Source organism: Salmo salar, chromosome 05 (assembly GCF_965601325.2).
Source record: "Salmo salar chromosome 05, fSalSal1, whole genome shotgun sequence".
In the NCBI taxonomy this organism is placed as follows: domain Eukaryota; kingdom Metazoa; phylum Chordata; class Actinopteri; order Salmoniformes; family Salmonidae; genus Salmo; species Salmo salar.
The window spans coordinates 20,652,708-20,719,772 of NC_138295.1; the positions used below are offsets into that span (position 1 = coordinate 20,652,708).

The 67,065-nt window shown below is 40.1% G+C and overlaps 2 protein-coding genes and 3 pseudogenes across 2 annotated transcripts; 1 reads left to right on the forward strand and 4 right to left on the reverse strand.

The window, feature by feature from the left end:
• Positions 1-12,061: 12,061 nt before the first annotated feature.
• LOC106604504 (signal-regulatory protein beta-2) lies at positions 12,062-21,470 on the reverse strand. Its single transcript, XM_014199171.3, has 6 exons — positions 21,385-21,470; positions 20,777-21,121; positions 19,913-20,254; positions 13,754-13,870; positions 13,554-13,606; positions 12,062-13,419 (listed from the first exon to the last, which is right to left on the reverse strand). Exons 1-6 carry the CDS (start codon positions 21,425-21,427, stop codon positions 13,288-13,290), a joined length of 1,032 nt encoding a protein of 343 aa, XP_014054646.1. The 5' UTR covers positions 21,428-21,470; the 3' UTR covers positions 12,062-13,287.
• A 15,490-nt stretch (positions 21,471-36,960) lies between these two features.
• Positions 36,961-40,956, forward strand: LOC106604498 (uncharacterized). Its single transcript, XM_014199163.3, has 6 exons — positions 36,961-37,124; positions 37,506-37,856; positions 38,093-38,452; positions 38,691-38,801; positions 40,105-40,163; positions 40,414-40,956. Exons 1-6 carry the CDS (start codon positions 37,082-37,084, stop codon positions 40,489-40,491), a joined length of 1,002 nt encoding a protein of 333 aa, XP_014054638.3. The 5' UTR covers positions 36,961-37,081; the 3' UTR covers positions 40,492-40,956.
• LOC106604426 (uncharacterized) lies at positions 40,955-44,269 on the reverse strand (annotated as a pseudogene).
• A 7,709-nt stretch (positions 44,270-51,978) lies between these two features.
• LOC145879487 (uncharacterized) lies at positions 51,979-55,457 on the reverse strand (annotated as a pseudogene).
• Positions 55,458-63,166: 7,709 nt separating this feature from the next.
• Positions 63,167-66,645, reverse strand: LOC145879488 (uncharacterized; annotated as a pseudogene).
• Between the last annotated feature and the right edge of the window lie 420 nt (positions 66,646-67,065).

Genomic DNA, 67,065 nt, shown 5'->3' on the forward strand with positions numbered 1-67,065 from the left:
AACACACACACACGTACCATTTTCTATGTATGTAAATTGTAAAGTCTTTTGTCTGTAATGTATTTTTCATTATGTGTCGAACCCCAGTTAGACTAGCTGTTGCCATTAAAGTCGGGCAAATGGGGATCCTAATAAAATAAAAAATCCTCCTGGTCCACACCCACCTCCCACTTGTCTGTCCGTTCCAGCAGCGGCGCCATGTTCTCGTCGGTGCAGATGGTGTGTGGGAGGTACACCAAGAAGCCCAGCATAGGCCGCGGTCGCTCCTTCTGCTCTGACACCTAGAGGCTGGGCGAAAGGAAACTGGTTGATGCAGGCTGTAAAGTAAACCCTTATAAAGCTGTTGAACATATGGTGGTGGGAAGCTCATTTTAGCCACCTCCTCGTGAACACATGGACAGAGAGCGGTAACATGGGCATAAACTAAAAAAATTATTGGCTTGAATATAAGTTGCAGGTAAGAACTCATCTTTGCCTTTCCCTGTCCTCTTCCCCCTCTCCCGTCCCACTCCCCCTCCTCTCTATCAACATGGGGAAATAATGTCTAGACACTTTTTTTACAGGGTAGATGATGTTTATGAATTGCATGGCTGGGCTGTGGGATATTGAATGCACACTGATAATTCAAATAGAACTGTTAACCAGTACTACCAGGAGATTGTGGTGAATAACTCCCTGAGGGAGTTGAAATTTGATTTAGAAGTCTTAAATCAGGTGGTGTGTTGGCCATCACAGTTGAATGGGTCATACGTCACACCACAGAACTGTCACTTTATAAATGAACAGTCAACTCTCTCCCTCCAACACAGCGCTGTCTGGAATGCCAAATGTGGTATTTATTGAATACTGATCTTAAAGGCCCAGTTCAATCAAAATTGTACAACAGCTGATGAAATTAAGACTGTACAAGTGTGAGCTATTTTTGCCAATTTTAATAAAATCTATTACAGTATGGTACTTCATTGTTAACCAGAAATGATTTGATATTGATATAAAATGGCTGCTTTTAGCCTTCAAATTCCACTGAAATCAATGTTGTATTCAGATTCATTTTATGTTTATACCGTGCCTTCAGAAAGTATTCAGACCCCTTGACTTTTTCCACATTTTGAAAAATTACAGCATTATTCTAAAATGGATTATCATTTAAAAAAATCCCTCAGCAATCTACACACAATACCCCATAATGACAAAGCAAAAATAGGTTTTTAGAAATTTTTGCAAATGTATTAAAAATAAAAAACAGAAATACCTTATTTACATAAGTATTCAGACCCTTTGCAATGAGACTCGAAATTGAGCTCAGGTGCATCCTGTTCCCACTGATCATCCTTGAGACGTTTCTACAACTTGATTGGAGTCCAGCTGTGGTCAATTCAATTGATCAAGCCATGGGGTTGAAGGAATTGTCCGTTGAGCTCAGAGACAGGATTGTGTCGAGGCACAGATCTGGGGAAGGGTACCAACACATTTCTGCAGCATTGAAGGTCCCCAAGGACACAGCATTCTTAAATGGAAGAAGTTTGGAACCACCAAGACTCTTCCTAGAACTGGCCACTCGGCCAAACTGAGCAATCGGGGGGGATGGGCCTTGGTCAGGGAGGTGACTAAGAATCGAATGGTCATCTGATGGTGACAGAGCACTAGAGTTCCTCTGTGGAGATGGGAGAACCTACTAGAAGGATAACTATCTCTGCAGCACTCCACCAATCAGGCCTTTATGATAAAGTGGCCAGACGGAAGCCACTACTCAGTAAAAGGAACATGACAGCCTGCTTATAGTTTGCCTAAAGGCACCTAAAGACTCTTAAACCATGAACAACAAGATTCTCTGGTCTGGTGAAACCAAGATTGAATTCTTTGCCCTGAACGCCAAGCATTACGTCTGGAGGAAACCTGGCACCATACCTACGGGGAAGCATGGTGGTGGCAGCATACTATGAGGAAGTGTTTTTGCGGCAAGGATGGAAGACTACTCAGGATCGAGGGAAAGATGAACGGAGCAAAGTACAGAGAGACACTTGATGAAAACCTGCTCCAGATCGTTCAGGACCTCAGACTGGGGCGAAGGTTCACCTTCTAACAGGACAATGACCCGAAGCACACAGCCAATAATGTCCTTGAGTGGCCCAGCAAGAGCCCGGACTTGAACCCGATCAAACATCTCTGGAGTGACCTGAAAATAGCTTTGCAGCGATGCTCCCCATCCAATCTCACAAAGCTTGAGAGGAGCTACAGAGAAGAATGGGATAAACTCCCCAAATACAGATATGCCAACCTTGTGGGGAGATTCTGTTTGGCAACGTGACACACCTAGAAGGTACTTTTACTTTACTGTCAATGTAATCTATCAGAAGGTAAAGGTAAGAATTCTTGGAACCTCAGAATTTATATTGCAGCTAAATCAAACATTCACCTAGGTGTGACTTTACTTTCATTAAACTGATGACTGTTATTTATCTAATCAACTATGTTTAATTGTTAGCCGATTAAATTAAGCATGTTACCATCTCCCAAATTAAACTCTAAATGTCTTTACCTATCTGTAACGGGTGTGGTAATGATTTGACCAAGGTGCAGCGGGAAAATGTATACTCATCTTCTTTAATTGCGAAAAGGAAAAACAAACAAAACACAATGAACGACACTAACAGTCCTATCAGGTGCATAGACACTAAACAGGAGACAACTACCCACAATTCCCATTACCAAAACACCTCTATACATAGGACCTTCAATCAGAGGCAACGAGGAACAGCTGCCTCCAATTGAAGGCCAAATCAATAAACTAAACATAGAACTAGAAAGACTAGACTAGAACATAGAAATATACTAACATAGAACATTAACCAAAACCCCGGAACACTCTAAACAAATACCCCTCTACAAAACACATAGCCCAACGAACCCCGAAACACTCTAAACAAATACCCCCTGCCACGTCCTGACCAAACTAATATAACAAATAACCCCTTTACTGGTCAGGACGTGACACTATCACATCCATAAATCCACATCCGTATTAATCATAACCTCGTATCATATCATCATTCTGAACAGTCGTAACCTCCTGCATCTGCAGAAAAATCAAGCTTTACTTATGACTCAGTACTAAACATATTGGTTACATTTTTTATTTACTAGCTAACTAAATGGTAACACAGGATAAACTTACACACTTAATACATTAGAATAAGGGTCCCTAGCAGACTGACACAACATATGGTGGCTTGTTACCAAGGAGATGGAGAGGGAGGGAAAGAGAGAAAAAGAGACACTTATTGTTGATACATTTTAGAAACTATTCTCCCGGTAATCATATACTTTGCAAGCGAACTGCACCCCGTTTTGAGTAAGAAATCATGAATGTATTTATCTTTAAATGCCTTTGTTCACCTTGGATCTCTGTTGGAACCAGCCCTCCTTCGGAAGGGTGTTCGTCCTTTCCGCGGCGCGCTTGTAAGGCTCCAAAAGGGGTACCCCCCATCTTCCACTGTTGTTCATTCTAGAAGATGCTCCTTGGAAGATAGGCTAGCCAGCCGTGTCGACGATTCCCATTGGTGATCAGAGTAGTAGAATACAGTGATTTAAGAAGAGTAGTAGAATATGATGGTTTGAAGAGTAGTAGAATGGTCCCACTTAAATGGACTTTTCTAGATACTTTACTTAGGACAGCTAATCAGCCGTACCAGTGATTGTCTGGGAGGTGAGCTTCTCGCCCCAACCTCGTTGAGATTTCACAGTTCAAACCACTTTGGACGTGAGCTGCAGCTACACGCCTCTCTGGTCTAAATGTAAAAAAAATACCAATCCATTTATGCACTCTGGTCGAAAGGCACAGCTCCATCAGCCTGACACGCTCTCTGACCTCACTCGGGGCGTGGCTACTTACTGTGCAAAGTTTATAGGAGACAAATGATCTCTTATGGTTCCTAAAATCACATACCGATCTTTAAAAAAAATACTGTCATCATATTTCATGTACAACGTAGAGGATGACAGCTTCGTACATGTAGTGTATATGCTTTTCAAGTTACAGGATTTCCTTTATAACCTTTTTAATGACATCACAAAATAACAACCCATATGGCATGATTATTCTTTAGATCATCTCTGACCATTCCCCACATTCTATGTTAGAAATATTGTTCCAGTATTCGCTTTAGAACGTGTTAGAATTTCGGCGGGAAAACTGTCTGTGTAGACAAAGGAACAAATTCCTGTGTGGATTTGGAGAGGGATGTTCTCTGGATCTCCTCTCCTTTAATTTACAACAGGGTGTGAGGTGTCAAACCCCCACCAGTTACTGTCATCCATTGCCATGCTGATCTGACCCATTCGGATGCTCACAGGACAGCCATGACAACCTCAACAAATTAATCATAATGTCTAGGCATCATCTAATTTAGCAATAAAGTATTTTACTATTGCAATGCAAGTTTCAGACTATATAATTGTTTTAATACTAAACATTTTAACAGGGAAAGATAAATGAGAGTAGTCTGTTGTTCTTCAGTAAATATACACTGCTCAAAAAAATAAAGGGAACACTTAAACAACACAATGTAACTCCCAAGTCAATCACACTTCTGTGAAATCAAACTCTCCACTTAGGAAGCAACACTGATTGACAATAAATTTCACATGCTGTTATGCAAATGGAATAGACAACAGGTGGAAATTATAGGCAATAAGCAAGACACCCCCAATAAAGGAGTGGTTCTGCAGGTGGAGACCACAGACCACTTCTCAGTTCCTATGCTTCCTGGCTGATGTTTTGGTCACTTTTGAATGCTGGCGGTGGTTTCACTCTAGTGTTAGCATGAGACGGAGTCTACAACCCACACAAGTGGCTCAGGTAGTGCAGCTCATCCAGGATGGCACATCAATGCGAGCTGTGGCAAGAAGGTTTGCTGTGTCTGTCAGCGTAGTGTCCACAGCATGGAGGCCCTACCAAGAGACAGGCCAGTACATCAGGAGACGTGGATGAGGCCGTAGGAGGGCAACAACCCAGCAGCAGGACCGCTACCTCCGCCTTTGTCCAAGGAGGAGCAGGAGGAGCACTGCCAGAGCCCTGCAAAATGACCTCCAGCAGGCCACAAATGTGCACGTGTCTGCTCAAACGGTCAGAAACAGACTCCATGAGGGTGGTATGAGGGCCCGACGTCCACAGGTGGGGGGTGTGCTGACAGCCCAACACTGTGCAGGACGTTTGGCATTTGCCAGAGAACACCAAGATTGGCAAATTCGCCACTGGCGCCCTGTGCTCTTCACAGATGAAGCAGGTTCACACTGAGCACATGTGACAGACGTGACAGAGTCTGGAGACGCCGTGGAGAACGTTCTGCTGCCTGCAACATCCTCCAGCATGACCGGTTTGGCGGTGGGTCAGTCATGGTGTGGGGTGGTATTTCTTTGGGGGGCCGCACAGCCCTCCATGTGCTCGCCAGAGGTAGCCTGACTGCCATTAGGTACCGAGATGAGATCCTCAGATCCCTTGTGAGACCATATGCTGGTGCGGTTGGCCCTGGGTTCCTCCTAATGCAAGACAATGCTAGACCTCATGTGGCTGGAGTGTGTCAGCAGTTCCTGCAAGAGGAAGGCATTGATGCTATGGACTGGCCCGCCCGTTCCCCAGACCTGAATCCAATTGAGCAGATCTGGGACATCATGTCTCGTTCCATCCACCAACGCCACGTTGCACCACAGACTGTCCAGCAGTTGGCGGATGCTTTAGTCCAGGTCTGGGAGGAGATCCCTCAGGAGACCATCCACCACCTCATCAGGACCATGCCCAGGCGTTATAGGGAGGTCATACAGGCACGTGGAGGCCACACACACTACTGAGCCTCGTTATGACTTGTTTTAAGGACATTACATCAAAGTTGGATCAGCCTGTAGTGTGGTTTTCCACTTTAATTTTGAGTGTGACTCCAAATCCAGACCTCCATGGGTTGATAAATTGGATTTCCATTGATTATTTTTATGTGATTTTGTTGTCAGCACATTCAACTATGTAAAGAAAAAAGTATTTAATAAGATTATTTCATTCATTCAGATCTAGGATGTGTTATTTTAGTGTTCCCTTAATTTTTTGGAGCAGTATATTATCCCACAATCATACAAAGCTGTTTTTATTATGTTCCCCCATGTGTTGTACTGTAATTGGGATGGACTGTAATGCCCTGGTTCCACTTGGTATTGGTCTGTGTGGGACACTGATGATGAATGCTGTTTTACTGATCCTTATCCGCTGAAGTCCAAGTGAAACAAACAGTGAGAATTGCAGTGGTGCTGTAATTTAACAGCTGGTTCTATACTTACTGGGCATTATTTGAAAGTGTTCACTACATGAAACAATCCATTTGAAACAATTCATTCGTTTTTTTTCTATTTTACCCAAACATCACGTGGAGAGGTTATTGATTTTAAATAAATAATAATATAATAAATAATATACTTACAAGTGTAAGAATATATTTAAAAAAAATGTAATTGGTATTCATTCTGTTGTTGAAACAGGTCCCATCTTTCTGCAAATCTGTGATGGCTCTCTCATTGCTCACCAGCTGAGTCAACAGGTACATATACTAGGCTACACAAGCATATACATTAAGTGATTACTGTCTTACTGACCCCTTCGTGCTCTAATCTCGTTAACTGGATTGATTTTGACAACAGCCAGTGGAAAATCACAGTGCCAAATTCAAAACAGCTAAAATCTCATAATTCCATTTTCTCAAACAATCAAATATTTTACACCATTTTAAAGATAAGACTCTCGTTAATCCAACCACATTGTCCGATTTCAAAAAGGCTTTACGGCGAAAGTATACAATTAGATTATGTTAGGACATAAACTTCACAAGAAAAATCATACAGCCATTTCCAAGCAACTAGATGCATCACAAAAACCAAAAGTACAGCTAAAATATTCACTAACCTTTGATGATCTTCATCAGATGGAACTCATAGGACTTCATGTTACACAATACATGTATGTTTTGCTCGATAAAGTTCATATTTATATCCAAAAACCCCATTTTACATTGGCGCGTAATGTTCAGAAATGTTTTCCCTCCGAACCTTCCGGTGAATGAGCACAATGAGCACACATATTACAGAAATACTCATCATAAACTTTGATCAATATACAAGTGTTATGCACAGAATTATAGATACACTTCTCCTAAATGCTACCACTTTGTCAGATTTCAAAAAAGGTTCACGGCGAAAGCACAATTTGCAATAATCTGAGTACAGCCCAGAAGACACCAACAACTAGCAAACAGAAACCCGCCATCTTGGAGTCAATAAAACTAAGAAATTACATTAGAAATATTCACTTTCTTTTGACTATCTTCATCAGAAGGCACTCCCAGGAACCCCAGCTCCACAATAAATGTCCAAATACATCCATTTTGTTCTCGCTTTAGGTTCACTATCCAAATCCACAACGCGAGTGCTTACTTAGTCCAGACGAAAAGTCAAAAAAGTTATACTACAGTTTGTAGAAACATGTCAAACGATGTATAGAATCAATCTTTAGGTTGTTTTTAACATATATCTTCAATAAAATTCCAACCGGACCTATCCGTTCTCTTTAGGAGTGAATATGAACTCAGCTCGCTCCCAAGTCCTTGCGCGTGACTGAGCCCATGCCTTATAATGGGACACCTACTTCCTTGGGCTGTTATTCCCATCAAATTCACCATAGAATCCTCAAACAAGGTTCTAAAGACTGTTGACATCTAGTGGAAGTATACTGTATACTGTAAAGGCAATCACTTGAAAAAACTACAACTCAGATTTCCCACTTCCTGGTTGGATTTTTCTCAGGTTTTGCCTGCCATATGAGTTTTGTTATACTCACAGACATAATTCAAACAGTTTTAGAAACTTCAGAGTGTGTTCTATCCAAATCTACTAATAATATGCATATCCTACATTCTGGGCCCGAGAAGCCGGCAGCTTAATTTGGGTACATTTTTCATCCGGCCGTGAAAATACTGACCCCCATCCCGAAGAGGTTTTAACATTAATTAATTAATTTCACTTTATACTGAGACCAGACATTTGAGTTTCCTGCTATGCCACTGTACTGTTCTAAACAAATCCCTGAAGAAATAATTCACATTTATTAGGAATATTAGGTCTTGTTTCCTTGTTTCTTCTCAGGGATTCAGTGGTGATTGGGTACAATACCTTGCAGTGACCTTTACCAGCATCCAGTCGATCAACCATTGGAAGTTGCAACCTGACTGAAACTAAATCATTTATTACAGAAATCTAAATTCCCAGAGTTATTAACCAATCCTACATATACAGTACAGTACAGTACAGTTTCTGGCTTGTGTTTTTTTGTTTCATTTATTATTTCAGAAATCAAGTGTGAATACATGTGCAGTATGTTTAATTAGTAGTCCATTTCAAAGAGTTGAACTTTGATGACAGTTGTGTAAATCACCCTTTGTACCATTATTAAAAGCTCCATTTTCAATAATGTGATGAATCAGAAAACGTTTATTGATAAAGTGGTTTGATGATTCGACATAGCCCTACAGGTAAATGCTGGTATATTATAGTTATAATGTCACGGTTATCGTCGGTGAAGGAGGACCAAAATGCAGCAGGACTGTGTTTGTTCATTTTGAACATTTATTAAATCAAAGTGAACACAAAAACAACAAAACGAACGATCCACAGACAGTCTGGCAAGGCACAAGGCTAAACACAGAACAATCTCCCACAAACACACAGACAAACACACCCAACTAATATAGGACTTCCAATCAAAGGCAACACCACACAGCTGCCTTCAATTGGAAGTCCACCCCAATAAACTCTACATAGAAACACACTTACTAGACTACACATAGAAATACATAAACATAGACCATAAACCAAAAACCCGGAAATACTAAATCAAACACCCTTTTACCAAAACACCACCCCGGACCACATAAAACAAATACCCTCTGCCACGTCCTGACCAAACTACAATAACAATTAACCCTTATACTGGCCAGGACGTGACATATAAATACAGTATGCTGTTGGACACCAGGAATACTGTATAACGTAATTAACCTACATTATATACAATGTTTAAGAAGTTATTCTATCTTATTGTTTGTTTCATGGGTTACAGTAAATACCACAACAATAATACATTTAGCAAAAATTATTAAAACAATAAAAATAGAACCATAATACAATTATACATTATTGCAAACAGAGAAAAATGACTTCAAATGAGGGCTGATCAAGTCAAATGTTCTTTGAAGTATATTATTGCAAAACACTTTACAGTAGAACAATAGGTAAGTAAGTAATCCTTGTCTGAGCCAGAACGGCTCATAGGGGCAGGAGACTATGTCCTGACTGTCACGTCCTGACCAGTGAAAGAGGTCATTTGCCATAGTAGAGTGGTCAGGGCGTGACAGGGGGTTGTTTTGTGTGTTTTGGGGTTTTCTGTTTCTGGGTGGGATTGTTCTCGTTTTCTATTTCTATGTGTTGGTTTTCATGTTTTGGTCGGGTATGGTTTCCAATCAGAGGCAGGTGTCTTTCGTTGTCTCTGATTGGAAGCCATATTTAGGCAGCCTGTTTTCCTTTGGGGTTTGTGGGTAGTTGTTTTCGTTTAGTCTAGTGGACCTGACGGGACTGTTGTTGGTCGTTTTGTTATTTTGTTGTTTAAGTGTATTCCTAAAAGAAACAGAATGAGCACTATACACGCTGCGTCTTGGTCTCCATTCAACGACCCCTGTGACAGAACTACCCACCGTAAAAGGACCAAGCAGCATGAGAGGAGGTACCTGGAGTCGTGGACGTGGGAAGAAACCCTGGATGGGAAGGGACCCTGGAGCCAGGCTGGGGAGTATCGTCGCCCGAAGGAGGAATTGGAAGAAGCCAAGAGGGAGCGACGGTACTATGAGGCGCTGTATCCTCCAATAGGGGAGGCGAAGAGGCATACGGGGAGTTTGGCGAGGTCAGGGGGGAGCCCTGATATAACTTCCCGGGCATTTCGGAGAGAGCCATGGAGTAAACCAGAGCCAGTCGGGGAGTCAAGCGCGGAGCACGACGCTAGATTCCGGAGAGAGGTACAGGCGGAAAGGGCACGGCGGAGCAGGCGCGCAGAGGGGCGAGCAATGCAGTATGGAGTGATGCTCACTATGTCGCCCATACGCACTCACAGTCCAGTGCGGTCGATACAAGCTCCTCAACGTTGCCGTGCGAGAGTTGGCCGGCAGCCAGGGAAAAGTGCGCCAGCTCAACGTATCTGGCCTCCAGTGCGGCTCTTCGGCCCAGGATATCCTGCGCCTGCTCCACACATGGTACCCCGCACTCCCCAGCACAGCCCAGTTCGTCCTGTGCCAGCGCTCTGCCCTTGCCGGGCTAGAGTCAGCATCGAGCCAGGATGGGTTGTGCTGGCCGCAAGCACCAGACATCCAGTAAACCTCCATGGCCCAGTACGTCCGGTGCCTGCTCCGCTCACTCTTCCTCCAGTGCACCCCCCTATCCCAGGCAGCCTGGAGCCGCCAGCGACGCTTCTCAGCCCGGAGCCTCCGGCGACGCTCCTCAGCCCGGAGCCTCCGGCGACGCTCCTCAGCCCGGAGCCTCCGGCGACGCTCCTCAGCCCGGAGCCTCCGGCGACGCCTCCCAGTCCGGAGCCTCCGGCGACGCCTCCCAGTCCGGAACCTCCGGCGACGACTCCCAGTCCGGAGCCTCCGGCGACGCCTCCCAATCCGGAGCCTTCGGCGACGCTCCCTAGTCCGGGGCCTTCTGCGGCGGTCTGCAGCCCAGGGCCTTCAGCGGCGGTCTGCAGCCCAGATCCTCCAGCGGTGGTCGGCAGCGCAGAACCTCCGGTAATGATCCACAGGTCAGGGTTCCAGAAGCGGAGGGATCTGCAGGCACAACGGGGCTACGCCCGGAGCCGGAGCCACCTCCGTCGCTGGAGGATTGTCGGAAGGTCCTGGGTGTAGCACATGAGCCGCCATAGACGGTGGCCACCCTCTCTTCCCTCCCTTTGTGTTTGGGGTTGTTTTTGTTGGTTTTGGTTTGGGGTGCAGTCGGGGTCTGCACCTTTGGGGGGGTACAGTCACGTCCTGACCAGTGAAAGAGGTCATTTGCCATAGTAGAGTGGTCAGGGCGTGACAGGGGGTTGTTTTGTGTGTTTTGGGGTTTTCTGTTTCTAGATGGGATTGTTCTAGTTTTCTATTTCTATGTGTTGGTTTTCATGTTTTGGCCGGGTATGGTTTCCAATCAGAGGCAGGTGCCTTTTGTTGTCTCTGATTGGAAGCCATACTTAGGCAGCCTGTTTTCCTTTGGGGTTTGTGGGTAGTTGTTTTCGTTTAGTCTAGTGGACCTGACGGGACTGTTGTTGGTCGTTTTATTATTTTGTTGTTTAAGTGTATTCATTAAAGAAACAGAATGAGCACTATACATGCTGCGTCTTGGTCTCCATTTAACGACCCCTGTGACACTGACTCTATAGCGGAAGGCAGCTTGATGTACAAGTACACCTCCTGGATAGGACACTTATCTCAATCCATCTCCTTTATGCTGAGTGCCAAGCAGAGAGGCATCCGGTCCCGGGGATCAAACCCTCAACCTTCTTATCTCACAGTGGACACTAAGCACAAGGCCACTGAGTTGGCTCACAGTTAAACAGTATGTCTAAACAATGTGCTGAGATACAAGAGATACAATAGAAGAGGAAAACATAGAATCACTAAGGAAGTCTAAAATAACAGTACAATCGCAGATTAAAGGCCAGGAGTGATTTAAAGACCTCAATGGTTTCTGGCCCTCTACCTGGAAAGACAAGCCATTCCATAACTGTGCCGCTTTGACAGAGAACGCTCCTAGAAGAATGAGCTTCTTACATCAGTGGAGTCTTCTCAGAGGAGGAAGGGGAGGACCATCCTCCTTAGTGAATTTCATAAAAATAAAAATAGTGAAACATTTAAAAAGTTATCCTTTTTAGATAAAACTATACAAAATATATTCAAGTCACCAAATAATTGATTAAAACGCACTATTTTGCAATGAAGGTCTACAGTAGCCTCATCGGTACTCTCTAGGGTAGGCACCATGGTGTAGCTGGAGGACAGCTAGTTTCCATTCTCCTCATGTTTCTCACTGCCTTCATAGACGTACACAGTAATTATTACAACTTCTGGAGGACATCCTGAAACTCATCAGAGCACTTATAGCATTAACTGAAATGTTGTCCACCCAATCAACGGATCAGAGAATTAATCTAGTACTGAAAGCATAAGCTACATCTAGCTACCACTGCAGTGCATAAAATGTGTTGAGTAGTTGACTCAAAGAGAAAGACAATAGTTGAACAGTTTTGAACAAACGAATTCCTTTAAAAAAAATACTTAGCTAGCATATGCAGTTAGCTAGTTTAGCCAACACCCGGCTCAAACAAAGGGATGCTATGTTAGCTAGCTGGCAATAACTACCCAAAACTGTAACTCTTTCAAGTCAAGGTGGGCTTTTGGTTTTACTAATTTATTGCCAACAGGGCCCGCTGGTGTAGGTACTAAACTGCTTACTGACTTGTACTGCATGATTGTAAGCGGGTTAACTAACACGTTAATTCTATTAGCTATGTTGACTATGACGTTACTTTGGCTAATATGGTGACAACGATGTAGGCTGTGTGTAGCGGTTATGATATGAATGTTTGGCTTGGAAAGGTTTTTTCCCCTGGTCACAGACAGCTGATGTGTTGTGCTATGAAGTTCATAAGCGAAGGGAAAAGGTGAGAGGAGGAGAGCGCATAGATGCGAAAAGGAATACAACGAGCTGTTTGTATGTGGCTATGAAAGTGAGCTCTTTGCGTGTGATCAGGGGTGTATTCATTCCGCCGATTCGGTAAAACACTTTTCTTAAACGGAAGCAAACGTAATGAAATGGGGATATACATACCTGTATTCGTCCAATAGTAACTCTTGTTTGCAACTGTTGGACTAATGATTACACCCTAGATCAGCTAGATGCATGTAAAAGTGTACAAGGCGTTATTTCATGTGTCACTGTCTGTCACCTCAAATCTTTCTCTCGACCTGTGTGCACCTACGTTGTAAACTTTCATTCATAGGCTAGGTTGTGGCAACCTCATGATGGGTATAGGGAACATTTTGCCACTGTCTGACTTGATAGAAAATGTCACTGTATCAGTAAGGCTAAAATGTCATGACTGTTTAAACACATTATATATTAAGAAAAGTTTATTTACCAAACTACATCCATTCCTCTGCACACAAACAATGTTCAGTCCCAATCTGAGTACCTGACATCAGAGTACACACTCTCCTGTGGTGTCTCTCTCTTCTTTCTTCCTCTTTTAGTTTTCCTCTCAGAGAAATGCAATGCAGCATACTTCAGGGTATCTGGGTCTTGTTCCTGTGAATCATCATCATGTTGTTGGTTTTTGATACAAATGTAGTCATAATAATAGTCAGATAATTAGAGTATCTAGTATCATATTGGAAATCACCTACCAACAGGCCAATATTATAACAACTGTATTTATTTACCTGATCACATTCGATGGTTGAGTTGTCATGTCCAATATGCTGAGCAACACTCACTGTTAACATTAATAAAAACAAGCATGAACATGACAAAAGTCAAGATAGGTAATAGACAGAGATATTTTACTTGATAACAAGTATTGTGTATTAATCGTAAAATGTATTAGGTGTTCATCTACAGTTTGTAATACCAGAGAGCTCACCTTTATAATGTTCACAAATTGGCTTTGTATTTCTGCTGAAGACCAGTATAATGATCACAATCACACAGAAAACTGATGTCACTCCCAGTCCAATGACTACATGTTCCAGCGATCTTTCTGAAAGGAAGAAAAAATGTAATAATGAGAGTCGACATATTCCATCCTTATATTAAAATAAAATAGTAAGAGAGATATATACCACCCTTATATTAAAGTAAAAAAATTCAAAAGATACATACCACCTTTATATTAAAATAAAATAATAAGAGAGATATATACCAGCATTGTATTAAAATCAAATAGTAAAAGAGATAAATACCACCCTTATATTAAAATAAAATATGAAGAAATATGTACTATCCTTATATTAAAATAAAATATTAAGAGAGATATATATACCTCCCTTATATTAAAATAAAATAGTAAGAGAGCTATATACCACCATGTATATTACAATAAAATAGTAAGAAATATATACATATATATATATATATTCGTTTCTGGCTGCTGGAGAGCGAGGTCATGAGCACGTTCCCTATTTTTCAGCATGTTTTTACAAAAAATATACATTTAGAGTTAGATAAACGTTGATTTTTTTGGCAGGGACATATACAGGATGATACCCTCCACAACATAACCTTCACTGCAGATCAAAACTCCAAACCTGCAACCTAATTTTGGACAAAATTACCTGGAAGGATTGATACACCATCCAACCAGGAACTGAGACAGACAAGACAGACCAGATACAACTTAACTTAGCACTGAGATGTGAAGTGTCGAAGCCTTTGAGCCCAACAAATGGCAGGCTACCCCACCCAAATCCATAGGCCTTGAAGCCCCCTCCTGCTGTTCAGAGACCATCCACTGGCATTTTCTACAATAAATCTGCCTCCAGAAGTAAAAGCTTCTCCCAAGTGGGTGAGACACCTATTCCCATTGCCTGCTGCACTGCTGCTTGGAGTCCACCTGGCGATCTGCCCTGGTTGTCTCCCACTGTCTGGTACAGTTAACCCCCCCCCCCCCGAGATTTTGCTTGCACTGCTGGGGCGAGTTACTCTGAAATTACAATGGCTAGCCCCAAGTCATTATATATTTGCTGTACAATATGATCTTGTTGTCATCTGATGCACATTCAGATCTCATAAATCAGAGCTCTCCCTTTCCTATGCCGTGCCTTGATTGTATTAATGTTGATTATATCTGGAAATGTGCATGTACACCCTGGCCCATCTACTGTTGCTACCCCCAATTCTGACTTGTGCTCTGATATCTGCTTCACTGATTTCTGCTCTCGTTAACACTAGAAGCTTATTACCTAAAAAGCTTATTACCTAAAATGGATCAATTGAAAGTGTGGGTTCACAGCTCCAATTCAGAGGAGTTGGTCATTACTGAGACGTGGTTAAGGAAGAGTGTTTTTGAATACTGATGCTAACCTTAATGGTTATAACCTTTTTCGGCAAGACAGATCTTCCAAAGGTGGAGTGGCAATCTTTACCAAGGATCACCTTCTGTGCTCAGTTGTCTTCACCAAGTCTGTCCCCAAACAATTTGATTTGCTGGTTTTAAGCATTTAACTTTCAAATAGCTCTTTGTTGACTATTGCTGGGTGCTATCGTCCTCCATCAGTGCCGGCCTGTATCCTACCTGCCCTAAGCGCTCTCCTGGCCCCTTAAACTAAGTCTGAATTTGTCCTGCTAGGTGACCTAAACTGGGACATGCTTATACCACCTGACCAAGTCCTAAAGATGTGGGGCTCCCTAAATCTGTCTCAGATTATCAACAATCCCACAAGGTATGACACTAAACACCCAGAAAAGGGTTCTCTTATTGATGTTATCCTCACAAATAATCCTGATAGGTGTCAGTCTGGTGTTTTCTGTAATGACCTTAGTGATCACTGTTTTACAGCCTGTGTTCGTAATGGCTGCTCAGTAAAACGACCTGTCCTGATTTGTCATAGACGCTTGCTAAAAACATTTAATGAGCAAGCCTTCCTTCATAAACTGGCCTCTGTAAAATGGTTTAGAATCAACTTGATCCCCTCTGTCAAAGATGCTTGGACCTTCTTTTTTGATACTTTCAGTGGTATTGTTAACCTATTAGGGCTAGGGGGCAGTATTTGCACGGCTGGATATTTTTTTTTTACCCGATTTAATCTGGTTACTAATCCTACCCAGTAACTAGAATATGCATATACTTATTATATATGGATAGAAAACACTCAGTTGAATCCCGTGGCGCGTTATTCAAATACCTTAGAAATGCTATTACTTCAATTTCTCAAACATATGACTATTTTACACAATTTTAAAGACAAGACTCTCGTTAATCTAACCACACTGTCCGATTTCAAAAAGGCTTTACAACGAAAGCAAAACATTAGATTATGTCAGCAGAGTACCCAGCCAGAAATAATCAGACACCCATTTTTCAAGCTAGCATATAATGTCACATAAACCCAAACCACAGCTAAATGCAGCACTAACCTTTGATGATCTTCATCAGATGACAACCCTAGGACATTATGTTATACAATACATGCATGTTTTGTTCAATCAAGTTCATATTTATATCAAAAACCAGCTTTTTACATTAGCATGTGACGTTCAGAACTAGCATTCCCACCGAACACTTCCGGTGAATTTACTAAATTACTCACGATAAACGTTCACAAAAAACATAACAATTATTTTAAGAATTATAGATACAGAACTCCTTTATGCAATCGTGGTTTCCGATTTTAAAATAGCTTTTCGGTGAAAGCACATTTTGCAATATTCTGAGTAGATAGCTTGCCATCACTAATTGCTTGCCATCACTAAGTACCAAACTTTGACACCCACCAAGTTTGGGACTCACCAAACTCAGATTTACTATAAGAAAAATTGGATTACCTTCGCTGTTCTTCGTCAGAATGCACTCCCAGGACTTCTACTTCAACAACAAATGTTGGTTTGGTTCCAAATAATCCATAGTTATATCCAAATAGCAGCGTTTTGTTTGTGCGTTCAAGACACTATCCGAAGGGTAACGAAGGGTGACGCGCAGACGCATATCGTGACAAAAAATGTCAAAATATTCCATTACCGTACTTCGAAGCATGTCAAACGCTGTTTAAAATCCATTTTTATGCGATTTTTCTCGTAAAATAGCGATAATATTCCGACCGGGAGTCGTTGTTTTCGTTCAAAGACTGAAAAAGTAAAATGGACTCTTCACGTGCATGCGTGCGCCCGTCTCATTGTTCTCAGATCGACCACTTTCCAAATGCGCTACTGTTTCTCAGCCAGTAAGTGCAGAGTCATCATTCAACGTTCTGGCGCCTTCTGAGAGCCTATGGGAGCCTTAGAAAGTGTCACGTTACAGCAGAGATCCTCTGTTTTGGATAGAGATGACAAAGAAGGCCAAGAAATGGTCAGACAGGGTACTTCTTGTACAGAATCTTCTCAGGTTTTGGCCTGCCATTTGAGTTCTGTTATACTCACAGACACCATTCAAACAGTTTTAGAAACTTTGGAGTGTTTTCTATCCAAAGCTACTAATTATATGCATATTCTAGTTTCTGGGCAGGAGTAATAACCAGATTAAATCGGGTACGTTTTTTATCTGGCCGTGAAAATACTGCCCCCTATCCATAACAAGTTAAAGTAACTAACTTTGGCCTTCCGGATAGCCTGACTGCACTTATTTCTCATTTGCCTGAATGAGAGCCAGTCAGCCTGAGTATGCGTGTGTCGAGCCTTTCGCCAAATGCAATTCTTGAGGTGGAGTAACTCGGCAAGATCACGGTCGAACCAGGGGCTGAAACGGTTTTTAATTCTCATTTATTTTCTTTATGGGGTTGTGTTTGTTAAATGCTCTACAAAAAAGCTTTCTTAGTGTCCAACAAGCTTTCTCTACCCTTAACCTTGTTCTGAACGCCTCCAAAACAAAGGTAATGTGGTTAGGTAAGAAGAATGCCCCTCTCCCCACAGGTGTGATTACTACCTCTGAGGGTTTAGAGCTTGAGATAGTCACCTCATACAAGTACTTGAGAGTATGGCTAGACGGTACACTGTCCTTCTCCCAGCACATATCAAAGCTGCAGGCTAAAGTTAGAGGAATCCAATTCTAGATTTATTGTAATCGCTCCTCTTTCACCCCAGCTGCCAAACTAAGACTGATTCAGATGACCATCCTACCCATGCTAGATTACAGATGCTAGATCCTACCCATGCTAGATTAGATCGGCAGGTAAGGGTGCTCTCGAGCAGCTAGGGCAATCAGATTTGCCACTATTGCTCCTAATAGGACACATCACTGCACTTTATACTCCTCTGTAAACTGGTCACTCACATCCCTGGGTTGCTCGTCTTTTCAGTTCGCTGCAGCTAGCAACTGGAATGAGCTGCAACAATCACTCAAACTGGACAGTTTAATCTCAATCTCTTCTCTTCATTCAAAGACTCAATCATGGACACTCTTACTGACAGTTGTGGCTGCTTTGCGTGATGTATTGTTGTCTCTGCCTTCTTGGCCTTTGTGCTGTTGTCTGTGCCCAATAATGTTTTGTGCTGCTACCGTGTTGTGCTGCTACCATGTTGTTGTCATGTTATGTTGCTACCATGCTGTGCTGTCATGTGTTGCTGCCTAGCTATGTTTTTGTCTTAGGTCTTTCTTTATGTAGTGTTGTGTTGTCTCTCTAAATCCTAATGTGTGTTTTGTCCTATATTTAGATATATATACATTATATATATATTTTTTTTATCCCAGCCCCCATCCCCGCAGGAGGCCTTTTGCCTTTTGGTAGGCCGTCATTGTAAGTAATTTGTTCTTAACTGACTTGCCTAGTTAAATAAAGGTTAAACAAAAAATATTAAAATAAAAAGAGCGTCTGGAAATGGCAGAGGAGGATCAGGGACTGTTCCTAGCAACTGTTAATTTCTGGTGACTTTTCCTGCACTTTCAGCAACAGTGGCATCACCCAGGTGGTTGCTACATTTTTGTTAATGTACGACCAGTAGCTACAGAAAGGAGCGGCTTCTATGAAGGAATTGAATGCAGGAAAAGCAGGTGTAGTGCTATGATGAGTGGCTCTCTGTTTTGTCTCTATCCTGCCTTTTCAACCCAAACTTCCTCAACTCCCTTTCCCTAGTATGACTAAGGACATTCAATCTCCAACTCCATCATCCTAATCTGTTTGAGGACATTCAATCTCCATATCCATCATTCTGATTTGACGAGGGACATTCAATCTCCATCTCCATCATCTCAATTTATATTTATTGTGTTTGTCATTTTGTTTTGCTTTTTAAAGCGTTGAGATAATTTTTGTAATGAAAAGCAATATACACATTAAATAAATTGTTATCATTATCATATAAAAGTCATGGATTGATTAAAGCCACATTTTGAAGGAGAGATTTAATAAAAAAACTACGTTTGTGTTTCTTTAAATAAGTTATTCATAACTATCAGCAGGTTGTATTTTGTTTACAACATCTAAGAATTTACAGCTGAACATTCATTTCTGGTCAATGATGTGAATATTGTTATAGCAAAAGGCACATAGATCTCAACCAACGTGCTGTACACTGACTGTACAAACCATTGTCCATGACAGACTGACCAGGTGAATCCAGGTGAACGCTATGATCCCGTTGATGTCACTTGTTCAATCCAAGTGAAGGGGAGGAGACAGGTTATAGAAGGATTTTAAAGCCTTGAGACAATTGAGACATGGATTGTGTAAGTGTGACATTCAGAGGGTGAATGAACAAGACAAAATATTTAATTGCCTTTGAACGGGTTATGGTAGTAGGTGCCAGGCACACTGGTTCTGTGTGTCAATAACTGCAAGGCTTCTGGGTTTTTCATGCTCAACAGTTTCACATGTGTATCAAGAATGGTCCACCACCCAAAGTACATCCAGACAACTCAACACAACTGTAGGAAGCATTGGAGTCAACATGGGCCAGCATCCCTGTGGAACACTTTCAACACCTTGTATAGTTCATGCCCCAATGAATTGAGGCTGTTCTGAGGGCAAAAGGGGATGCAACTCAATATTAGGAAGATGTTCTTAATGTTTTGTACACTCTGTATATGCACCACTTAAATATTACTAAACCTTCTACAATTTCTACACTACAACACATAATATTCATTACCTACCAATATTTAGGTTTGTTCCGTTGCCAAACAGGATCTTCCCACAGGTGGCCACAGCACAGTAGTAAGTCCCAGCATCAGAGAGACTGAGGTTGTTCTTGGAGAGGCGGTAGACACAGCTCTGTGTAGGAGATGGAGTCTCAGGGTTCTTCTTACACTCATCACTCCTGTTCCCAGGGGTGTAAATGACTCCTGGATGGGATTCTCCTGATCCAGCTCTGAACCAGTACACACTGTGTTCTCCTGTACAGGTCTCAAAGAGTACTGTACACTGTAGAATCACAGAGTCTCCTGGATGGACTGGATCAGAAACTGGTTGCTGCACCAATGTAGGGTGATTGTGTCCTATATTGTGTAATTGTATTAAGAAAATAATTATTCATAAGCTTGTAAAGTGGAGACGTCATAGAATTTTAAATAGTAAACATTCTTTTAGGCACATGGCAGTTTTGGAAACAATGCTTTGCTTGCTAGAAAAGAGTGGTGCAGTTGCTAATTAACTGTAAACCTTTTATTTAGTTGTCAGTAATTATTCAAATGTATTCACCCCACAGTCAGCCAAGATGCTTAGCTAGCCAGCTTGAGAGTTGTTTACAGTAAAAGTTAGTTAGCTACCGTTTCTACACTCTTTTGCTAGCTATACCGTAACGTTGTCATTTCAACGCTGTCTCCAAAAATGACAAGTGTCTTTACATTTTACCATAATGACACGCATCCATGTATATCCACTTTCTAAGCATACTGCAGCAAGATTGTCTATAATTTCTCTGAACATCTACAGTATATAGCACTGTACATCTACTGTATGTATAACAATACACAAAAACACTTGGTGAATATTGAAATATGTAATTTAAATCAAATTACCCTTCACAGCCAAAAATGTTGCATTTCCATAGTTCATCCCATACATTGTCCCAATTCCACAAAAGTATGTTGCCTCATCTAATGTGCTGATATTTCTGATAATGAGATTATACACATATTGAGATTCCTCCACATGGAAACATGGGTTCTTAAACTCTCCTTTAAGTACAGGTTCTGATGCATAGGATACAGATGCAACAATATGGGGCAGTTGGCCAACAGTTTGTCTGTACCAGTACAGGAATTGTTCAGATTCCGCTTTAGGACATGGCAAAGATACATTGTCTCCAAATAGACGAGTAGTCACTGGTATTGGTTGAGGAGCATCTTCAGTCTGAATCAGGCCTGCCAAAATGTGAACGTAATCAGATGTCAATTTCAAATGGAAATGGACATGTTAAACCTTTGAATAACAGTGTATATTCTAGATTAAGTCATCAAACTACTGCAATTCAAATTGCCTGAAGATATATCGGTCACATTGCTGTCCAAACTGAATATATTTCATTACCTTTAGATATGACTTTCCAATAAGATAGTGCTATTCTTTTCGATTTTCAATTTTACTGTTCATTTAAATATTATGTGAGATTAGGACATGCACTTACACACTTGAGAGAGAAGTCCCCAAAGAAGGCAGATTCTGATCATCTTGATATGGACTGACTGTAGCTTTAACAACTGTTTTTCTTTGTTACTATGAATGACTGACTGACAAAATGAAAAGAATTGTGGGCTGTTTAAAATCTCAGAAACACTTGATTGGTTAGGGGAAAGACATGCATCACTTCCTGTGCAACATTTTCACCCGTTTTCAGCCATGTACTGTATGCAATGTAAAGATTTATGTTGTACACACATTTTTTGGCCTACTTTACTGCAAAATATTGCTTAGTGGTGCCATATATCCCAGACACAGATTAAGTCTAGACCACAAATAAAGAGCTATATAGCCCAGGACTAGGCTTATTCTGTGTCTGGAAAACAGCCACGACAAATTCACGCTAAATTTAGTCACCGATAGCTAACTATCAATGGGAGTGATAAGCTGTGGCTAAAGTTAGCTGAAGTCTGTAGTTCCTGTTTAGAGAAAACCGACCATTGGATTACATTTTGTCTTGACTAATTTCACGGTGAGGACTACTTTCACGGTGAGGAACCATCTTACATGAAGTTGTAAAATGCTGAGCTTCCCCTTTAATGGTGAGTGTGAAGCATACTGTGTAAGGTTGACCCAAAAAAGAAAAGGTTTTAATATGCATTTTAATATTTTGCAACATTATAGGGTCAAATAAAAATGCTGATTTTTTACAGTTTACTGACAAATGTGTGAGACACCATATGCAAGAACAAAAAATAAATTATAATAATACATTGATGATACATTGAAAATTACCAAATATTTGACCAAATATACATATTCACAGTGGTGGAAAAAGTATTCAATTGTTATACTTGCCTCAAAAGGCACCTAATGGAGTCTCAGACCATGAGAAACCAGATTCTCTGGTCTGATGAATCCAAGATTGAACTATTTGGCCTGAAAGTCAAACGTCACATCTGGAGGAAACCTGGCACCATCCCTACGGTGAAGCATGGTGGTGGGAGAATCATGCTGTGGGAATGTTTTTCAGTGACAGGGACTGGGAAACTAGTCAGGATCGAGGGAAAGATGAACGGAGCAAAGTACTGTGAGATCCTTGATGAAAACCTGCTCCAGATCGCTCAGGACCTCAGACTGGGACGAAGGTTCACATTCCAACCGGACAACGACCATATGCACACAGCCAAGACAATGCAGGAGTGGCTTCAGGACAAGCCTCTGAGTCTCCTTGCCAAAGCCTGGACATGAACATCTCTGGAGAGACCTGAAAATATCTGTGCAGTGACGATCCCCATTCTACCTGACAGAGCTTGCCGAGAAGAATGGGAGAAAGTCGCCAAATACAGGTGTCATACCCAAGAAGACTCGAGGCTGTAATCACTGCCAAAGGTCCTTCAACAAATTACTGAGCAGAAACATGGATGTCATTCCATTGTCTATGGTATTGTCTATGGTATTGCATTAGGATTTGTATTGTAATATTGTACAAATTAATCCGAAAGCAATGTCCTGAGATTATTTAACCAAAACGCTTACATTTTGTCTAACTAGAGATGCTTGACTGAGATAATTTTGTCCATACTGTATCTGAAACAAAGTTCACTACCAGTCTGAGTACCTGATATCAGAGTACACACTCTCCTGTGGTGTCTCTCTCTTATTTCTTCCTCTTTTAGTTTTCTTCTCAGAGAAATGCAATGCAGCGAAATTTAACAGATCTGTGTTTGGCACCTAATTAAGAGAGTACAGTAAATAAAAACTCCATTGTGCACAATAACAGAAAAGTCTAAATAATAACATGAAAAGTATGTTCAAAGGAAATGTGCATTCTGAGTCTAGGATTCAATTACCTACATAGGGAGCTGGACTACCAACAATGAAGCTTTTAGAGTTATTTTCCCCGACATTTTAGGATATCGCTTTCACGGTGAACACTGCAGATGTCAGCTCAGAAATGACCTTTGAAATTTCAAGCGTGCTATAACACAGATCTAACGTGTATCAGATTGAACCCCGGTCAAGCGTGCTATAACACAGATCTAACGTGTATCAGATTGAACCCCGGTCAAGCGTGCTATAACACAGATCTAACGTGGATCAGATTGAACCCCAGTCTTAGTGTTATATTTTATCTTACTAGTTAATGACAGGCTATGGCTATGCAAAACCAATGTTTTAATAAAGCAAAAATATTTCTAAAGCATTTACTTTTTAATGACCAATACCTAAACTGATGTTTTGAGCATGTTGACATTGTTCAATATAATATTTTAAGTTACACTACAGGTTTCTGGACAATAAATAAGCTAGTGAATATGAGGGTAATTTGACATCTTAAAGCACCACATCTAAAATGTGGGGCTTTAAGAGTACATACATTGAAATAAAACTATCAACCACTTTTTTGATCAACTGAGAGCTGGCCAAATTAAAGCTGCAGGTTATAATTAAGAATATTCAGGTTTTCTTTATGATACACAACACTGCCGCAACATCTCATGGGTTACTGCTGTACTTAGTGATTTATTAACAAATATACACATATACACTAATATATACACTCCTGTATAACAGGCAATGTACCTCTTGTTTTCACACATTGGATAATATAGATGTTACATAACTGACCACTTGACTGCTCTGATGAGAGGTTATCATCATGGTGAATATGCTGAGAGACACTTGCTGTATCAACAGATAGAAACCCAAGCATGAAAATGGAGACGGAATATACAGTATAACATTCAGAGGTGTCAGCCCATGACATTATATTTTACTTACAAATGATCATAGCTAACACATTTGACACAAAACAATATATGTGTACTGTATGTCTAAAATGTCTTATCTTTACAACGATCACGTTTGCCTCTTGTTTTTGGTACAAACAAGAATAAAAATGACACTCACACACACAGCCACTGCTGCCCCCATGCTGAGGACAATGGGATCCACTGTGCTTCCTGGTACAAAAATACATTCATCATGTTTTATGTTAAGCATGCAAATTTAATAAAACAATTTATTTGGCTTCGACTCATTTAAACTAAATAATGGTATCTGTAAAATATGCTTGAATGTTTACATAAAGATTTTCAAGTGTAAGGTAATTTATCAATTTAACAATAAGTTGTGCCTTTAATGGTGTTAAGTTTGGTTCCATTGCCAAACAGGATCTCCCCACAAGTGGCCACAGCACAGTAGTAAGTCACAGCATCAGAGGCTGAGGTTCTTCTTGGAGAGGCTGTAGACACGGCTCTGTGTAGGAGAGAGAGTCTCAGGGCTCTTCTCACACTCATCACTCCTGTTCCCAGGGATGTAAATGACTCCATGGTTGAGATTCTCCTTTGACGGCTTGGAACCAGTACACACTGTGTTCTCCTGTACAGGTCTCAGAGAGTACTGTACACTGCAGAGTCACAGAGTCTCCTGGATGGACTGGGTCAGACTCTGGCTGTTGCTCCACTGTCTTGTAGTCAGACCTCTGACCGTTTCCTAAATTAATCAGAACATATTGAGTAATTATTAGACTCTCAAATAATATAAGACAAACATATTTTACTGCAAACTTTCTGATATCTGATAAATTACTAATGAACGAGGGGGAAAAAAATATTTACGTTCGTTCAAACATGTCAAACGTTGTATAGCATAAATCATTAGTGCCTTTTTTAACCAGAACATGAATAATATTCAAGGCGGACGTTTGCATTCTCTTTTAAAACGTTTTGGAACGAGAGTACCCAAACATGAACTCGTGCGCCAGAGTCTAATTGGCCACCACCGTTCCAAGGCTCTTGTTCGTTCAGTTCTCACAGTATAAGACTCAAAACACTTTCTAAAGACTGGTGACATCTAGTGGAAGCCATAGGAAGTGCTCAACAATTAATAAGCCCCTGTGTGTTTCAATGGCATAGGCTTAAAGGTAATTCAACACATCAGGTATCCACTTCCTGTCAGAATTTGTCTCAGGGTTTTGACTGCCATATGAGTTATGTTATACTTACAGACACCATTCAAACAGTTTTAGAAAATTCAGAGTGTTTTCTATCCAAACCTGAACAATAATATGCATATTCTAGCTTCTGAGTTGGTGTAGGAGGCAGTTAAAAATGGGCACATATTTTTTTCAAAATTCTCAATACTGCCCCCTAGCCCCAACAGGTTAAATTCATTGTCAGTTACGCACCGTGTCAAGCGCATATCACCCAGAGTCTCAGGGTGCGCTTGAACGATGGCATCAGACACTGAAGTCTATGCTACGTAAATATTGTTTGGAATCTGAGAAAGATTGGGATGAGGGAGTTCCTCTAGTTTTGTTTGCTGCTCGTGAAACTGTACAGGACTCCCTAGGGTTCAGCCCGGCTGAACTAGTGTTTGGTCACACAGTGAGAGGACCAATGAAAGTCCTTAAAGAACAGTTTTTGTCCCAAGAGTTGTGTACGGGAGAAGAGAATGTGTTGGACTACGTTAGTCGCTTTCGTGAGCGCCTATACCAAGCCTTTGCTCTCGCTAAGGAAGCTCTGTCTTCCTCACAGACAAGTATGAAAAGACGCTATGATAAACAGGCTGTTTCTCGTCCACTACAGCCAGGTGACCAAGTACTGGTGTTATTGCCTGTTCCAGGATCTTCACTATCAGCTCGTTTCTCTGGTCCTTATTTGATTGAAAAGAAGTTAAGTGAAACTGATTATGTGCTTCAAACTCCTGATAGGAAACGCCAATCTCGTGTGTGCCACATTAACATGTTGAAAGCATACCACACCCGACCCCTCACCCAGGTAGATAGTTCAACAACAACGGAAGGTACTGCTGTCTCTTCTGCTTCTACTGCGATGGTAGTGGACTGTCATATTTATGATGTTGATGGAGATGGATTAGAGTTGCGCAATACTCAGCAGCAGTGTTAGATTGCCCAACTCAGAAATGCTGATGTCTCTCCAGTCAGGTCTGGTTCATTTAACGGAAGGACAGGCCGACGATATTGTGAGGCTACTCCACAGTTTTCCATGTCTCTTTAATGACGTTCCTACACGCACAAATGTGTTGGAACATGACATTAATGTTGGAAATACTGCCCCTATCAAGCAACACCCATATCGTGTCAATGCTTCTAAGAGGAAGATAATGAGGGATGAAGTGAGATATTTGTTGGAAAATGACCTGGCTACGCCAAGTTCAAGCCCTTGGAGTTCTCCTTGCATTCTGGTTCCTAAACCTGATGGTACGTCCAGGTTATGTACGGATTATCGAAAGGTAAATTCTGTCACATTGCCAGATTCTTTCCCGTTGCCCAGACTGGACGACTGTATCGACACTGTTGTTGGTGCTGCTACTTATGTAACTAAGTTGGACCTCTTAAAAGGTTACTGGCAGGTTCCGTTAACCTCACGTGCTTCTGAGATTTCTGCCTTTGTTACCCCAGACAGCTTCCTACAATACTCTGTCATGGCTTTTGGGATGCGAAATGCACCAGCCACTTTTCAACGACTGGTTAACACCGTATTAGCTGGCGTTCCTAATTGTAGTGCATATCTTGATGATCTAGTGATTTATTCATCTGAGTGGTCAGATCATGTTAACTCTCTAAGTGTAGTATGTGAGTGTTTGGCAGCTGCTTCTTTAACCCTGAACTTGGCCAAGTGTGAGTTTAGGAAGGCAACGGTTACCTATCTCGGCAAAGAGGTCGGCCATGGACAGGTGCGCCCTGTTGATGCCAAGGTCTTGGCTATCACTGCATTCCCTGCACCTACCACCAGACGAGAGCTACGCCGGTTTTTGGGGATGGTTGGCTACTACCGTAGCTTCTGTAAAAACTTCTCTGCGGTAGTTGCTCCATTGACCGATTTGCTCAGTCCGGCTAGATCGTTTGTGTGGTCCCCTGATTGTAAGGTAGCTTTTGAAACTGCTAAAGCACTCTTATGTAATACCCCTGTACTTGCTGCTCCGAATTCTGAACAACCGTTTAAACTTGAGGTAGATGCTAGTGCCAGAGATGCTGGTGCTGTTCTACTGCAGCAGGATAAGAATGGAGTGGATCATCCGGTGTGTTATTTTTCACGTAAATTTAACAAATGTCAGACAAACTATGCCACTATCGAGCAAGAAGCTCTAGCTTTGTTATTAGCTCTGCAATACTTTGAAGTGTATATAGGTTCTAGTGCCCTACCTGTGATTGTATATACTGACCATAACCCCTTAGTGTTTCTCCACCGTATGTACAACCAGCGCCTAATGCGTTGGGCGCTTATTGTACAAAATTATAATTTGGAGATTTGCCACAAAAAGGGTTCAGATAATGTATTCGCAGATGCTTTGTCTCGTGTGTAAAAAATAATGATTTTTGCATGTTTTGAAAGATTGATATTGTGGGGATTTATAGTAAATACTTTGTTCGCAATCCCCCCTTAGGGTTGCTCTTTTAAGGGTGGGAGTGTTACGGATACAGGTAGTGTGTATCCTGTATTTGTATTTCTTTTCTCTCCTTCTCCTCCTCACAGGTGACAATCATCACTCCCCAATCAGTCATCAATCAGTCCCCAATCAGAAGACACCTGTTCCTTTTCCCTCAACCTATCACAGCCCCTTTCCCTTGGTTTAAAAACCCAGTCAGTTGTTTTCTCCCCAGATCAATCTTTGTGTTCATTCCCTCAATCGCTCTTGTGTCCAATCTCTATCGCCCTGTGTCTCTCTGTATTGATCTCTTTTGTTTTTGCAACTGCATGTCACATTTGTCCGGTAATCCTGTGAGTATTGTTTTGTTGTTTGTTTGGTGGGAAAAGGGGGTACCAAGACAAGTCGCCCATGGGCATACATTACCCGTAGGAATACTGTGTCTAAGTACCCTAGTTAGAACTGGGCGGACCACCCTCTGTATTTTTGGTTAGTTAGCTAGCTGTTGTGGAAATAGGCTAGTCTAGTTTAGGGGTGTTTTTGATTATTGTTTCTTTGCTTGGGTCCAGCTCAGCCCCTTTTCTCACACCCCTTTACCGTGTGTTTAAAATAAACCTTTTGAGTTTGATGGTAGATTTCAGTTGTCTGTGGTTTTTGGTTTTCACTGTTACATGTCACGATTATAATTTGCATGATTTATGTTACGGGTCTTGTATCCATCCCCCCTAGACCGCTGGGCCAAAGGGATTCGTAACAACAAGGATGAGGAAGTGTTTTGCTGTTTGGGGTAAGTTTCTCAAAAACATGTGAAATCACAAAAAGGTGTCTGGACCTTTCTGTAACATGCCATTTATATAAAAAATATAGATTTGGTTTAAAAAAAGAACCTCTCCTTTAAAACCTGTTAGGGCTAGGGGGCAGTATTTGCACGGCCGGATAAAAAAACGTACCCGATTTTAAAATCTGGTTACTACTCCTGCCCAGTAACTAGAATATGCATATAATTCTTTGATTTGGATAGAAAACACTCTTAAGTTTCTAAAACTGTTTGAATGGTGTCTGTGGATATAAAAGAACTCATATGGCAGTCAAAACCCTGAGACAAATCCTGACAGGAAACTGACATCTGATGTGTGGATATCACTTCAAACATTTGCCATTGAAACACACAGGGACTTGTGAATCATTTATCACTTCCAATGGCTTCCACTAGATGTCCCCAGTCTTTACAAAGTGGTTTGAGTCTCCTACTATCAAAATTGACTGAAAGAGAGGCTGTTTATCTTGGTCACAGGGGATGGGCCATTACCATTGTGACGTCGGCGCCCATGGGTACTCTCCCTTTTCGAAACGTTTTGAAAGACAATGCAACCGTCCCAATGGAATATTATTGAAGCCCTGGTTGAAAAAGCCCCTAAAGATTTATGTTATAAAACGTTTGACATGTTTGAACGAACTTAAATATATATTTTTTTGCTCATTCCTGACGACAAGTCAGACGCACACGGTACATTTTCACTAGCCTTCGGAGCGCGCTAACACTATTGGGACATAAATTATTAACTTTTTTGAACAAAACTACATTTGTTATGGACCTGGGAATCCTAGAAGTGCCTTCTGATAAAGATAATCAAAGGTAAGGGATTATTTACAATAGTATTTTTGATGGTTGATCGTTCCAAGATGGCTCCAACATTTATAGCCTAGACTTTTTTTTTCTGGGCATACCACGTCGTTTATTGCTAAGTGTGAATTTTTTTGGGGGGTTTTTTTTTTTAGTTTTTTTTCCTCCCCAGTAAAGTTATTTTTAAATCTGGCAAAGATGGCATTCAAGACATGTTAATCTATAAGTCTTTGAATGACAATATTACATTTTAACAATGTTTTTGAATAGTAATTTTGTAAATTGTAGCGCTGATCATCGGAAGCATTTGAGGGAAAAGTTTTTTCTGAACGTCATGCGCCGATGTAAAATGCTGTTTTTATATATAAATATGAACTTTATTGAACAAAAAATGCATGTGTTGTGTAACATGATGTCCTAGGAGTGTCATCTGATGAAGGTTGTCAAAGGTTAGTGCTGCATTTAGCTGTGTTTTGGGTATTTGTGATGCATGCTAGTTGCTTTGAAAATGGCTGTGTGATTATTTCTGGCTGGGTACTCTGCTGACATAATCTAATGTTTTGCTTTTGCTGTAAAGCCTTTTTGAAATCGGACAACGTGGTTCGATTCAGGAGAGGTGTATCTATAAAACGGTGTAAAATAGTCATATGTTTGAGAAATTGAAGTTATAGCATTTATGAGGTTTTGCATTTAGCGCGACGCGATTCCACTGGCTGTTGATTAGGGTGGGACGCAAGCGTCCCACTGGCCCAGACAGGTTAACAATCAGACTCTCTTGGGCCAAGGGGAACAATTGGGCTGACAAGTCTCAGGCAGGGTTACCTCATCAGAGAACAAGATTCCAAATCGCCTCCGATACACCTGGATTCTACTTTAAATTTCTCTTTGGAAGGCACTTAATTTGTATTTCTAAGATGACATGTAATGAATGACATGTAGCATTCAGTAGCAAAGTGTGGTCTCACCTGGCGAACCCTATCCAAGAAGGTCGCAAACTGGAAGCAGTGGTGCTCTCTTGTGGATATCTTATCTGCCTCAAAGCACGAAGAGGATTAAGTAAGTTCAGTAGCAAAATTGGCTTTCCATTTTGTTCATGTACAGCACCCTGGCTGACTGGGTGTTACCAGTAGCTTTTCTAGCATTTATGATGATTAGCTAGGTATTTTTTTCACATTAAAGCAGCAAGATATTGCCTCTTTTGTCTTGCTAGGTATCTAGCATTAGCATACGTTATCTAAATGTAATCACCTATCTAATCAGCTAGCTAGAAATGTACCAATCAAAATTATTCTGTGACTTACTCAGAAAATGCAATACAGAAATGGCTACCAAATGGGACTCGATTCAGGGAACTAGGCGTTTGTCCCACATCACTACTTCACAGGAGAGGTATTTGAATGTCATGCGTTTTTTTTTCCAGAAATGCCTTCTGGAATAAGTGAACGTTCATGTGCCTTAATAACTAACTTGTATGCCACCTGTAAATACAAATAAAATTGTTATATTACGTCGGTTTAGCCACGGAAAAAGACCAGAATGTTCCCGCTAGCCATGATTGGCTGAGAATGGATAGGTTGGACATGCCAAGAGACAAGTTTGGATTGGTCTGCCATGTTGCATGCTTATGTCTATAACATGAGCTGCTCAGTATATGATAGATAATCCTTTCTACTATGGCTTTTTTGAAAGATATCATGATGAACTCCAAAAGTGTTGCTACTGCTATCGACATTCTGGAGAACGATTGTGCCATGCTTACTCTATCTGAATCTGAAAATGAATCAGACGATGAGGAAATCCCTGATTTAGGTAAAAACGTTTTAATTGAACCAGACATTGTTGAGTCTTCTGATGACAGTGATGGGGAAGAAACAGTGATCACCAGTGTTTTGTCATAGAAGTTGACTGACTTCTGAAATCAGTGGAATTCCGGGTGTAAGCAGAGTATGATAGCTGCCATCTGATTGTAAATATGCAGAGGGAGTCTAAAAGAGAACACAGAAGGCTGTTGTATAAAACACCTGTCTCCGGATTACATCTTCAAACTAAGGGCAACCATGGCATTCGTGACAGAGGGAGAAGCATTCATCCATGTATACAGGTAAGAGTCTAGCTAGTTACATATTCAGATATTACAATTTCTAATTTAGTCAGGAAGTCGCTTTCATTGCAAGTTTATGCGTATTGTTAGCTGTGTAGTACTATTATTCGTATCTCAGAAAGCCATTTGCATTGCTACTTCTAGCCTAAAGTGAAGGGCTCCCGAGTGGCGCAGCGGTCTAAGGTACTGCATCTCAGTGCAAGAGGTGTCACTACAGGCCCTGGTTCGATTCCAGGCTGTATCACAACCAGCCATGATTGGGATTCCCATAGGGCGGTGCACAATTGGCTTAGCGTTGTCTGTGTTAGGGTTTGGCCCGTGTAGGCCGTCATTGTAAATAAGAATTTGTTCTTAACTGGCTTGCCTAGTTAAATAAAAGTTTAAAAAAACGATACCTAGTTTGTTAGCTTTAGCTACCTGCAGATTCATGCATGGTGGCTAGCTATGACAATTAGTTTGGGTTGGCACTATTGCCGCATTGAAAAGAACTGGGAACTCAAATCTCTGACTTCAGTGCTTTCAAGACATCTGAGAACTCTGGAAAAAAAACTCTCTGACTGGCAAAATATTTTTGAACAGTCATCCAACTCGGAATTCCAACTCGGGAACACAGGCCTCTTTCCAGAGCACTGACCTGAAGTGCAATGACATCATGACTTGGCCTCGTATTTCTCCAAGTTTCCAGTTGTCTTTGAGGCACTATTAGGTTCAGCTAAGCAATTAACTTTTTTCCCAAAGGTGGGGATACAAGTTAATCAACTTTCAAAGCAGAATTAATTTCTCGTTGTTCCTCAACTGTAATGTATGATATACCATTTTTCTAGCTCTGTGTGTCTACTTTTATCCAATGTAAAAAAACAACATTTCAAATGTTGCTACATATGACCAAATCGAGCTGGTTGATCTACCTTTGTTGTCTATTGGCCATTGCCATGTCAAGTACCTCAATACACATTTTGGTCATGTAACCTACATAATTGATACATTGACATGTACAGTTGCTAACAAAAATATTGACCTGAAGGAAACACTGTGTTTAGCACCCGATCGAAATTTACTGGGGGGTAGAGGTTTTCAAAATAGGGGAGGGTTATCAAACTTATTTTTTTTGCTTTGGGGAGGGTTGTGTGTTTTGGAGGAGCACTGGGGAGGGTAGTGTTTTTTTTTTTTTTTTCTCTGGTTTACATTTGCTCTTCTGCTCATATTTTCCTTATAAACAATGGCTTGACTTACTTTTGATATCACCCTAATAATGTTTAGAAACGTTTGTGACGGTTTGGTATGGTGTGGCTATTAAGCTTTAGCTACTACAGCCCTATGATATGAAGGCAGTGTGCCCCGACGCCCCATCTGTCTCCGACAGTTGAACTTGAGGTGAGAAACTGCCTACCAGCATTACTCCTATAATCTAACAATATAATTCTTCTCTCTATACAAAATATTCTGATCGGAAATGTACAAATTACCTTCCCTCTGTATGTCTATATCTGTATAGCAGATACAGTAGCCATTTGACATAAAGAAATGCATGTCTGTTGTAGCATGCCACCAGCATATCTCTGGGGTTAGGCCAAAGCTTCTCTTCCATATATATATATATATATAGCTCAAATCTCTGACAGCAGAACCGTTAGGTGGATCTGAATGCATATGGATGTCCATACAATTTATCAAGCAAACCCTGAAATGGCATATTTAAATGAAGATTTTAGAATATTCACATGAAACTCTATCGCCAACTGGATGGAAACCTAGCTATAGACACCCTAAAGACTCAGGCAGGTGCGCTAGTCCTGTTTCACTTTGATTAAGCCTGCACATCATGGTTAACCAACAGCCACAAACATCTAAAGAATAAGCTACAAGCTAGTTAATAACCTCTTATATCTAGACGTTCCGCTAGCGGAACACCTCACCAATATCCAATGGTATAGCGTGGCGCAAATTACAAATACCTCAAATGCAAAAACTTCCATTTTTCAAACATGACTATTTTACACCATTTTAAAGACAAGACTCTCCTTTATCTAACCACATTGTCCGATTTCAAAAAGGCTTTACAAAGAAAGCAAAACATTCGATTATGTCAGGAGAGTACCCAGCCAGAAATAATCAAGCTAGCATATGTCACAAAAACCAAAACCACAGCTAAATGCAGCACTAACCTTTGATCTTCATCAGATGACACTCCTAGGACATTATGTTATACAATACATGCATGTTTTGTTCAATCAAGTTCATATTTATATCAAAAACCACTTTTTACATTAGCATGTGATGTTCAGAACTAGCATACCCACCGCAAACTTCCGGTGAATTTACTAAATTACTCACGATAAACGTTCACAAAAAACACTATTTTAAGAATTATAGATACAGAACTCGTTTATGCAATCACGGTGTCCTTTTTTTTTTTTTTTTTTTATTTTTTTTTATTTATTTATTTTGCTTTTTTTAAATAGCTTTTCAGTGAAAGCACATTTTGCAATATTCTGAGTAGATAGCCCGGCCATCATGGCTAGCTATTTTGACACCCACCAAGTTTGGCACTTGGTGGGTTTGGCACAACCCAATGTTGTTTTGGTTCCAAATAATCCATAGTTATATCCAAATAGCTGCGTTTTGTTTCTGCGTTCAAATCACTATCCGAAGGGAGACGCGCCGGCGCATATCGTGACAAAAAAATTCAAAATATTCCATTACCGTACTTCGAAGCATGTCAAACGCTGTTTAAAATCAATTTTTATGCAGTTTTTCTCGTAAAATAGCGATAATATTCCAACCGGGAGACGTTGTATCCGTTCAAACACTGAAAGAAGAAAAATGGAGTCGTCACATGCACGAGCGCGCCAGTGTCATTGTTCTCAGAAGTACCACTCTCCAAAACCCCTACTGTTTTTCGCCCAGAGACTGCAGAGTTATCATTCCACATTCTGGTGCCTTCTGAGAGCCAATTAAAGCCTTAGAAAATGTCACATTACAGCAGAGATCCTGTAAAGAGGCTATAGAAGGCCAAGAAATGGTCAGAGGGCACTTCCTGTATAGAATCTTCTCAGGTTTTGGCCTGCCATATGAGTTCTGTTATACTCAGACACCATTCAAACAGTTTTAGAAACTTTAGGGTGTTTTCTATCCAAATCTACTAATTATATGCATATTCTAGTTTCTGGGCAGGAGTAATAACCAGATTAAATCGGGTACGTTTTTTTATCCGGCCGTGAAAATACTGCCCCCTATCCCAAACAGGTTAAACTTGTAAGAATTGTACTTAAACTCTCCCCTCATACTCATATGGAGGTTGAGCATTTTCTTTGTCTCTATCTCTGTAATGCGTCTGTATCTATGTAATTGTATATTTGTGGCTCGATTTGGTCCTACGTACAACATTTGAAATTGTGTTTTTTACATTGGATAAAAGTAGAGACTCAGAACTAGAAAATTGTATATCATACACTCCAGATTAGGAACAATGGGAAAGTAATTCTGCTTTGAAAGTTGATGAACATGTAACCTCACTTCTGAGAAAATGGCCCATGAATATTTTTGGAGCTCATGTCTACACCCATTCAGCATCGTTCACACCCTCTTAAGCCTTAGCCCCACCCATCTCTTTAAAGAATCACATCTGACGCCATGTACGAAAGAACCAAAGCTTTCAAGACTAAAGGCTTGTTTATACTACAGATGTGTTCGTAAATTTAATCAGGAGTGCCAGTGTGCTCTGAGTGCACGCTGGGCGTTCATGAAATCAGAGCGTTGTCAAATTGTCCATGTGTAAATTCAGAGCTTTTCACTTTCGGTGCTAGCTAACAGTATACTTTAGCTTAAAATGAAAACGGCTTTCTGACAAAATTAGAAACGTGTAATATCTGAAAATGTAGTTAGCTACTCTCTCTCTTACCTGTTTACATGGATGGACGCTTCTCCCTCTCTGTCATGGATGCCATGGTTACGCTTAATTTGAAGATGTAATCCGGAGACAGGTATTTTATACAACAGCCTTCTGTGCGTTCTCTTTTTGACTCCGTCTGCATATTTGCAATCAAAAGCCAGAATTTTTCTCCAGAAAAGCCGTTAGAAAGGATTACCTACACATACTGACCAGCTCATGTTATAGACAGAAGCATGCTACATGGCAGACCAATCCAAACTCATCTCTCGTTATGTTCAGCCCACTCATTATCTCAGCCAATCATGGCTAGGGGGAACGTTCTGGTCTTTTTCTGTAGCTAAACCAACTAGACTCGTAATTTTAATTCATATTTTCAGATGACATACAAGTTTCACATGCTCCAGAAGGCATTTCTGCCAAGAAACACATTTTGATTTTAAAAAAGTACATTCAAATTGCTCTCCTAAGTAGTGATGTGCGACACCCCTAGTTTCCAGAAACTACACACATTTATTTATGTACAAAATAGGTACCACAATGGAAATAAATTCCCGAATTTATTGTGCAATCCCGTTTCCTTAAAATCTTTATGTATTTTTTTACTGACAAATAAAGTAAATGAATCAATACAAAGTGTGCAGCGGCCAATTGATGAATGGCAAGAGACTGTTACTGTAACGGCTGTCGTCGGATATAGACCAAAATGCAGCGGGGAAATGTGCATTTATCATCTTTATTATATTCGGACAAGAAGGAGAACCAAAATAAACACGTACACAACGACTATACACAGGCTGGTAAGGCACAAGGCTATACACAGAACAATCTCCCACAAAGTACTCAACAAACACATACCTGTATATAGGACTCTCAATCAGAGGCAACTAGAAAACACCTGCCTCCAATTGAGAGTCCAACCCCAATTAACAAAACATAGAAATACAAAAGACTAGACAGAACATACAAATACACTAACATAGAACAGTGCCCAAAACCCCCCGGAATACATAAATCTAATACCCTACTAAACAAACCACCACCCCGAACCACATAAAACAAATACCCTCTGCCACGTCCTGACCAAACTACAATAACAAATAACCCCTATTACTGGTCAGGACGTGACAGTAACAAAACATCAAAGTTTAATGACACTCAGAGATTGTCAAGCCAACCCTTCAATACTGGGTAAGCCTACAAGGTAGGAAGGGATTTATTTTCTATTTGTCTAGGTATTGTGGTGTTGAAACTGCAAACCATGATATAGAAGTACCTGAAGTCAGTATGTTTTGTTTATTGGTTGTGTGGTGCATTGGCACAGAAACCTGTTGGTGGGAAATGTATTGCATGTGTTATTTGTGGTTGTAAACATCATTTTGAGTTAATTCTTTGAAGAGGGAGTGTGATACATTTTTTTATAGTTGAAGGGGAGGGTCATGTGAAAATATTTTTAACTTTGGGGAGGGGGTGTTTTTTATGACCCTTGGAGTTGGACCAGTCCCTCCCCTCAATACATTTAGATCTGTCCCTTAGGTAACCAACCAGCTTGCTGGTGGGAACATTTTACAGGAAGTGTAGCATGATTTACTTTTCTCCCGCCTATCATATAGGTCTGTGAGTATAGACTTGCCAATTTTGCATTTCATGGGCAGAGGACAACTGCACCAGGCGTGTAAGAGCTACTCACCAAGATGATCAAAATTGGAGTGATTGTGGTACTTCTCAGTTTGATGTGTAAGTGAAATTCCAAACTTAACCTATTTTTCAATCATTAATGGCTTATTTCCTAGACCCTAGTTCTGGACTAAAAAGTATTCTTAATGGAGATGGCCTAATCTGTGTCTGGGAAAGCAGCCGTTTATCATGTATTTCTAATATGCAGTTCATGATACTAATTTGAAGTGTTAAAGGAAACATGGTGCATATGGATAAAGACTGTGAACATTAAATACATTGTTACACGTTTCACCTCAAACACAATTGAAGGTGTTAGAAAATAAATACACATTTTCCCATTTAAGTTGAGTGTTTCTTGTAAATGCATTGCATTATCACTTTATAACGTTGGCAATAGTTGTATTTTAATTGGCATGGTTATAAAATGTGTTTTTACAGATGTGACACAATGCAATGATGTTCAGTATCAAACTCAAGTTCGGGAGGTTCATCATGGGGACCCAGTGACTCTCTACTGTGTTTTTTCAAAGGAAGATATCAATATGTTCTGGTACAAACAAATAGTTGGGCAAAAGCCTCAAAGTATTGTAACAATGACAAAATATGATATGACTGTATGGCACAAGGACTTTAACCATTCACGTTTCAATGTGGAGAAGGCTGATGCTGATGGGATGTATCGACTTGCTATTACAAACACGGACCCAACAGATGAAGCCGTGTACTATTGTGCAGTGAGAACAGCCTATGAAGTCAACTTTATCAATGGGACTCATTTACTATTGAAAGGTAATCATAGTACCTAAATACTATTAACATTAGTACATTTACATGTTATTCACACAGCTCCCTTTGTACCCACTGTGTTGTGTGAATTGTTTGAATGCCTGTAGTAGCATACAAATATGTGTTATTACAAAAGAAAAACCCTCATTAATGTATACAATTAGCTGACAAAACTGAACTCTTAGAATCTTTCTGAACCATGTGATACATTAAAGAATCAAAACATGTATCCCATTTAGGTAAGAATCACCAAAGGTCACACTACCATACTGTGGTGCAGAGGCCAGTGTCTGACCCAGTCCATCCAGGAGACTCTGTGACTCTACAGTGTACAGTACTCTCTGAGACCTGTACAGGAGAACACAGTGTGTACTGGTTCAGAGCCGGATCAGGAGAATCCCATCCAGGAGTCATTTACACCTCTGGGAACAGGAGTGATGAGTGTCAGAAGAACCCCGAGACTCCCTCTCCTACACAGAGCTGTGTCTACAGCTTCTCAAAGAACAACCTCAGCCTCTCTGATGCTGGGACTTACTACTGTGCTGTGGCCACATGTGGGGAGATCCTGTTTGGCAACGGAACAAAACTGGATGTCAAAGGTACTTTTATGTATGTAAATGATCAGAAGGGAGGAAGCCTCATAACCTGATTAACATTACATCATAATAACAGAGGTCAACAATCAATTAAAATGCCTACTAAGATGTATGGAACTTACAGTGCAGCCTTTTTAGAATGTTGGACAAAAGTTCCTGTTGGTCATTATTATTATTTTGTCCTTAGATCATAAAAAGCTGTTTTTATTTTATTGTTATTATGTTCACCATGTGTTTGTAGTTGGGATGGACTGTAATGCCCTGGTTCCACTTGGTATTGGTCTGTGTGGAGCATTGATGTTGAATGCTGTTTTACTGTTCTTTATCCACTCAAGTCAAAAGGAAACAAACGGTGAGTATTAAACTGGTGCTGTAATTTAATAACTTTTGCCATAATTAAATAACTGCTGCTATAATTTGACATTTTCTTGACTACCGTAATTTCCGGACTATAAGCCACTACTTTTTTCCCAGGCTTTGAACCTCGCGGCTTAAACAATGACGCGGCTAATATATGGATTTTTCCCGCTTTCAAATATATATATATTTTAAAACACATTCTGTGACGTGCTCAGTTTTTTGGCGGCATGAAGCTTTCATTAGACCAATGAAATTGCCGAATGGGTTAAGGTCAAACAACTTTTTTGTTTACTGTTTAGATTAAATTGAGCGTGCTCAAACTTCCCATTATTCTGATTACGGTAGTCATTTTGTCACCCTCATCATGGCAAAGACACGGAGAAATGCATATGATGCAGCTTTCAAGTTGAAGGCGATTGATCTGGCTGTTGGAAAAGGAAATAGAGCTGCTGCACGGGAGCTTGGTCTGGAGCAATGACTTTCTTGGTAGGCTACTGTTTACTGCTAATTTTGATTTTTTTTTTTTGTTACAAGCCGTGTTTCATTAAAGCCTGTGTAAAGTTAATTTGTTTTAATGTACCGGTAGGCACCTGCGGCTTATAGACATGTGCGGCTTATTTATGTTGAAAATAATATATTTTTTTAAATTCAGTGGGTGCGGCTTATATTCAGGTGCACTCAATAGTCCGGAAATTACGGTACATGAACATTGAATTTTAAACAATTAATTAATTTAATTATATTTATCCAAATCATCATGTTGGGAGGCTATTCAAAGTTGGACCATTTCGTTTTTAAAATAATGTAATTCCTATGTACACAATTTGGTTAGAAAAAAAACTTACTTTGAATATTTTCCTGTAGTATAATAAATGTTTGTGATTTATTAGTGTCCTCAGCAACCAGTCTAGAGACAATAAGCTCAGAGCAGCTATTCAAAGAGTGTGAGCTGGTTACAAGTCAAGTGCTCTAATTTCCTGTTTATCTTTATATATCTCTGACATTGTGTCACAGCGTCAACTTGTCAACACACTCCCAACATGCTGTTATGCAGCCACCATTCTGTTATACAGCCACCATACTGTTATGCAGGCATCATTCTGTTATGCAGCCACCATACTGTTATGCTGGCACCATACAATTATGCAGGCACCATTCTTGGTACTTTTGTCTCTCGTGCACTTTTACTAATCCAGTTGTCTCTGGATAAATCACACTATGTTGTTTATTTTATGAAGGTAGATTTTTTTCTAATGAGTTTCTCATCATTTCAATGAATTATGCTGTGGAAACAGATGACACATCTCTACAAATCTGTGACGCCATTCTCAGTGCTGACCAGTTGGGCCAACAGGTACAAATCCTAGCTTTCAAAAAGTATGTCCTCCTCTGAGGGGGGCAGGTGGTGGATGGGGTTCATACATTTTTTTTAAATTATGTGACTACTATCTTACTTAATGATTAACATCAATGCTATATTTTTTACTGTGACCACCAATTTGAGATGCCTGCTCTGCCACTCTACTATTCTGTAACAAAGCCTTGTGGAAGTGATTCACTCATCTTAGGAATTGCTGTTTTTTTCTCTCCATGTTTCTTCTCAGGGATTCAGTGGTGACTGGCTACAATACACTGGAGTGACCTTTACCACCAAGACAACTGGAACTAGGAGAAAGAAATGAAAGAACAGGGGAAGCATCCAATCGGTCAACCATTTTAAGTTGCAACCTGACAGAAACAAGCAACCTTTTTTTACAGACATAGATTACAGTTTGTTTTCTACAGTTTAAAGGGGTGTAATTCCCAGAGTTACTAACCAATCCTGTATACCGTGTGTGGCTTGTGCTTTCTTGTTTCTTTGATTATTTCAGAAATCAAGTGTGAATACATGTGCTGTAAGTTTAATTAGTAATCCATTTCAAAGAGTTGAACTTTGATGACAGTTGTGTAAATCAACTTTGTAATTTTATTAAAAGCTCAATTTTATATAATGTGATGAATCAGACAATGTTTAATGATAAAGTGGTTTGATGATTCTACACAGCCGTACTGGTACATGCTGGTACATTATAGCTATAATCATGCTGTTGGAACTCAAGAAATACTGTAGAACGTAATTAACCTACATTAAATACAATGTTTAAGAAGTCATGCTATCTTATTGTTTGTTTCATGGGTTACAGTAAATACCACAGCAATCATACATTTAGGCAAATATATTAAAACAATAAAAATAGAACCATAATACAATTATGCATTATTGCAAATAGAGAAATGACTTCAAATGGGGGATGACCAACAACAACAAAAAATTGAAATACCTTTAAATTGCAACAAAATGTACTGTAGAAAAATAGCTAAGTAAGTAATCCTTGTCCGAGCCAGAACGGCTCATAGGTTAAATATTTAATAGTGTAAGGCAGCTTGATGTACAAGTACACCTCCTGGATAGGACACTTAACCCAATCCATCTCCTTTATACTGAGTGCCAAGTAGAGGCATTCGTTCCTATTTTTAGAGTAATTGGAGTGACTGGACCGGGGATCGAACCCTCAACCTTCTAATCTCACGGTGGACAATAAACACAAGGCCACTGAGTTGGCTCACAGTTAAACAGTATGTCTAAACAAAAGGCTAAGATACAAGAGATATGATACAAGAGAAGAACATAGAATCACTAAAGAAGTCTAAAATAACAATACAATCACAGATTAAGATTAAAGGCCACGCTAAAAAGATACATTTTCCTGCATGATTTAAAGACCTCAATGGTTTCTGGCCCTCTACCTCACAGGACAAGCCGTTCCACAACAGTGGTGCTCTGACAGATAACACTCCTAGAAGAACAAGCTTATTCTATGATATATTATAGTGTATCAAATGTCATGACTGTCTGAATACATTATATACATCTATATTAGCAAGAGTTTCTTGACCAAACTACATCCATTCCTCTGCACATAAACAACGTTCATTCCCAGTCTGAGTACCTGACATCAGAGTACACACTCTCCTGTGGTGTCTCTCTCTTCTTTCTTCCTCTTTTAGTTTTCCTCTCAGAGAAATTCAATGCAGCATAATTTAACGTAACTGTAACACCCTGGCAATAGAGAGGGGTTTTTTGTTCTTTATTTTGGTTAGGCCAGGGTGTTACATTGGGTGGGCGTTCTATGTTCTTTTTCTAGGTTTTTTGTATTTCTTTGTTTTGGGCCGTGTGTGTGTGGCTCCCAATCAGGCACAGCTGAAGTTCGTTGTTGTTGATTGGGAGTCACACATAAGGAGCATGTTTTTTCTTTATGTTTTGTGAGGGATTATTTTCTGTGGTGTTCATTTTGGTACCAGACAGGACTGTTTGCTGTCGTTTCTTTTCGTGTTTTGTATAGAGTGTTTATGTTCATTAAAATCTTTAATAATGAATACACATCCTCCGCTGCACCTTGGTCTAATTCTAACGACAGGCGTTACAGTAACTCCATCTTGATCATGTGAACCATCATGTTTTTTTTATAAATAAATGTCGTCATAATAATAGTCGGGCAACTGGAGTATCTAGTATCATATTAAAAATCTTCTACAAACAGCCAAACCAAAAATGTCTACCAACAGGCCAATATTATAACAGTTGTATTTATTTACCTGATCACATTCGGTGCTTGAGTTGTCATGTCCAATATGCTTTGCAATACTCATTGCTAGCATACATAAAAACAAGCATCAACATGACAAAAGTCAATAAAGGTAAAATACAGAGGTTTTATAGTTGATGGCAAATATTGTGTATTAATCATAAAATGTATTAGGTGTTCAACTACAGTTTGTAATAGCTTAAGAGCTCAACTTTATAATGTTCACAAATCGGCTTTGTATTTCTGGTGAAGACGAGGATAATGATCAATGACACAGAAAACAGATGTCACTCCCAGTCCAATGACTACATAATCCAGCAATCTTTCTAAAGGGAAGGAAAAATGTAACAGTAAGAGAGATATACTGTATATACCACCCTTATATTAAAATATAATAAATAGTAAGAGAGATACTGTATATAGCACCCTTAGATAAATATAGAATTGTTAGAGCGATATACATATATTCTGTGGAGGAACTGATTGCAGGAGAAGCAGGTGTGGTGCTCCGATGACGAGCTACTGGCCTGTTTGTCAGACTGTCTTTGTCTCTCTCTTTCTGTACCATCGATGCCCCCTCTGCTCAAACTATACTGCCTTTCCAACCCAAACTGACTCAACTCCCATTCCAGCTGACTATAGACATTCAATCTCCATCCCCATCATCTCAATTTGAATTTGTTGTGTTGAATGTTTGTTTGATTGATTACAAGCTAAATAAAGTATTATTATTATCATATTAAAGACATGGATTGACTGAAGCCACATATTGAAGGAGATATTTGATTAAATCGTTTTATAAAACAGAGTGTTTAAAGTTAAGTTTAACTATCAATAGCTTGTATTTTGTTTGTAGCATTAAGAATTTAAACCCAAACATTAATTTCTGGTCAATGATGAGAATATTGTCATAGCAAAATGTACTTCAACCCCTGTGCTTTATGTACCACTTAAATAGTACTACTTTCTACATTACAACTCATAATATTCATTACCTACCAATTTTTAGGTTTGTTCCGTCGCCAAAAAGAATCTCCCCACATGTGGCCACAGCACAGTAGTAAGTCCCAGCATCAGAGAGACTGAGGTTGTTCTTAGAGAGGCTGTGTAGGAGAGGGAGTCTCAGGGCTCTTCTCACACTCATCACTCCTGTTCCCAGGGGAGTAAATGACTCCTGGATAGGATTCTCCTGATCCAGCTCTGTGTTCTCCTGTACAGGTCTCAGAGAGACCTCTTCTGAATGACATCTAATTTTATGATGTTTTTATGAAAGAAATGTCAGTGTCACGTCAATACAACATTTTTGCAGTTTAGCTCTCTTGAATCATATGCATGCAGCACACTCAGAATCTATGACTATGCATAACTTAACAAACAAAATGGTTGTGGTGAACATTGAGATAAATCATATTCCTGAAATAAAGTTACCCTTTACAGACAAAAATGTTCCATTTCTAAACTTCATCTCATACACTGTTCCTATTCCACAGAAGTATGCTGCCTCATCTGATCTGCTGATATTGTTGATGATGAGAAGATATCCAACTTTTACTTTCTCCATTGTGAAACGTATGTTGTTAAACTCTCCATTAGGAACAACATCTACAGATTTTCTCTTTTCTAGAGTTCCCACAACTTGGGGCATTTGACCAGCAGTTTGCTTGTACCAGTACAGCCATTGGAAGTAATCAATTGTCTCTGAGAAGAAACATGGAAGACATACAGACTCTCCGAGTTGAGCTGCGGTCAGTGGAACTTGCAGAGGAACTTCTTCAGTGTAAATCAGGACTACAAGAAATTTGAAAGAAATCAGATTGTCAGCTATGTTATCCATTCATTCACACAATTAGTAAAAAAAAAATATATATATATATTTTTTATTATTATTATTATTTATTTATTTTTGCACTTGAATTGCCCACAAATACACTGCTCAACAAAATAAAGGGAACACTAAAATAACACATCCTAGATCTGAATGAATGAAATAATCTTATTAAATTCTTTTTTCTTTACATAGTTGAATGTGCTGACAACAAAATCACACAAAAATAATCAATGGAAATCCAATTTATCAACCCATGGAGGTCTGGATTTGGAGTCACACTCAAAATTAAAGTGGAAAACCACAATACAGGCTGATCCAACTTTGATGTACTGTCCTTAAAACAAGTCAAAATGAGGCTCAGTAGTGTGTGTGGCCTCCAGGTGCCTGTATGACCTCCCTACAACGCCTGGGCATGCTCCTGATGAGGTGGCGGATGGTCTCCTGAGGGATCTCCTCCCAGACCTGGACTAAAGCATCCGCCAACTCCTGGACAGTCTGTGGTGCAACGTGGCATTGGTGGATGGAGCGAGACATGATGTCCCTGATGTGCTCAATTGGATTCAGGTCTGGGGAACGGGCGGGCCAGTCCATAGCATCAATGCCTTCCTCTTGCAGGAACTGCTGACACACTCCAGCCACATGAGGTCTAGCATTGTCTTGCATTAGGAGGAACCCAGGGCCAACCGCACCAGCATATGGTCTCACAAGGGGTCTGAGGATCTCATCTCGGTACCTAATGGCAGTCAGGCTACCTCTGGCGAGCACATGGAGGGCTGTGCGGCCCCCCAAAGAAATGCCACCCCACACCATGACTGACCCACCGCCAAACCGGTCATGCTGGAGGATGTTGCAGGCAGCAGAACGTTCTCCACGGCGTCTCCAGACTCTGTCACATCAGTCACGTGCTCAGTGTGAACCTGCTTTCATCTGTGAAGAGCACAGGGCACCAGTGGCGAATTTGCCAATCTTGGTGTTCTCTGGCAAATGCCAAACGTCCTGCACGGTGTTGAGCTGTAAGCACAACCCCCACCTGTGGACGTCGGGCCCTCATACCACCCTCATGGAGTCTGTTTCTGACCGTTTGAGCAGACACATGTACATTTGTGGCCTGCTGGAGGTCATTTTGCAGGGCTCTGGCAGTGCTCCTCCATCTCCTCCTTGCACAAAGGCGGAGGTAGCAGTCCTGCTGCTGGGTTGTTGCCCTCCTACGGCCTCCTCCACGTCTCCTGATGTACTGGCCTGTCTCCTGGTAGCGCCTCCATGCTCTGGACACTACGCTGACAGACACAGCAAACCTTCTTGCCACAGCTCGCATTGATGTGCCATCCTGGATGAGCTGCACTACCTGAGCCAGTTGTGTGGGTTGTAGACTCCGTATCATGCTACCACTAGAGTTGAAGCACCGCCAGCATTCAAAAGTGACCAAAACATCAGCCAGGAAGCATAGGAACTGAGAAGTGGTCTGTGGTCACCACCTGCAGAACCACTCCTTTATTGGGGGTGTCTTGCTAATTGCCTATAATTTCCACCTGTTCTCTATTCCATTTGCACAACAGCATGTGAAATTTATTGTCAATCAGTGTTGCTTCCTAAGTGGACAGTTTGATTTCACAGAAGTGTGATTGACTTGGAGTTACATTGTGTTGTTTAAGTGTGCCTTTATTTTTTTGAGCAGTGTATATTGCCATTGTAATTGCATCATATAGAATCTTAACCTGTTTGGGATAGGGGGCAGTATTTTCACGACCGGATAAAAAATGTACCCGATTTAATCTGGTTATTACTCCTGCCCAGAAACTAGAATATGCATATAATTAGTAGATTTGGATAGAAAACAACCTAAAGTTTCTAAAACTGTTTGAATGGTTTCGGTGAGTATAACAGAACTCATATGGCAGGCCAAAACCTGAGAAGATTCTATATGGGAAGTGCCCTGTCTGACCATTTCTTGGCCTTCTGTAGCCTCTTTATCGAAAATACAGGATCTCTGCTGTAACGTGACATATTCTAAGGCTCCTTTAGGCTCTCAGAAGGCACCAGAACGTGGAATGATAACTCTGCAGTCCCTGGGCGAAAAACAGTAGGGGTTTTGGAGAGTGGTCCTTCTGAGAACAATGACACTGGTGCGCGCATGCATGTGAAGACTCCATTTTCTTATTTCAGTGTTTGAACGGATACAACATCTCCCGGTTGGAATATTATCGCTATTTTACGAGACAAATTGCATAAAAATTGATTTTAAACAGCGTTTGACATGCTTCGAAGTACGGTAATGGAATATTTTGAATTTTTTTGTCACGAAACGCGCCGGCGCGTCACCTTTCGGATAGTGATTTGAACGCACGAACAAAACTGAGCTATTTGGATATAACTATGGATTATTTGGAACCAAAACAACATTGGGTGTTGAAGTAGAAGTCCTGGGAGTGCATTCTGACGAAGAACAGGAAAGGTAATCCAATTTTTCTTATAGTAAATCTGAGTTTGGTGAGTGCCAAACTTCGTGGGTGTCAAAATAGCTAGCCGTGATGGCCGGGTTATCTACTCAGAATATTGCAAAATGTGCTTTCACCGAAAAGCTATTTTAACCTCTTGACGGTCGCCTAGGATAGGGGGCGCCACAGCGCATTTTGAAAAGAATGTGTGCCCATTTTAAACGCCCTACTACTCAAACTCAGAAGCTAGGATATGCATATAATTAATACTTGTGGATAGAAAACACCCTAAAGTTTCTAAAACTGTTTGAATGGTGTCTGTGAGTATAACAGAACTCATATGGCAGTCAAAACCCCGAGACAGATCGAAACAGGAAGTGGAATTCTGAATTGCGAACTCAAATTCATCACATTGCCTATTAATCACACCGTGAGCTATGGTTCATTGAGCACTTCCTATTGCTTCCACTAGATGTCCCCAGTCTTTACAAAGTGATTTGAGTCTCCTACTGTGAAAACTGACAGAATGACACGCTGTGGAACGTGGTCACACGGAGAGGGCCATCACCATTATGACGCCGGCGCCCCTGGTTACCCTCCCCTTTCGAAACGTTTTGAAACACAATGCAATCGTCCCCCTCGAATCTTATTGGAGCTCTGGTTGAAAAAGGCCCTAAAGATGTATGTTATACAACGTTTGACATGTTTGAACGAACCTAAATAAGAAAAAAATGCATTTTGTTGAAAGAGTAGCCCCGCGCACGTCGGAACTTTTGGTGCAGCCTTCAGAACGCGCTAACAACAACAAGCTAATGGAACATAAAGGATGAACTTTTTCGAATGAAAATACATTTGTTGTGGACCTGGGAATCCTGGAAGTGCCTAAGGATGAAGATAATCAAAGGTAAGGGATTATTGACAGTAGTATACAAGACTAGATTTGATATGCGATTGTTCCAAGATGGCTAGCCTATTGCTATTGCTAGCCTATTGTTCTGAGTATCGCATCCCCTTTTATCGCAAAGTGTGATTACCCAGTAAAGTTATTTTTAAATCTGGCATTACAGGTGCTTTCAAGAGATATTCATCTATAAATCTTAGAATGACAATATTACATTTTAAAAATGTTTTCGAATAGTAATTTAGTAAATTGTAGCGCTATTTCATCGGATGCATTTGAGGGAAAATAGTTAGTCAACGTTACGCACCGATGTAAAATGCTGTTTTTATATATAAATATGAACTTTATCGAACAAAAGAATGCATGTATTGTGTAACATTATGTCCTAGGTGTGTCATCTGATGAAGATTGTCAAAGGTTAGTGCTGCATTTAGCTGTTTTTTGGTTATTTGTGATGCATGTGGTTGGTCGGAAAATGGCTATGTGGCTACTTTTACGATATACTCCTCTAACATAATCTAATGTTTTGCTTTTGCTGTAAAGCCTTTTTGAAATCGGACAACGTGGTTCGATTCAGGAGAGGTGTATCTATAAAACGATATAATTTGAAAAAAATAATGTTTTTTTTTTTTTATTACATTTTGTTATGCTAATGGCGATATGATTTTTCGCTGGATGTCCACACAGGGGTTAAAATCGGACACCGCGATTGCATAAAGGAGTTCTGTATCTATAATTCTTAAAATAATTGTTATGTTTTTTGTCGACGTTTATCGTGAGTAATTTAGTAAATTCACCGGAAGTTTTCAGTGGGTATGCTAGTTCTGAACGTCACATGCTAATGTAAAAAAGCTGTTTTTTTATATAAATATGAACTTGATTGAACAAAACATGCCTGTATTGTATAACATAATGTCCTAGGAGTGTCATCTGATGAAGATCATCAAAGGTTAGTGCTGCATTTAGCTGTGGTTTTGGTTTTTGTGACATATATGCTTGCTTTGAAAATGGCTGTGTGATTATTTTTGGCAAGGTACTCTCCTGACATAATTTAATGTTTTGCTTTCGCTGTAAAGCCTTTTTGAAATCGGACAATGTGGTTAGATTAACAAGAGTCTTGTCTTTAAAATGATGTAAAATAGTCATATGTTTGAGATATTGAAGTTATAGCATTTTTGAGGTATTTGTATTTTGCGCCACGCTCTACCATTGGATATTGGTGAGGCATTCCGCTAGCGGAACGTCTGTCCCTAGAAGGTATGAACCTTGTGAAATAAATGTAATTCTTATTTACTATAGATAGTATCATTGCATACTACAGCATTTCTTGAGTTCAAATTGGAATTTATTATTCTGTTAATGTACAGTATATTTTGCTCCATTACATTACAAAATGTACCCTTGCATATTAAAACACATTTCACCTATAGATTTTTGTGAACCCAGTGCAGAGTTGGGAGGGAAGATGAGTTGTCATGCCTTCTTCACAACTGTGTCGTTGTGTGTGGACCATGTTAATTCCTTAGTGAAGTAGACACAAGGAACTTGAAGCTCTTGACCCGCTCCACTGCAGCCCAGTCAATGTGGATGGAGGCGTACTCGCCCCTCTGTTTCCTGTAGAGCACAATCATCTCCTTGGTTTTACTTACATTGAGGGAGAGGTTATTGTCCCAGCACCACACTGCCAGGTCTCTGACCTCCTATTTATAGGCTACCTCATTGTCGCCGGTGATCAGACCTACCACTGTCGTGTCGTCAGCAATCTTGATGATGGTGTTGGAGTCATGAGTGGTCGAGAGTGGCCACGCAGTCGAGGGTTAACAGGGAGCACAAAAAGGGTCTAAGCACACACTCCTGTGGGGCCCCCATGTTGAGAGTCAGCATGGCGTAGGAGATATTTTGTACCCTGAACAGCTGAGGTTGGCCCGTCAGGAAGTCCAAGATCCAGTTGCAAAGGGGGGTGTTCAGTGCCAGGGTCCTAAGCTAGGGTGTGCACCATGGCTCCCTCCTTCTTTTCTGTGCGAAGGCTTTTGCCTCTTTCCAGGTCATCCATGCTTTACTCAGTTCCTGTAGAGTGGAGCATCTCTAGCTGTTTTTTGGCCTTCTCTGCTTTATTTATCCTTGTGGGTTGTAGCCCAGCGCTTGTCTTGTTATGTACATTGTGTCTTTCCTGAGTGATCCAGAGTGATCTCCATTTTCTTCTCCTCAGACTGATGATGACCTCTTTCTTCTTCATTCTCAGGTCTTGGTTTGTTATGTTGTTGGGCCACTACATCCTCAGTATATACTGCACCATTGGAAATTATGAATAAATAATCTGAGTGAAACCTCTTTATATGATAATTGAATTGTGACCTTAATCTTTCCTTGACCTTGTCCCAAAGCAGCTAAAGTAGCTATTTCTTGACCCTAAAGGCCTGGAGTAGAATAGCACTTTCCTATGCTATCCTGTTTGTAGGGTAGGATCTCTGTAACATGTGTACCATTGCTGTACTTACACTCTACCTGCCTATGTAACCACCAGGTTAATACATAGATATCATTGGTAGACAATTACCTTTAACCTCTATGGGCTAGGTGGGACGCTTGCGTCCCAACTACTCAACAGCCAGTGTAATCCCGTGGCGCGATATTCAAATGAATATTTTACACCATTTAAAAGACAAGACTCTCGTTAATCTAACCACATTCTCCGATTTCAAAAAGGCTTTACAACGAAAGCAAAACATTAGATTATGTCAGCAGAGTACCCAGCCAGAAATAATCAGACACCCATTTTTCAAGCTAGCATATAATGTCACATAAACCCAAACCACAGCTAAATGCAGCACTAACCTTTGATGATCTTCATCAGATGACAACCCTAGGACATTATGTTATACAATACATGCATGTTTTGTTCAATCAAGTTCATATTTATATCAAAAACCAGCTTTTTACATTAGCATGTGACTAGCATGTGACTAGCATTCCGACCGAACACTGCCGGTGAATTTACTAAATTACTCACGATAAACGTTCACAAAAAACATAACAATTATTTTAAGAATTATAGATACAGAACTCCTCTATGCACTCGATATGTCCGATTTTAAAATAGCTTTTCGGTGAAAGCACATTTTGCAATATTCTAAGTAGATAGCAGGGCATCACAGGGCTAGCTATTTAGACACCCAGCAAGTTTAGCACTCACCAAAGTCAGATTTACTATAAGAAAAATGATATTACATTTGCTGTTATGCTGGCACCATACAATTATGCAGGCATCATTCTGTTATGCAGCCACCATACTGTTATGCAGCCACCATACTGTTATGCAGTCACCATACTGTTATGCAGCCACCATACTGTTATGCAGGCACCATACTGTTATGCAGGCACCATACTGTTATGCAGGCACCATACTGTTATGCAGGCACCATACTGTTATGCAGGTACCATACTGTTATGCAGCCACCATACTGTTATGCAGGCACCATACTGTTATGCAGGCACCATACTGTTATGCAGCCACCATACTGTTATGCAGGCACCATACTGTTATGCAGGCAACATTCTTGGTACTTTTCTCTCTCATGTGCACTTTTACTAATCCAGTTGTCTCTGGATAAATCACACTATGTTGTTTATTTTATGAAGGTAGATTTTTTTTCTAATGAGTTTCTCATCATTTCAATGAATTATGCTGTGGAAACAGATGACACATCTCTACAAATCTGTAACGCCATTCTCAGTGCTGACCAGTTGGACCAACAGGTACAAATCCTAGCTTTCAAAAAGTATGTCCTCCTCCGAGGGAGGCAGGTGGTGGATGGGGTTAATATTTATTTATTTATTATGTGACTACTATCTTACTTAATGATTAACATCAATGCTATTTTTTTTACTGAGACCAGCAATTTCAGATGCCTGCTCTGCCACTCTACTATTCCGTAACAAAGCCTTGTTGAAGTGATTCACTCATCTTAGGAATTGCTGTTTTTTTCTCCATGTTTCTTCTCAGGGATTCAGTGGTGACTGGCTACAATACACTGGAGTGACCTTTACCACCAAGACAACTGGAACTAGGAGAAAGAAATGAAAGAACAGGGGAAGCATCCAATCGGTCAACCATTTTAAGTTGCAACCTGACAGAAACAAGCAACCTTTTTTTACAGACATAGATTACAGTTTGTTTTCTACAGTTTAAAGGGGTGTAATTCCCAGAGTTACTAACCAATCCTGTATACCGTGTGTGGCTTGTCCTCTCTTGTTTCATTGATTATTTCAGAAATCAAGTGTGAATACATGTGCTGTAAGTTTAATTAGTAATCCATTTCAAAGAGTTGAACTTTGATGACAGTTGTGTAAATCATCATTGTAATTTTATTAAAAGCTCAATTTTATATAATGTGATGAATCAGACAATGTTTAATGATAAAGTGGTTTGATGATTCTACACAGCCGTACTGGTACATGCTGGTACATTATAGCTATAATCATGCTGTTGGAACTCAAGAAATACTGTAGAACGTAATTAACCTACATTAAATACAATGTTTAAGAAGTCATGCTATCTTATTGTTTGTTTCATGGGTTACAGTAAATACCACAGCAATCATACATTTAGGCAAATATATTAAAACAATAAAAAATAGAACCATAATACAATTATGCATTATTGCAAATAGAGAAAAATTACTTCAAATGGGGGATGATCAACAAAAAATTGAAATACCTTTAAATTGCAACAAAATGTACTGTAGAAAAATAGCTAAGTAAGTAATCCTTGTCCGAGCCAGATCGGCTCATAGGTTAAATATTTAATAGTGGAAGGCAGCTTGATGTACAAGTACACCTCCTGGATAGGACACTTAACCCAATCCATCTCCTTTATACTGAGTGCCAAGTAGAGAGGCATTCGTTCCTATTTTTAGAGTAATTGGAGTGACTGGACCGGGGATCGAACCCTCAACCTTCTAATCTCACGGTGGACAATAAACACAAGGCCACTGAGTTGGCTCACAGTTAAACAGTATGTCTAAACAAAAGGCTAAGATACAAGAGATATGATACAAGAGAAGAACATAGAATCACTAAAGAAGTCTAAAATAACAATACAATCACAGATTAAGATTAAAGGCCACGCTAAAAAGATACATTTTCCTGCATGATTTAAAGACCTCAATGGTTTCTGGCCCTCTACCTCACAGGACAAGCCGTTCCACAACAGTGGTGCTCTGACAGATAACACTCCTAGAAGAACAAGCTTATTCTATGATATATTATAGTGTATCAAATGTCATGACTGTCTGAATACATTATATACATCTATATTAGCAAGAGTTTCTTGACCAAACTACATCCATTCCTCTGCACATAAACAACGTTCATTCCCAGTCTGAGTACCTGACATCAGAGTACACACTCTCCTGTGGTGTCTCTCTCTTCTTTCTTCCTCTTTTAGTTTTCCTCTCAGAGAAATTCAATGCAGCATAATTTAACGTAACTGTAACACCCTGGCAATAGAGAGGGGTTTTTTGTTCTTTATTTTGGTTAGGCCAGGGTGTTACATTGGGTGGGCGTTCTATGTTCTTTTTCTAGGTTTTTTGTATTTCTTTGTTTTGGGCCGTGTGTGTGTGGCTCCCAATCAGGCACAGCTGAAGTTCGTTGTTGTTGATTGGGAGTCACACATAAGGAGCATGTTTTTTCTTTATGTTTTGTGAGGGATTATTTTCTGTGGTGTTCATTTTGGTACCAGACAGGACTGTTTGCTGTCGTTTCTTTTCGTGTTTTGTATAGAGTGTTTATGTTCATTAAAATCTTTAATAATGAATACACATCCTCCGCTGCACCTTGGTCTAATTCTAACGACAGGCGTTACAGTAACTCCATCTTGATCATGTGAACCATCATGTTTTTTTTATAAATAAATGTCGTCATAATAATAGTCGGGCAACTGGAGTATCTAGTATCATATTAAAAATCTTCTACAAACAGCCAAACCAAAAATGTCTACCAACAGGCCAATATTATAACAGTTGTATTTATTTACCTGATCACATTCGGTGCTTGAGTTGTCATGTCCAATATGCTTTGCAATACTCATTGCTAGCATACATAAAAACAAGCATCAACATGACAAAAGTCAATAAAGGTAAAATACAGAGGTTTTATAGTTGATGGCAAATATTGTGTATTAATCATAAAATGTATTAGGTGTTCAACTACAGTTTGTAATAGCTTAAGAGCTCAACTTTATAATGTTCACAAATCGGCTTTGTATTTCTGGTGAAGACGAGGATAATGATCAATGACACAGAAAACAGATGTCACTCCCAGTCCAATGACTACATAATCCAGCAATCTTTCTAAAGGGAAGGAAAAATGTAACAGTAAGAGAGATATACTGTATATACCACCCTTATATTAAAATATAATAAATAGTAAGAGAGATACTGTATATAGCACCCTTAGATAAATATAGAATTGTTAGAGCGATATACATATATTCTGTGGAGGAACTGATTGCAGGAGAAGCAGGTGTGGTGCTCCGATGACGAGCTACTGGCCTGTTTGTCAGACTGTCTTTGTCTCTCTCTTTCTGTACCATCGATGCCCCCTCTGCTCAAACTATACTGCCTTTCCAACCCAAACTGACTCAACTCCCATTCCAGCTGACTATAGACATTCAATCTCCATCCCCATCATCTCAATTTGAATTTGTTGTGTTGAATGTTTGTTTGATTGATTACAAGCTAAATAAAGTATTATTATTATCATATTAAAGACATGGATTGACTGAAGCCACATATTGAAGGAGATATTTGATTAAATCGTTTTATAAAACAGAGTGTTTAAAGTTAAGTTTAACTATCAATAGCTTGTATTTTGTTTGTAGCATTAAGAATTTAAACCCAAACATTAATTTCTGGTCAATGATGAGAATATTGTCATAGCAAAATGTACTTCAACCCCTGTGCTTTATGTACCACTTAAATAGTACTACTTTCTACATTACAACTCATAATATTCATTACCTACCAATTTTTAGGTTTGTTCCGTCGCCAAAAAGAATCTCCCCACATGTGGCCACAGCACAGTAGTAAGTCCCAGCATCAGAGAGACTGAGGTTGTTCTTAGAGAGGCTGTGTAGGAGAGGGAGTCTCAGGGCTCTTCTCACACTCATCACTCCTGTTCCCAGGGGAGTAAATGACTCCTGGATAGGATTCTCCTGATCCAGCTCTGTGTTCTCCTGTACAGGTCTCAGAGAGACCTCTTCTGAATGACATCTAATTTTATGATGTTTTTATGAAAGAAATGTCAGTGTCACGTCAATACAACATTTTTGCAGTTTAGCTCTCTTGAATCATATGCATGCAGCACACTCAGAATCTATGACTATGCATAACTTAACAAACAAAATGGTTGTGGTGAACATTGAGATAAATCATATTCCTGAAATAAAGTTACCCTTTACAGACAAAAATGTTCCATTTCTAAACTTCATCTCATACACTGTTCCTATTCCACAGAAGTATGCTGCCTCATCTGATCTGCTGATATTGTTGATGATGAGAAGATATCCAACTTTTACTTTCTCCATTGTGAAACGTATGTTGTTAAACTCTCCATTAGGAACAACATCTACAGATTTTCTCTTTTCTAGAGTTCCCACAACTTGGGGCATTTGACCAGCAGTTTGCTTGTACCAGTACAGCCATTGGAAGTAATCAATTGTCTCTGAGAAGAAACATGGAAGACATACAGACTCTCCGAGTTGAGCTGCGGTCAGTGGAACTTGCAGAGGAACTTCTTCAGTGTAAATCAGGACTACAAGAAATTTGAAAGAAATCAGATTGTCAGCTATGTTATCCATTCATTCACACAATTAGTAAAAAAAAAATATATATATATATTTTTTATTATTATTATTATTTATTTATTTTTGCACTTGAATTGCCCACAAATACACTGCTCAACAAAATAAAGGGAACACTAAAATAACACATCCTAGATCTGAATGAATGAAATAATCTTATTAAATTCTTTTTTCTTTACATAGTTGAATGTGCTGACAACAAAATCACACAAAAATAATCAATGGAAATCCAATTTATCAACCCATGGAGGTCTGGATTTGGAGTCACACTCAAAATTAAAGTGGAAAACCACAATACAGGCTGATCCAACTTTGATGTACTGTCCTTAAAACAAGTCAAAATGAGGCTCAGTAGTGTGTGTGGCCTCCAGGTGCCTGTATGACCTCCCTACAACGCCTGGGCATGCTCCTGATGAGGTGGCGGATGGTCTCCTGAGGGATCTCCTCCCAGACCTGGACTAAAGCATCCGCCAACTCCTGGACAGTCTGTGGTGCAACGTGGCATTGGTGGATGGAGCGAGACATGATGTCCCTGATGTGCTCAATTGGATTCAGGTCTGGGGAACGGGCGGGCCAGTCCATAGCATCAATGCCTTCCTCTTGCAGGAACTGCTGACACACTCCAGCCACATGAGGTCTAGCATTGTCTTGCATTAGGAGGAACCCAGGGCCAACCGCACCAGCATATGGTCTCACAAGGGGTCTGAGGATCTCATCTCGGTACCTAATGGCAGTCAGGCTACCTCTGGCGAGCACATGGAGGGCTGTGCGGCCCCCCAAAGAAATGCCACCCCACACCATGACTGACCCACCGCCAAACCGGTCATGCTGGAGGATGTTGCAGGCAGCAGAACGTTCTCCACGGCGTCTCCAGACTCTGTCACATCAGTCACGTGCTCAGTGTGAACCTGCTTTCATCTGTGAAGAGCACAGGGCACCAGTGGCGAATTTGCCAATCTTGGTGTTCTCTGGCAAATGCCAAACGTCCTGCACGGTGTTGAGCTGTAAGCACAACCCCCACCTGTGGACGTCGGGCCCTCATACCACCCTCATGGAGTCTGTTTCTGACCGTTTGAGCAGACACATGTACATTTGTGGCCTGCTGGAGGTCATTTTGCAGGGCTCTGGCAGTGCTCCTCCATCTCCTCCTTGCACAAAGGCGGAGGTAGCAGTCCTGCTGCTGGGTTGTTGCCCTCCTACGGCCTCCTCCACGTCTCCTGATGTACTGGCCTGTCTCCTGGTAGCGCCTCCATGCTCTGGACACTACGCTGACAGACACAGCAAACCTTCTTGCCACAGCTCGCATTGATGTGCCATCCTGGATGAGCTGCACTACCTGAGCCAGTTGTGTGGGTTGTAGACTCCGTATCATGCTACCACTAGAGTTGAAGCACCGCCAGCATTCAAAAGTGACCAAAACATCAGCCAGGAAGCATAGGAACTGAGAAGTGGTCTGTGGTCACCACCTGCAGAACCACTCCTTTATTGGGGGTGTCTTGCTAATTGCCTATCATTTCCACCTGTTCTCTATTCCATTTGCACAACAGCATGTGAAATTTATTGTCAATCAGTGTTGCTTCCTAAGTGGACAGTTTGATTTCACAGAAGTGTGATTGACTTGGAGTTACATTGTGTTGTTTAAGTGTGCCTTTATTTTTTTGAGCAGTGTATATTGCCATTGTAATTGCATCATATAGAATCTTAACCTGTTTGGGATAGGGGGCAGTATTTTCACGACCGGATAAAAAATGTACCCGATTTAATCTGGTTATTACTCCTGCCCAGAAACTAGAATATGCATATAATTAGTAGATTTGGATAGAAAACAACCTAAAGTTTCTAAAACTGTTTGAATGGTTTCGGTGAGTATAACAGAACTCATATGGCAGGCCAAAACCTGAGAAGATTCTATATGGGAAGTGCCCTGTCTGACCATTTCTTGGCCTTCTGTAGCCTCTTTATCGAAAATACAGGATCTCTGCTGTAACGTGACATATTCTAAGGCTCCTTTAGGCTCTCAGAAGGCACCAGAACGTGGAATGATAACTCTGCAGTCCCTGGGCGAAAAACAGTAGGGGTTTTGGAGAGTGGTCCTTCTGAGAACAATGACACTGGTGCGCGCATGCATGTGAAGACTCCATTTTCTTATTTCAGTGTTTGAACGGATACAACATCTCCCGGTTGGAATATTATCGCTATTTTACGAGACAAATTGCATAAAAATTGATTTTAAACAGCGTTTGACATGCTTCGAAGTACGGTAATGGAATATTTTGAATTTTTTTGTCACGAAACGCGCCGGCGCGTCACCTTTCGGATAGTGATTTGAACGCACGAACAAAACTGAGCTATTTGGATATAACTATGGATTATTTGGAACCAAAACAACATTGGGTGTTGAAGTAGAAGTCCTGGGAGTGCATTCTGACGAAGAACAGGAAAGGTAATCCAATTTTTCTTATAGTAAATCTGAGTTTGGTGAGTGCCAAACTTCGTGGGTGTCAAAATAGCTAGCCGTGATGGCCGGGTTATCTACTCAGAATATTGCAAAATGTGCTTTCACCGAAAAGCTATTTTAACCTCTTGACGGTCGCCTAGGATAGGGGGCGCCACAGCGCATTTTGAAAAGAATGTGTGCCCATTTTAAACGCCCTACTACTCAAACTCAGAAGCTAGGATATGCATATAATTAATACTTGTGGATAGAAAACACCCTAAAGTTTCTAAAACTGTTTGAATGGTGTCTGTGAGTATAACAGAACTCATATGGCAGTCAAAACCCCGAGACAGATCGAAACAGGAAGTGGAATTCTGAATTGCGAACTCAAATTCATCACATTGCCTATTAATCACACCGTGAGCTATGGTTCATTGAGCACTTCCTATTGCTTCCACTAGATGTCCCCAGTCTTTACAAAGTGATTTGAGTCTCCTACTGTGAAAACTGACAGAATGACACGCTGTGGAACGTGGTCACACGGAGAGGGCCATCACCATTATGACGCCGGCGCCCCTGGTTACCCTCCCCTTTCGAAACGTTTTGAAACACAATGCAATCGTCCCCCTCGAATCTTATTGGAGCTCTGGTTGAAAAAGGCCCTAAAGATGTATGTTATACAACGTTTGACATGTTTGAACGAACCTAAATAAGAAAAAAATGCATTTTGTTGAAAGAGTAGCCCCGCGCACGTCGGAACTTTTGGTGCAGCCTTCAGAACGCGCTAACAACAACAAGCTAATGGAACATAAAGGATGAACTTTTTCGAATGAAAATACATTTGTTGTGGACCTGGGAATCCTGGAAGTGCCTAAGGATGAAGATAATCAAAGGTAAGGGATTATTGACAGTAGTATACAAGACTAGATTTGATATGCGATTGTTCCAAGATGGCTAGCCTATTGCTATTGCTAGCCTATTGTTCTGAGTATCGCATCCCCTTTTATCGCAAAGTGTGATTACCCAGTAAAGTTATTTTTAAATCTGGCATTACAGGTGCTTTCAAGAGATATTCATCTATAAATCTTAGAATGACAATATTACATTTTAAAAATGTTTTCGAATAGTAATTTAGTAAATTGTAGCGCTATTTCATCGGATGCATTTGAGGGAAAATAGTTAGTCAACGTTACGCACCGATGTAAAATGCTGTTTTTATATATAAATATGAACTTTATCGAACAAAAGAATGCATGTATTGTGTAACATTATGTCCTAGGTGTGTCATCTGATGAAGATTGTCAAAGGTTAGTGCTGCATTTAGCTGTTTTTTGGTTATTTGTGATGCATGTGGTTGGTCGGAAAATGGCTATGTGGCTACTTTTACGATATACTCCTCTAACATAATCTAATGTTTTGCTTTTGCTGTAAAGCCTTTTTGAAATCGGACAACGTGGTTCGATTCAGGAGAGGTGTATCTATAAAACGATATAATTTGAAAAAAATAATGTTTTTTTTTTTTTATTACATTTTGTTATGCTAATGGCGATATGATTTTTCGCTGGATGTCCACACAGGGGTTAAAATCGGACACCGCGATTGCATAAAGGAGTTCTGTATCTATAATTCTTAAAATAATTGTTATGTTTTTTGTCGACGTTTATCGTGAGTAATTTAGTAAATTCACCGGAAGTTTTCAGTGGGTATGCTAGTTCTGAACGTCACATGCTAATGTAAAAAAGCTGTTTTTTTATATAAATATGAACTTGATTGAACAAAACATGCCTGTATTGTATAACATAATGTCCTAGGAGTGTCATCTGATGAAGATCATCAAAGGTTAGTGCTGCATTTAGCTGTGGTTTTGGTTTTTGTGACATATATGCTTGCTTTGAAAATGGCTGTGTGATTATTTTTGGCAAGGTACTCTCCTGACATAATTTAATGTTTTGCTTTCGCTGTAAAGCCTTTTTGAAATCGGACAATGTGGTTAGATTAACAAGAGTCTTGTCTTTAAAATGATGTAAAATAGTCATATGTTTGAGATATTGAAGTTATAGCATTTTTGAGGTATTTGTATTTTGCGCCACGCTCTACCATTGGATATTGGTGAGGCATTCCGCTAGCGGAACGTCTGTCCCTAGAAGGTATGAACCTTGTGAAATAAATGTAATTCTTATTTACTATAGATAGTATCATTGCATACTACAGCATTTCTTGAGTTCAAATTGGAATTTATTATTCTGTTAATGTACAGTATATTTTGCTCCATTACATTACAAAATGTACCCTTGCATATTAAAACACATTTCACCTATAGATTTTTGTGAACCCAGTGCAGAGTTGGGAGGGAAGATGAGTTGTCATGCCTTCTTCACAACTGTGTCGTTGTGTGTGGACCATGTTAATTCCTTAGTGAAGTAGACACAAGGAACTTGAAGCTCTTGACCCGCTCCACTGCAGCCCAGTCAATGTGGATGGAGGCGTACTCGCCCCTCTGTTTCCTGTAGAGCACAATCATCTCCTTGGTTTTACTTACATTGAGGGAGAGGTTATTGTCCCAGCACCACACTGCCAGGTCTCTGACCTCCTATTTATAGGCTACCTCATTGTCGCCGGTGATCAGACCTACCACTGTCGTGTCGTCAGCAATCTTGATGATGGTGTTGGAGTCATGAGTGGTCGAGAGTGGCCACGCAGTCGAGGGTTAACAGGGAGCACAAAAAGGGTCTAAGCACACACTCCTGTGGGGCCCCCATGTTGAGAGTCAGCATGGCGTAGGAGATATTTTGTACCCTGAACAGCTGAGGTTGGCCCGTCAGGAAGTCCAAGATCCAGTTGCAAAGGGGGGTGTTCAGTGCCAGGGTCCTAAGCTAGGGTGTGCACCATGGCTCCCTCCTTCTTTTCTGTGCGAAGGCTTTTGCCTCTTTCCAGGTCATCCATGCTTTACTCAGTTCCTGTAGAGTGGAGCATCTCTAGCTGTTTTTTGGCCTTCTCTGCTTTATTTATCCTTGTGGGTTGTAGCCCAGCGCTTGTCTTGTTATGTACATTGTGTCTTTCCTGAGTGATCCAGAGTGATCTCCATTTTCTTCTCCTCAGACTGATGATGACCTCTTTCTTCTTCATTCTCAGGTCTTGGTTTGTTATGTTGTTGGGCCACTACATCCTCAGTATATACTGCACCATTGGAAATTATGAATAAATAATCTGAGTGAAACCTCTTTATATGATAATTGAATTGTGACCTTAATCTTTCCTTGACCTTGTCCCAAAGCAGCTAAAGTAGCTATTTCTTGACCCTAAAGGCCTGGAGTAGAATAGCACTTTCCTATGCTATCCTGTTTGTAGGGTAGGATCTCTGTAACATGTGTACCATTGCTGTACTTACACTCTACCTGCCTATGTAACCACCAGGTTAATACATAGATATCATTGGTAGACAATTACCTTTAACCTCTATGGGCTAGGTGGGACGCTTGCGTCCCAACTACTCAACAGCCAGTGTAATCCCGTGGCGCGATATTCAAATGAATATTTTACACCATTTAAAAGACAAGACTCTCGTTAATCTAACCACATTCTCCGATTTCAAAAAGGCTTTACAACGAAAGCAAAACATTAGATTATGTCAGCAGAGTACCCAGCCAGAAATAATCAGACACCCATTTTTCAAGCTAGCATATAATGTCACATAAACCCAAACCACAGCTAAATGCAGCACTAACCTTTGATGATCTTCATCAGATGACAACCCTAGGACATTATGTTATACAATACATGCATGTTTTGTTCAATCAAGTTCATATTTATATCAAAAACCAGCTTTTTACATTAGCATGTGACTAGCATGTGACTAGCATTCCGACCGAACACTGCCGGTGAATTTACTAAATTACTCACGATAAACGTTCACAAAAAACATAACAATTATTTTAAGAATCATAGATACAGAACTCCTCTATGCACTCGATATGTCCGATTTTAAAATAGCTTTTCGGTGAAAGCACATTTTGCAATATTCTAAGTAGATAGCAGGGCATCACAGGGCTAGCTATTTAGACACCCAGCAAGTTTAGCACTCACCAAAGTCAGATTTACTATAAGAAAAATGATATTACATTTGCTGTTATGCTGGCACCATACAATTATGCAGGCATCATTCTGTTATGCAGCCACCATACTGTTATGCAGCCACCATACTGTTATGCAGTCACCATACTGTTATGCAGCCACCATACTGTTATGCAGGCACCATACTGTTATGCAGGCACCATACTGTTATGCAGGCACCATACTGTTATGCAGGCACCATACTGTTATGCAGGTACCATACTGTTATGCAGCCACCATACTGTTATGCAGGCACCATACTGTTATGCAGGCACCATACTGTTATGCAGCCACCATACTGTTATGCAGGCACCATACTGTTATGCAGGCAACATTCTTGGTACTTTTCTCTCTCATGTGCACTTTTACTAATCCAGTTGTCTCTGGATAAATCACACTATGTTGTTTATTTTATGAAGGTAGATTTTTTTTCTAATGAGTTTCTCATCATTTCAATGAATTATGCTGTGGAAACAGATGACACATCTCTACAAATCTGTAACGCCATTCTCAGTGCTGACCAGTTGGACCAACAGGTACAAATCCTAGCTTTCAAAAAGTATGTCCTCCTCCGAGGGAGGCAGGTGGTGGATGGGGTTAATATTTATTTATTTATTATGTGACTACTATCTTACTTAATGATTAACATCAATGCTATTTTTTTTACTGAGACCAGCAATTTCAGATGCCTGCTCTGCCACTCTACTATTCCGTAACAAAGCCTTGTTGAAGTGATTCACTCATCTTAGGAATTGCTGTTTTTTTCTCCATGTTTCTTCTCAGGGATTCAGTGGTGACTGGCTACAATACACTGGAGTGACCTTTACCACCAAGACAACTGGAACTAGGAGAAAGAAATGAAAGAACAGGGGAAGCATCCAATCGGTCAACCATTTTAAGTTGCAACCTGACAGAAACAAGCAACCTTTTTTTACAGACATAGATTACAGTTTGTTTTCTACAGTTTAAAGGGGTGTAATTCCCAGAGTTACTAACCAATCCTGTATACCGTGTGTGGCTTGTCCTCTCTTGTTTCATTGATTATTTCAGAAATCAAGTGTGAATACATGTGCTGTAAGTTTAATTAGTAATCCATTTCAAAGAGTTGAACTTTGATGACAGTTGTGTAAATCATCATTGTAATTTTATTAAAAGCTCAATTTTATATAATGTGATGAATCAGACAATGTTTAATGATAAAGTGGTTTGATGATTCTACACAGCCGTACTGGTACATGCTGGTACATTATAGCTATAATCATGCTGTTGGAACTCAAGAAATACTGTAGAACGTAATTAACCTACATTAAATACAATGTTTAAGAAGTCATGCTATCTTATTGTTTGTTTCATGGGTTACAGTAAATACCACAGCAATCATACATTTAGGCAAATATATTAAAACAATAAAAAATAGAACCATAATACAATTATGCATTATTGCAAATAGAGAAAAATTACTTCAAATGGGGGATGATCAACAAAAAATTGAAATACCTTTAAATTGCAACAAAATGTACTGTAGAAAAATAGCTAAGTAAGTAATCCTTGTCCGAGCCAGATCGGCTCATAGGTTAAATATTTAATAGTGGAAGGCAGCTTGATGTACAAGTACACCTCCTGGATAGGACACTTAACCCAATCCATCTCCTTTATACTGAGTGCCAAGTAGAGAGGCATTCGTTCCTATTTTTAGAGTAATTGGAGTGACTGGACCGGGGATCGAACCCTCAACCTTCTAATCTCACGGTGGACAATAAACACAAGGCCACTGAGTTGGCTCACAGTTAAACAGTATGTCTAAACAAAAGGCTAAGATACAAGAGATATGATACAAGAGAAGAACATAGAATCACTAAAGAAGTCTAAAATAACAATACAATCACAGATTAAGATTAAAGGCCACGCTAAAAAGATACATTTTCCTGCATGATTTAAAGACCTCAATGGTTTCTGGCCCTCTACCTCACAGGACAAGCCGTTCCACAACAGTGGTGCTCTGACAGATAACACTCCTAGAAGAACAAGCTTATTCTATGATATATTATAGTGTATCAAATGTCATGACTGTCTGAATACATTATATACATCTATATTAGCAAGAGTTTCTTGACCAAACTACATCCATTCCTCTGCACATAAACAACGTTCATTCCCAGTCTGAGTACCTGACATCAGAGTACACACTCTCCTGTGGTGTCTCTCTCTTCTTTCTTCCTCTTTTAGTTTTCCTCTCAGAGAAATTCAATGCAGCATAATTTAACGTAACTGTAACACCCTGGCAATAGAGAGGGGTTTTTTGTTCTTTATTTTGGTTAGGCCAGGGTGTTACATTGGGTGGGCGTTCTATGTTCTTTTTCTAGGTTTTTTGTATTTCTTTGTTTTGGGCCGTGTGTGTGTGGCTCCCAATCAGGCACAGCTGAAGTTCGTTGTTGTTGATTGGGAGTCACACATAAGGAGCATGTTTTTTCTTTATGTTTTGTGAGGGATTATTTTCTGTGGTGTTCATTTTGGTACCAGACAGGACTGTTTGCTGTCGTTTCTTTTCGTGTTTTGTATAGAGTGTTTATGTTCATTAAAATCTTTAATAATGAATACACATCCTCCGCTGCACCTTGGTCTAATTCTAACGACAGGCGTTACAGTAACTCCATCTTGATCATGTGAACCATCATGTTTTTTTTATAAATAAATGTCGTCATAATAATAGTCGGGCAACTGGAGTATCTAGTATCATATTAAAAATCTTCTACAAACAGCCAAACCAAAAATGTCTACCAACAGGCCAATATTATAACAGTTGTATTTATTTACCTGATCACATTCGGTGCTTGAGTTGTCATGTCCAATATGCTTTGCAATACTCATTGCTAGCATACATAAAAACAAGCATCAACATGACAAAAGTCAATAAAGGTAAAATACAGAGGTTTTATAGTTGATGGCAAATATTGTGTATTAATCATAAAATGTATTAGGTGTTCAACTACAGTTTGTAATAGCTTAAGAGCTCAACTTTATAATGTTCACAAATCGGCTTTGTATTTCTGGTGAAGACGAGGATAATGATCAATGACACAGAAAACAGATGTCACTCCCAGTCCAATGACTACATAATCCAGCAATCTTTCTAAAGGGAAGGAAAAATGTAACAGTAAGAGAGATATACTGTATATACCACCCTTATATTAAAATATAATAAATAGTAAGAGAGATACTGTATATAGCACCCTTAGATAAATATAGAATTGTTAGAGCGATATACATATATTCTGTGGAGGAACTGATTGCAGGAGAAGCAGGTGTGGTGCTCCGATGACGAGCTACTGGCCTGTTTGTCAGACTGTCTTTGTCTCTCTCTTTCTGTACCATCGATGCCCCCTCTGCTCAAACTATACTGCCTTTCCAACCCAAACTGACTCAACTCCCATTCCAGCTGACTATAGACATTCAATCTCCATCCCCATCATCTCAATTTGAATTTGTTGTGTTGAATGTTTGTTTGATTGATTACAAGCTAAATAAAGTATTATTATTATCATATTAAAGACATGGATTGACTGAAGCCACATATTGAAGGAGATATTTGATTAAATCGTTTTATAAAACAGAGTGTTTAAAGTTAAGTTTAACTATCAATAGCTTGTATTTTGTTTGTAGCATTAAGAATTTAAACCCAAACATTAATTTCTGGTCAATGATGAGAATATTGTCATAGCAAAATGTACTTCAACCCCTGTGCTTTATGTACCACTTAAATAGTACTACTTTCTACATTACAACTCATAATATTCATTACCTACCAATTTTTAGGTTTGTTCCGTCGCCAAAAAGAATCTCCCCACATGTGGCCACAGCACAGTAGTAAGTCCCAGCATCAGAGAGACTGAGGTTGTTCTTAGAGAGGCTGTGTAGGAGAGGGAGTCTCAGGGCTCTTCTCACACTCATCACTCCTGTTCCCAGGGGAGTAAATGACTCCTGGATAGGATTCTCCTGATCCAGCTCTGTGTTCTCCTGTACAGGTCTCAGAGAGACCTCTTCTGAATGACATCTAATTTTATGATGTTTTTATGAAAGAAATGTCAGTGTCACGTCAATACAACATTTTTGCAGTTTAGCTCTCTTGAATCATATGCATGCAGCACACTCAGAATCTATGACTATGCATAACTTAACAAACAAAATGGTTGTGGTGAACATTGAGATAAATCATATTCCTGAAATAAAGTTACCCTTTACAGACAAAAATGTTCCATTTCTAAACTTCATCTCATACACTGTTCCTATTCCACAGAAGTATGCTGCCTCATCTGATCTGCTGATATTGTTGATGATGAGAAGATATCCAACTTTTACTTTCTCCATTGTGAAACGTATGTTGTTAAACTCTCCATTAGGAACAACATCTACAGATTTTCTCTTTTCTAGAGTTCCCACAACTTGGGGCATTTGACCAGCAGTTTGCTTGTACCAGTACAGCCATTGGAAGTAATCAATTGTCTCTGAGAAGAAACATGGAAGACATACAGACTCTCCGAGTTGAGCTGCGGTCAGTGGAACTTGCAGAGGAACTTCTTCAGTGTAAATCAGGACTACAAGAAATTTGAAAGAAATCAGATTGTCAGCTATGTTATCCATTCATTCACACAATTAGTAAAAAAAAAATATATATATATATTTTTTATTATTATTATTATTTATTTATTTTTGCACTTGAATTGCCCACAAATACACTGCTCAACAAAATAAAGGGAACACTAAAATAACACATCCTAGATCTGAATGAATGAAATAATCTTATTAAATTCTTTTTTCTTTACATAGTTGAATGTGCTGACAACAAAATCACACAAAAATAATCAATGGAAATCCAATTTATCAACCCATGGAGGTCTGGATTTGGAGTCACACTCAAAATTAAAGTGGAAAACCACAATACAGGCTGATCCAACTTTGATGTACTGTCCTTAAAACAAGTCAAAATGAGGCTCAGTAGTGTGTGTGGCCTCCAGGTGCCTGTATGACCTCCCTACAACGCCTGGGCATGCTCCTGATGAG

Coding starts and splice junctions, on each gene's coding strand:
- LOC106604504 (XM_014199171.3), bottom strand. CDS start 21,427: ATGATCAGAATCTGCCTTCTTTGGGGACTTCTCTCTCAAGTGT. Junction 21,122..21,384: donor GGGACTTCTCTCTCAAGTGT/GTAAGTGCATGT, acceptor ACATTTTGGCAG/GCCTGATTCAGACTGAAGAT. Junction 20,255..20,776: donor AACATTTTTGGCTGTGAAGG/GTAATTTGATTT, acceptor TACACAATATAG/GACACAATCACCCTACATTG.
- LOC106604498 (XM_014199163.3), top strand. CDS start 37,082: ATGATCAAAATTGGAGTGATTGTGGTACTTCTCAGTTTGATGT. Junction 38,453..38,690: donor AACAAAACTGGATGTCAAAG/GTACTTTTATGT, acceptor ATGTGTTTGTAG/TTGGGATGGACTGTAATGCC. Junction 40,164..40,413: donor CTGACCAGTTGGGCCAACAG/GTACAAATCCTA, acceptor GTTTCTTCTCAG/GGATTCAGTGGTGACTGGCT.